Genomic DNA, 72,089 nt, shown 5'->3' with positions numbered 1-72,089 from the left:
ATGCAACAATTTAGTTCTGTGAAAGACCATTTTCCTGAGCACTCAGTACAGTACTTGCACATTTGCAAATCACCAGGGTGCCAAAAGAAAATCTAATAATACTTTAAAAGACAGAAATAAAACCTAAGTCAAGTGGCAAAAGGCTATTAGAGGAATACTAGGCACCTGGACAAATCCCTGCATCCTTCAGTTTCCAAGCAGTTTCATCTTCCAAAATATTCTGCAATTCTTTTGATACTGCACGTGTATCTCTTAAACAGCTTTTACAGTTCAGCTAAAAAAGCCACCACTGTGAGAAAAGGCTGCACCAGGTGAAGTACTTTAAGGAAGGTAGACTCTGATCTGCAACCCTTTTCTCACACAAATAATCTTCACAGCTTTGATTATGACATGAGTAGGATTATTTACGTAAGACAGGAGCAAGGTAGGCACAGGAACTTAAGAATTGTTCCAGCATAGTAAAGCATTATAAAACGACAATAAAAATGGCATTTAAGTGCTCTCAAGTTATGTCTATTCTGTAGTGCAGAAAAGGGACAGTACATTGAACAAGTAGCTTTCACAAAGCTGCAGCCAGCAACTAGTGGGAGATTCCAGGTAAGAAGAGATCCCAGGTCTAACCTGAATGAATAACCATGTCAGAAAGAAGGTGGCGGAAATAAGCACAGTTCACATAGAATGTCAAAGGTACTGTCCATAAACTAAAAACATCTGAGAGGTTAGGTCAGGAGGTAGAATGATAAAGTTTGAACCCAACTGAGTTATATCTTGCAAAGAATACGAAAACAAATAGTAAAAGGCTCTTGGGTAGTATAAATAAAAAAATGCTGTGCCACTGTGGAGGAAAGATGGAATAGAAATTAAAGACAACGTAAGGAAAGGCCCTGAATAAGTATTTTGCCACAGTTTCAGCAAGAAGTTTTAAGTTGAATTTAGAGACAAAGATTGGGGGAATAATGAGAATGTGAGCATGCAAATAGAAACTACCACAGATAACACAAAAGCTCGACTCAAAAAGTTAAATGCATCAAGCTTGAAGGCTGGTTAATCACTGTCTCTGACTTCTAAAAATTTCGGACATGTGTAATGTTGATCCAGTGACAAATATTTTTAATAGCACCAGCAAGCTGGGAGTGAAACTGAAGAATAGTAAATATGGTTTCTCTCCTTAAAAATAGAAAGTGAAAAAAAAAAAAAACAAGAGGAGAAGGCAGTTGGGAAATTACAAGCTATTTCATTTGACCTCATTAGTATGAAAGGCCTTAAAATACATTTTCAGAGAGACAATTTATAAAGACACGGAGATAAATGAAATATGGGATAAAATGCAACAGTAATTTATCAAAGAGACACCATACAAACTATCCATATAGTTTTCTTAGATGAGGTAAGTGATTTTCTGAACAGATGAAGTGTAATACATCTCTTCTTTCAGGACTTTAGGAATTCATTTGACATCATGTTATACGTTATTACGGAATCTGAGGGATAAGAAGAAGACTTTCTTTGTGGCTGAAAAACAGCTAAAGGAGAAGTAGTAACAGGTAAGTGCCATTAACAAAGGAGTCATCAGGTCAATTGAGATTAGCAGTGAGGGTCTTGAGGATCCATGCTGGGGCTTCTGCTGTCCTTTCATAGCTCTTGATCAGTGTGAACCAGGTAGAAGAGTACCTGGGCACTATTGTACTTTCAATAGAGAAGTGAAATTATACAAACAGAGCAGCTTGAAGATGGGAGCCATAGAAATGGAGTAAATAGCAAGGTCACGTGCAGAAAATTCAAATGTAGCCTGGCAGATGACCAGGTAGAGACACATGAGGATTGTAGTTTCCAGTGAGAGGATGACTAAACGGGTAACACAATGAAAAGGCAAGTGAGACTGTAGGATGTGAGGATGGAGATTTTCAGTAGAACCTGGGAGACATCTGCGATCAGGTACAAAGTACCTCACCTGAAATACTACACACATTCAAGAAAGACAAACTCAAATGGGGAAAAGCGCAGACAATAGCTTCTAAATTTAGTGAAGGAATGGAGATCTTCCATAGAAAGATACTAACAGAACTAAGTTGTTTAGTCTAGAAATAAAAGAGGTAAGTAAAGATATAACTGTTGCCTAGAAATGCTTTGATGAAGACATGTCTAGGTGGGAGAAGTGTTGTAAGTTAGAGTAACAACAGCATTGGAGCGTGGAGTGGGGGGAAAGGCATTATACATGCCACACCTTCATTCAGGCTGTAAAGAAGGGACGTAGGAATAAGCCTATGAGTTTCTCAAATAGTCTCCCAGATAGAACAGCTAGGGGAAAATCATAGCCTTCCATCTGGAGCTTGAGATACAGCTGGAAGTATCACATGCTATAAGGCCCTCTACAATTGCCCGGACCCATTGCTTGCATCCACTGGTCACAGAATGTCCTCTCGCTCTGCCATGAATAGTGTGGGGGTGATATTTTCACTGCTTTGACGTTACTAATGTCATTTTGGAGGACAAACTCAACAACATTTACCATTCCGTTTTTCACGTACAGTCTCCGTTACAAAATCCATGTAAAACTAATTACACAGATAAATGCTTTTGCGATAATTCAGGCTACTTGTAAGTGAAAATAAATAAATAGAAGAACGTAGGGCCCAAGATTATTTGAATAGCTAAGCTCACAAAAATATAATCAACAGGAGCTTTAATTAAGAATAATTAAGCCTTTTGTGAAATAGTCCGGGGCAAACTATGAGATTGTTTTAATATTATTAGCTGCTCAGATGGAGTTTGTCAGATGGGTTTTCAGTGCTCTAAAGCTCAGAAATTTAACAGAAATAGTATGTTGCTGTATTTTCAGAACTTGTGGAGAGATGTATCTCTCCTGATGGGAGTGAAGATTTGGCACCTTGCATGAGCAGAGAGGATCTGGCCCAAACGTTCCTGTTTGCAGATGATGACTTTACTGTATTATTCGCTTTGTCTTGGCACAGTCAATCAACAGAGGAAGTGCAGCGGAAATAACAAAGCTTTTTCTCTATTTGCTGATAACATTTTTAGCACATTTAAGGAGAAATCTGAAGAACCACTGTAATTTCTGCACCTCAGAAAATGTGTTGAGCAGAGAGAAAAGGACAGAGAGGACATACTTGCAAAATACAAAACAAAACCCAGGAAAATGTCTTTTAAAAGGGAATGTGAAAAAATAACTCTAAAAATACATTTCAAGGGAGTATTTGAAAGAAACTTTCCAGGACATAATGCATATTTGTACCCATTAAGTTTACACCTATTTGAACACAAATCAGTGGATTTATACTAGGGATTAATCTAATCCCTGTTGTGTATTCAAAATAACGGGTTCAAGGGATTAGCCAGGACAACAGCGTTTTTATCAAATAGAATTCCTTTGTATTCATCCTCACATTATCAGAAACACAGCTATCTCCTAATTAGCACATCTCCAACTTTAACCTTTTGTCTTGACTGCAGTCTCTCAGATTAGTGGTGATGTTCAGCCTCCTCAAAACTTCTTTCACAAATTGACTATTTCCATGGTAACAGCTGCCACTTTCATTCTACAAGAAGACGTGATTTCCTTTATACCAGTGGGCCAGGCTGGGTGCGCAACTTTGGCCTTTGTCAATGCTCTTTTCAGACAAAACTGTTTACTCCAGAAGAAGAGGAAACAGGTGCAAGCACAATTCAGGAGGCAGTTGTCGGCTGATCCATGAAGCAGGATTGGCAACGGTCCGAAAGGGAGCTGTCGGACGACCCACCTGCAACGCCAGTATGTTATGCAGCTGCAAGAGGGAAAGACAAGCACATTCTACGCCAGCCACTAAACTTAAATCAATATTTTCTGTGAGAGCCTTTTTGTTTGGTTTGGATTTTTTTTTCCTTTTTGTTTGTTTCTTTGGTGGCTCCCCAAACAGTAGCAAGACGTCACCTTAACACGCCCACAAGAACAGTTGAGAAATACTTAATGTACATCAAGGGTTCTCATTCAAAGAGCATTGAACTTCAGCCAAAAAGAACATCAGTTCACTGCTGAGAAGCTGACACAGCTTTCATGATCAGTGTCTTCATCTTCAACACTCACATCAGTTTATAACCAAAGTCCTAATCTCAGCTGAAGTCAATTCCCAAAGTAGCATCAACTTCAGTGAGACAAGCAAACATTCACAACAAAGGTACTTTGTCTCCTGCCAGTCATGGGAAATTTTGCTGGAAGTTTATCAAACTGGAGATTTTTTCCAGAAAACCCATCTGTTCCATATGAACTCACTCTGACACCTTTACCTTCTTTGAAACTGAAAGTTTCCAAGTCAATCTGTTAAAATGAGACTGGATAAAGTGAGATTCATATCTACTTCTCCAGCAATCCACTGAAATAATGAAGATTTCCCTTAGTCACACATGTAAGATTGTGTCAGAAAATAGAGCTGCAATTTTCCAAAGTTAGTATTGCATGTTCAGTTTCTTAAATTGGTCTTTAAAATACATTTTTATTTTTTTATGAAATTCTTAACACTCATGTAATAGGCTGGCAGACGGCAAAGAGACTGAAAAATTAAACACAACTCTAGCTGCCTTTTTTTATTTCCTCCTTAATTCCTCATTAACACTTTCAGAACTAGACCAGGTGATTCCTTTCCTTTCCTTACACACTTTTAATTCCAGGTGTACCAATACCTGTTGTTAATTGGACATTTAGAAAACTTGAACTCCGTTCGGATTTGGGCCTACTATTTTAAATCAAAATTACCAAGTGTTTGAGGAGAGAAAACTCATGGATCTGCTTTTCTGAAAGTGAACAGCCAATGGTTGCATTTGTGCAACCTACATAAACTCTTTCTCTGCCCATTCCAACAGACGATAAGACTGTTTAGAAATGGACTCATTTCTGACCCTCATATCTGTGCATTTATCATGCTTCTATATCTGCAGATTTCGTTACCATCATAAGGTACCAAACCCAATACCAATGGTAAAGCTCACAGCTTCTCCCACTACATCCAAAAAGGAAAACACCACTAGTTAGAAATGAATAGCAGGCTGTAAACACACTGCAAGCTCTAAGCCAGGATATTTACATGAGTATCACAGAACCTGGATGGCATTCAGATTCAAAACCTAATTCTGTCACTGGATCATAATCCATGAAGGGCCAAATTAAAACTCTCAGTTGGGGGCTCACATTGGGAAAGCCCAGGTTTGAGTTGGAGCTGAGAGTCCTAAACTTGTATTTATTTTCACTTCGGCTCACAAAAAAATGGTGAATAATCCAGAATTGCTCATCCAGGAAAGATTCCAAAGGCTTGCCAAGTTTCAGACAATAGCCCATGGAAAAAAACAAGTGCACAGATCTGCTGGCAGGAGATGCCTCTATCCATGCTCAACTCACACGTGTTCCTAGGGTGGTTCTCAAAAATGGAACACCCTTGAGAAGGGAAGAACGAGGAAGTTAATTGAACCACACCCATGAATGCCATGAATACCCCTCAGATTTAATGCAATGGAACACCAAAGAAATTACTGCAGAAAAAGAGGAAATGGTTGGCAGGAAGGGTTGCCTGCATGACTGGCAACATCACAGCAACAAAAACATTTTACAGGACAACTCATAGATTCTGCACTGTAGATATCTGCCATCTCAGTAGTAGCAGTCTATGTTCTGATGCCACAGACCAGCTTTGCAATTGTCCTACAGGCACCAGGATTGTTAAAGTATTACTTGGATATCCCACAGTTCTAGCCTGCACCCTGTTTGCTGCCTTCCTGTGCCGCCTCACCCGACTTCCACCTGGGCGAGGGAGTCAGGAGAGGCACAGGAGACGAGCAGCACTCATTTTCCACTTTCCTCAAGGGCTGCTCTTTCTGCCCAGTAAAACACCACAGCAGAGCAGAGTTGCTGTAACTGTACATTTTTTCAAGCATCTGTGGATCCTACAGAGTTCAAGGACTGGATGATGTCAAGGTGGAAAGTCTCATACTGCAGAAGGATAGAGAGGAGGGCATCTTACTTCCAAATTAAATCCTTAAAGGGTAAGTCCTGGCTTTTCTCCCACTACTCCCACAACAACATCAGCTCAGATCTTACAGGAAGCAAGTGAGGGAGGAAATCACTGTTCTGACCCACAAGTCCCACAAATCTCATTCAGCCTTTGCTCAGAAATGTTAACAGGATTGCCATGATTAGTGTCTTGATTATATATATATATATATATTATTTTTTTTTAGTATCAGCAGTATGAGAGATTCAAACGGTGTTGCTTTGTCTTCATACTGCTTATAAGCGTCTCCAACTTCTGGCAGGTAGTGCATCACAGGCCCTTCCTACCTTATGCCAGGGAGATATAAATGGCATCCCTGCATCACTGTCTGAGTTTTGAGCTTTTCTGCATGCTTTTACCATACATTAATGGAACTTGGTCCACCCTAATTGGTGAGCTAATTGCTGTCAGAGCAGACCGTAAGACAGGCCTGAAAAAATATTTGGTACTTTTTTATCATGGGAGGGAAACGCAAGAGGGAAAGGATGTCTTTTCTATTTCCCTAGGGCCGCAACAAAAGTTAAAGCAAGCTTTTATGATCAGTGGAATTTGAGGAACAATTATCCAGCTCAGGTGGATGCATACCTTACATTTAGCTCTATCTGATTTCCCTCCCCTGAGGTTTAGCTTGCCTCCTGGGCACGTCATGTGCTGGGGGTTCACAGACTGCCAGTATGCGAATTCAACCTGCTCCAGGCACCAGTGTTCAGAGAACGTCGTTGTTGTGAAACAATTCAAGGTACCAAAACCAGGAGCAAACTCGTAATGTACTCATGATGAAGAGGTAACATCTGTTTCTGTATTCTGCGCAGTTGTCTTGGAGGGATGCTAGCACAGGAATGCCCTCTGTGGGAAACTATTGCTCAGTGCTAACTTTCCAGTGGCCGCCACCATAAATATTCAAACAGCGATATAAATAGCACCGTGCTATAAAAAGTAACAACAGCAACAGAGGTTTGAGTGAGGATCAGACCTCAAAACGTGACACTGCAGAAGAGATGCTGCATAGGAGCTATTCAGGCAGAAGGCTTCGTATCTGGAGAAGAAGGAAGACTAGCTTGCCAGTTGGCATTCCAGCAGTTAAGTTGCTGGCCAGGATTTTCAAAGTTGCACTTTATACCCCTAGCTTCACAAAGGTCACACTAACAAACGTGGGGCTTAATAGACCAAAGACGCATTTGGCTCTTATTCCAAGGCCCTTTCCCTGATTTTAATATTGATGATAATGGAACAAACATCTCAATAGCTGCACAGAAAGGCCAATGCACAAAGGTACTATACTCAACACATCGAAGAAGTCTGAAGCCTTTCAAACTACTTATGTTTCCCTGAGAAAGCTGTGGATATCAAGAGCAGAATGAAAAACCTAACATGGGAGGAAGAAGCCTATATCCTACCATGCTCATTTGTATTGCTAGAGAGGAAAGTAAACAGCAATGTTAGCTGTGCTGAGGATTTTCAAAAGTTGTATTTATTTTGGGTTTCCTTTCAAAAATAGTGTTTGAATGAATATGCAGCATGCTGGGTCTGTGGCACTGGTGGTGTGTCCATCACCATGGTACCTGATCACTCAAGCAAATGATTAACCAGCAGAACAAAGGAAATAGAAGCAGAGAGCACTGTGACAAGCTCTTCATAGATCTGCCAGTACATCTCTATCCCGAGCTTTACTCCTTCAGGCTTTCCACTGTCCTATCTTTCACCCATGCTCTTATGATAACCAAAGCTTTTTTTCCAAACTTTCCCATCCTAAGGGATGCAGAGATCCTTAGGAGGAAGGGTAAGATTAGTAAAAAACCCCAAACCACAAATATTTTCTTCAGGAAAATATTGCTTAAGGACACAGTAAAAAACCAAAAACCACACTTTTAATTTGCACAGACTAAGCCTGATTATGAATTGACACACTGTTATGCCTGCCATGCCATCAGTCCAGTCACTTTAAAAAGACTTTTCTAAAGAGGGAAAGCAAGTTTTTTCCTCACTGAGGGCCAAAATAACCTTTCAGGAGACTAATGCAGACCATACATGAACACTACTGTTATCATTATCTAACGATAACAAAAAGAATACATAAAAACATGTGGCTGTGGGCCTTCTGGAAAAAGTCTGGATATTGCATCAGTCCCTCCCCACACTTGAAATAAGTAGCAAGTTAACAACAACTCTGATGTAGATGCTTGTTTAACATATGTGCGTATAACTACTTTGAGCTTTTTCTGACTGGGGATGCTTAAGCAGAGACCTCTGGGGTTTCAGAAAAAAAATATTCTGTTGAATCATCTACCCATTGCTATTTTGTTTTCTGTACAAAATCTCTGAGGAGCACAGGATAGCAGAGGGCCCTGCATGCAGGCCAACTTTAGAAAGGCTAGCTCCTTTCAGTATTGGGGGATTATGCAGCTCCAATACAAATCTCACTGAAGAAGTTTCCTGTTTTCCATCACTAGCCAAGACAGTAATACTGCAGTCTAATTAAATTACTATCATGTGGAGTTTTACCTCTTAACTGTAGCTGATTCAGACTTACAAGTATTACATCCTCTCCATTCCATTTTTTCCTTTAAAAGAGGAATAAGTTTTGGGGGCAAGGCCACATTATCAGCAATGAAGACTCAAGTGCTCTCTTTCCAGCATAGACAAAATATGCTGTGCTACCTCTGTGCCTCAGCAGCGGTTTTGAAGCAGGCAAGGAGCACTGCACCACCCTCCCATATTTGACTGTGAAACTCCGGCTTAAAGTTCACTCTAAGCATCAGTCTGATTCTGTTACCTCTCTTGTGCCTAAATTATATCCACCACTGTCATCTCTAAAGATTCAGATCTTCTGCACACTTTAGCTGGCTTTATAATCGAAGCTAATGGAAGATATGTTTGTTTAGCTGCTGTAAACGGCTTTGAAGATCTCAGTCTCAGCAACGGTAATGAATTAAGGATGTCAGCTGGGCAAACAGTTTAATTTTGAATGAATTTAGCCAAAGTTGATTACCGAAAAACTGATATGAATCTTTCAAGTTCATATTATTTCACATACTTTAGCAGTAGATGTTCCACGCCTTCTTGCCATCTGACTCACCAAGCATAAAACTGGAAGAGTCAGCAACGATGCCAGCTTCTCAGACATGAGACAAACTTTGGATACTACAAACAGGTGTGAAAAGCCACTTTTTGATTGCAGCAGGGAGTGCAGCCTTCAAACAGTTTAGCCCTCAGCTGGCTAAATTTCTGTGTAATAGCAATTCTGTTAAGCAGCCTAAACATGATAGCTGAAGCATTTATGGCAAAACGCAGATACCAACCCAGAAAGCAACAACTGCAAAGAACTATTCCATGACACAGTTATTTATTGGAAGTACTTGTTTAGTCTTTCTGGTCCATTTTCAAATGGATTAAAATAATAACTTAAGGGGGAAAAAAAATTATCCTAAAATAGTCATGTTTTTTTTCCTCTCCCAGGTAATTCGGAGTCCGGAAGAAATCAAAATAACAGCCTGAGTGTTGAAAATTACAGGGTAAGGTTGGAAACCTCTAGAGGTCACCTAGTCCAACCTCATGCTCAAACCATTGCCATCTTGAAACAGGTCACTCAGAATTAAAAGGGAAAGAAAATAATTTAAAGCAAAAAGAAATAAAAACCGAAGATTTCCCCTATCCCCTTTTTGCACCAGAAGTAAAAAAAAAAAAAAAAAAAAAAAGACAAGAAATGTCTTCCTGAAACATATAACTCTTCTGTGTTGTTTTTAAGTTAAATATGACCAATATGGAAAATACCTACAGCTGCCTCCTTTGGTTGACCTAGTTCCCGTTCTGTCTTGATGCAGGTAACGTTTAACATAGCGTGTGGCAAACTCTGACTCAGTCTCAGTTGCCAGCACTGCTCTGCCACACTCCAGGCCAGAAAAGGCTAGGAATGCGGCATGTTCAGCTCCAGTGACAGAGAAAATGCTCCATATCACTCATTAGCAATCCTCTCCAAGTTAATTAAGGAACAGAGCCGACAGCTGCTCCAGAGGGTTCCACCCCATCTTTCGGCTGGAAAAGCGAGGCCTCTAGGACAGGGGCTGGACTATACAGCAAAGAAGAAAAGGGTGGGGGAACCTTAGGAGATCTGAGTGAAACCCAGATGACTCATCAGAAAGTAAAATGTTCCTATTCTGGCAAGAGGCTGAAATAGCAGCCCTGGGTTGTGCTGCAGCACAGCAATAAACGACCCTGAGCGCTTGGGACAGACTCCTGTGCGCATTGATATTCCTAATGTAGGGGCTATTTCACATCTCATTAAGCAAAGAGGTTTACATGACAATTAACACATTAATTAGTAACATCTTTTTCACAGATGGAACTTCAGCTCGAGATTTCAACATTTTTAAACAACTGGTTTGTGAGTGAAAATGGAGGCATAGTTTCTTACGACCCAAGGTGACAAGGACTCATATCCAGAACTGGCACAGGAGTGTATTTGTCTAGGTACTGACGGACACTGCAACCAGATGACGGCCTTTCCCATAACTTCTATGCAAGGAAGGCCTCCTTGTACATCTGGAGCCTGCCATTCGAAGCCTAGTCCTTAGCGTGGGCAAGACGCCAGGTTGGCCACTTCACAAGCTGACCATAAAAAGGCCTAACGTACCACAAAGGCACACAGAGGCAAAGCAAAGTTCGGACTTGAACAAGCAATAGCTCCGCTTTCTCAGCCCCCGCCACTGACCTGCGCAGCTCCCACTGGAAAAATCCCTTTGATTGTATCTGTAGAGATACCACCCATGAGAAAACTCCTCAGCAAACAACAAGCAATCATGCTAATTTCACTGAAAATAGGTATCAGCTGTTAGAGAATACTTATTCCCTAGGGCTTCGTATTTTAGATAAAGAACTAATAATTTCTACCAGAGACGCTTTAAAGAAGAGTTGGTGTGCAAGTATGGATTTCCCTAAACTGCAGGTATGTTTCTCTCTGAGGTTTTTGTTCAATAGCATCTTTAATTTCTATTATCTTTTGAGAGAACAGATTTGCAGTTATGCAAGAAAATCTAGAGCACTGGAAATGGAATGAAAGGAAGAAAAAATCAGAGACTGGAACTGGAACTTGTAGTTTTCGAGATCGAGGGGATTCTGGTATTCACTGAGTCCCTTCCCTGCCACCTGGCTGTTGCCAACCCATGGAAAATAGTGACATTCTTTATATATGTTATCTTTCACTTCCCTCAGGTACATACTGCAAGGAAGCTGTGTTCTAAACAATGCATAAGCAGACAATCATCATATTAATCTTCTACATATTTTGGCACTCAAAGTACAGATAAATCACTGTGCCGTAGCTGTACCTACCGTACCACTTACAAAGTAAATCCAAGCTCAAGAGGAACACCGGATAACTTTTCCTTTAATTAGCTTTTCAAAGCTGACAGTATTTTTTAGAATATGATTTATTCCTTTTATTTGTCAGCCTGCCTTGTTTCAGATGGGTACTGTCTGACCGACCTCTAGATACCCTTGCACTTGCTCTGTGATATCCCCAGAATGTCAATGCTTCAATCCTTCATCTTTCATTTCCCAAACGTTTCTTATTGGTCACTTCTGGCACCAGTGGCAGCTGAAGTGGAAGTTTATCCTCCGATAATCTGTACTGCTTTAATGGTTCCCAGCATCCTGAGGATGTTTTCCAAGTGTTATGGTGACACCAGCTGAGATCTTGGCAATAGAAAAGTGTTTCATATGCTTATTTCCTAACTTAGTCTCTTGTTTTTTTTCTGCTTTCCCAGCCCTCTGTCAGCCCCTTGATTTCTGTGGCTTAACTCCTTTTGTTATTGCAATATTCTTTGTTATCATTTCTCAGTATCTTTCTGATAATAAAGCCTTTGAAGAATCTGAGGGCATTCCCACCATGCATCCAAAATGTCTTAATAAATTTCTCCAAACCTTCAAATCACATTTGTCCAAAAACTTAGCAAAAATCCCCTCTAAAAGGAAAAACAATAGTCATATCTTCTTTATACATTTATCTGTAAACTCGAGTCTAGGAACTATAGCCCATAAACCTTGTAAAATGATGACCATGTTTCAAACAGTTCTAATATAAAATACTACACATAAAACAAGTCACCAGTTTTAGCTCGTCTCCCAAGTAACGTATGCTTAGAAATGATTATCCTTGTAGCATCACTATCCTTTTTTTCTCCCCAAACTAAAATTAGTCCTGCACCAGCATGCCTGAAAAAGCAAAATTCTCATACAATTTCAATCACTCCGTTTGCTCACGACTTTTACACAGCTGACTGAACACCTATTATCTCTCCTGAAAGAGAAGCTGTGAGTTTGCTCACCTCAGTCACCTGCAGGATCTTTGAAATGCCTCTTCTTCCGTTCCTTCCAAAGAGTGCCTTCCCGCATTCCCCAGTCCATTCCCGAGTCCACTGAACATGCAATCATCAATAAGTTCTGGCTAAGTTATCCTACATAACTCCGAAGAAAAAAGGAGACTCGCAGATGCTGCAGGAGGTCGTCTTTGCTCTCTTTGAAAATGTTGTTTTCTTGGTGGTCTGTCACAGTCAGGTCTCCAGTAGTAAACTGAACAACCTATCCTCCTGGCTCTTCTTTTCTTCTTTTTCTTTTCTGTAAACACATAATCAGTGCTTCAAATCCTTTAGGTATCACAAACTGTATTTCTCTATTGCCCTCTACTGACTGCTAGCTACCACCACCTTCCTGGAGAATCGGCAAGCAACAGATAACACAGTACGCTTTCCTTCACCGCCCTCCCTCAAATCAATAATGATACACGATGACCAAAAGTCAACACAAATCATTCTATTTTTTCCTTTGCTACAAAACACCAGGCAAGATTTACAGCTTGTTGGTCAGCTGTGGTAGCTACAAAACACTAAACAACAGAAGCAGGAAGCAGTTAGTAACATGGGTCTGCTAATGTGTGGGTTTTTTTGGTGAACAACAGCCAGGAAAAAGTAGAGACAAATGCATTCTGCCTTGAAACGCGGGTGAATTCACCCCACTGATGCCATAAATACTGCACTAGGGAGCTGCGGGTTATCTGATTTTAAGGGTCTGATCCTGCCGGCACCGGATGCACAGAAATACTGACTTTTGATGGGAGCTCTGCAGACGGGGGCTCGTAGAGAGCCATGAATTGGAAACCATGGGTTCTTGCTCATTTTCCCTTTGTGTCTAGAGTTTTATTTGTTCAGCACATTCAGCCCCACACCTAACATGAGAAACATGGTTTCTGCCTCATGAGACAGGTACCGGGACAAGACACATGATATACTGTATTTGAATGGCACTGGGCGGTGCTGTTTGCACTGCTTTTTGGACAACCATGATCTATAACGCAGAGAAACCAGCAAACTAACATAAAAAGGGGATGGCCAAGTCTAGTTTCAGAAGCAGAAGAAAAATATTAATAAGCATTTCAGACAGACTGGAAGAGACTGAGGGAAAAAAAAAAACAAAATACAGGGATAAGAAGAGTGTAAGAACAGTGTGGGGAGAAGAGAAAGAAAGAAAAATGAATCCTTCGTATTGTATTAGTCACTGCTTCATTAGTACAGTACAGCGCTTGTTAGCCAAGTCACTCAGGCACTTGTTCCGACAAAAAAATAGGTGTTACCAGAAGTGCTGGTGCAAGTGCTCTGGCCCAGCTGCACCACTCCAGGGGCTGGGAGTAGTCAGGTCCCAGCTCCAGACAACAGACAACTCCCCAGCATGCTTCCCTTTTGCTAGGCAGAGGCTGGGAGAGAACGTGGCACTATCTCGCCTCGCCACTCGCCACTCCTCCTCTGCAGCCGAGTGCCCTAGGGGGCAAAAAGACTCGTGTGGTTAAAAGCCATAAAAACAGGCCCACCTCCCCCAAAAAGTGTTGAAATTATTTTTGCTTACTTGTGTTCAAAAAAATACTTTTTTTTTTTTTTCCCCACCGCTATTAATAAATGGGAATATTTCATTCGCCAAAAACCCGCGGACTGATGAACACTGGTTGTGTTTTAAATAGATGTTATGTGACATCCCTGCTCTTCCACTCGGGAAAGGTAGAGTTCACACAAAGCCTATCATCGACAAAGTCAGCAACCTGGCAACAAAAAATGTAATATTGAAAGGTCCACTGAAAAATGTGTTTTAAATTCAAAAATAAAGACAGCACAGGTCCTAATTGTAGCTATTATGAACATTTCATTAACAAGCCCAGATTTATTGACTGCACTGTAAAGCTCTCCTACTAGAGGAAGCCCAGAAATTCAATTCTTCCCATGCTTTTCTACTTCTAAAGCCCTTGGCTACTCCACGTTAGAAAATACGAAATAATTATATTTATTCAAATTCCTTGATAGAATATTGAAGCCTGCCTAGATGAATACCTCTCCTAAACGAACACCATTACCAACAGATCAAAGAAGAAGAATGTCTAGCAAATGAATAGGGCCGAGGGAATTAATAAAACACACATCAAACGCTGAAAAGCTGAGGGCTTTTTTTTTTTTCTTTTTAATAGGAGCACATTTGCAGAGTGATAAAGCAAAGCATGTAGTTGCCAAAATTCGTAAAAAGGCATCTAAACAGAGCGGGAAATAGCTGATGTTCAGCACTTTGGAACATCAAGTGGCTTTCCGGAGCTGCCGGTCGAAATTTTTCACGTGACAACTCTTGACAGGGGAATCTTTTGTTGTGGTTTTTTTTTTTTTTTTTACCCCCCCTACAGTAAAAGTTTTCTTTCCTACAGAGAAAACCTTTCCACACCGGGGACGTCGCGCGCGGCTCCTGAAGGCGAACATCCCTCTCCGCCGCTTCCTCGCGGACGACAGGCGCGGGGGGCGGCTTTTCCCCCCCTCCTCCCCCCCAGCGCTCCCGCTCCCCTCAGCCCACGATGGCCAAAGCACCGGGCACGAAACCTTCGCCAACGCAGCCGCCCCGCTGCCGCAGCTCACCCCGGCGACAACGGGCCGGCGCGGAGCGGCCAGGGGTGAAACGAGGGCGGCTCCACCGGCTGCCTCCCCGGCCGCGCCCCTTCCCCCCTCACCCGGCCGAACGGCACGGGGGAAGCCGCCGAGCGGGGAACCGCGGGCCCGTCCGGGCCCGGAACCATGGCGGCGCGGCCGCGGGTACCCGCCGGGCCCTGGCGACACGCTGCACATCCCCCCCCCCCCTTCCCCTCCACGCCCCCGGCCGCCGGACCTGGCTGGCGGCGGCTTCCGGCGGGGCGGGCGTTCGGTGGCATGGGGCGGCAGCGGCGGTTCCTGGAGGCGGCGGCGGAGGGGCTGGCGGGCGCCTGCCCGGGCCAGGCGCGCTTCCTGCTGTAAGCGCCCCGCGGCGGCACGCGGCGGGGAAGGGGGCGGGAAGCGAAGCGGCGCGAGAGGGCGCGCGCCGGCTGGAAGGGGTGGGGGGCGGGGAGGGACCTGGCTGGTGACGCACGTGGGTCGCCCCACCTCCTGTCCTCGCGCCTGCCGTGGCGCGCCGCCGCGTGGCCGGGGCAGGTGGGGGTGACGTGACACCGTGACGTGACATGACGTTGTGTTGCGCTCTTCTGTCGCGCAGGTGGACGCTCTGCAGCTCCCGAGGCGAGTGAAGGTGCCCGGCGGCAGGAGGCGGAGGAGGAGGAGAGCGGCTCCCGCCGCCCCCGCCGTGCCGCCGGCGGAGCCCGGAGCAGCCCAGCGGGGATCCCGCGGTGGGAGGGCGGGGGCGCATCAGGGTTGCCTGGGCAGCCGGAGGGCAGAAGCGTGGCCTTAGGAATGGGGACGAGCTTTCCCTTTTGCTCCGTTTTGCCCTCCCCGCTGCGCTGCCCCCAAAAAATCATGCCAGGGTGTGCTTCGGGGCTGCTGGCAGAAACGACACGCTTGCTGGACAACAGGGTCCAGGTGTTGTCTCACGGGTTTAGAGAGGGATGCTCGAGTCCAGCTCCGGCAGCAGGAAGTAATAAGGCAGATGCGGAAGCACACCTCCTGCTATTAGGTCTGAAAATTTCTGAAAGTGGTTTTTTCATCCCAACCTGAGGCGCTATCATCTTGTTCCACTTAAAACGGGCAAAGAGCTTTACAAGGCTTTGGTGTCGCTGATCTGGCAAAAGAGTGTGCCCGCGTGGAGCTCCTTGCAGAATTACGAGCCTCTTGTAATTGAAGATTTTTAGGAAAGAATTGCATTATTCCAGCAAAATTTACAGTTACATATTGTGTAAATTTATGCTGTTCACAAACTTAGCATGAATTGTGCTCAGCTGAGCACGTAGTGGTGAGAATACCCGAAAACATACTGGTGCTCAGCTACCTCTTGTGTTCTAGTTGCATCTGAAACATGCAATAAAAACATAATTACTTAGATAATGTTAAAATAGAAACATACCGTTTTAATGTTTGCCTATAAACCACAATTATTTAAGTTTTACTCTTACCTTTATTAATCTGTAGATAATGAACATGGATTAGAAAGGATATGTCCTTACTGCTTCCAGTTCCTGGTTCCTGATAGCTGCCGGGTGCGTCTCAAACCAAAGATGAAAGTGACTCCACAGATAGAGAAAGTTCTTAAACGAGAGGCAAAGAACCATAAACTTAATATGAAGCAGACCAAGCTTTTGAAAAAGTACAGGGAGTCAAGAAGTGTTCTGGTAAGGATATTTATTTGGAACTGCTGAATACCTGGTATTTCTCTGAAACCTTTCAGTGGCATAAAAAAGAAGATATGGAAATCTTTCTCTTAGAAGCAGAGCTCACGATTGCAATTTCTGTTTTTATGAGCATATAACTCTTCCTTTCTTTTGGGATAAGTTCTGTTCATAATCGAAATTTTTAAAATCTACCCTCTGCAATAGAGAGATCATGAGCCAATGACAAGAACAGTAAGCTCCCTACCCCTCCCCCAGAACAATGCCACATGTCAGAGAAGCTACACAAACATCTCTGCCCTCTCGACGATTTCTTTAGCAGCAGTCTGGGTAGGCTCTGCAGATGTCTAAGATTTTGCTGAAAATTAAGTAGTTTCTTCCTGCCAGGAAGCTCTGGCATTTCCACCGTCAGCTACTGTATCATTTGCATAGCTTTGCAAAAAAATGACAGGAGTGGCAGATTTTTGCCTGTTCCTTTTTTTCCCATGAACGTGGCAGAACTAGGACCAGGAAGCTCTACTAGATGCAGAGCCTTAATACAGCCATGTAGATCCTGAAATCCATTGCTGAGAATACCCCAAAACATATCTAGGAAGAAAAATGTGCCATTGACTGAACTCAGGCTGGTTTTGCCAGTATGCGTAGCTTGACAATTGCTGCCTTTGTTTCACCTCTGAAGAAGGGCTCGAGTGACTCACAGATTGTCATAGAATCATAGAATGGTTAGGGTTGGAAGGGACCTTAAAGATCATCTAGTTCCAACCCCCCTGCCATGGGCAGGGAAGCCCTCCACTACACCAGGTTGCCCAAAGCCTCGTCCAACCTGGCCTTGAACACTGCCAGGGATGGGGCATCCACAACTTCTCCAGGCAACCTGTTCCACTGCCTCACCACTCTCAGAGTGAAAAATTTCTTTCTTATATCTAACCTAAATCTGCCCTCTTTCAGTTTAAATCCATTGCCCCTTGTCCTATCACTACACACCCTTGTAAAAAGTCCCTCTCCAGCTTTCCTGTAGGCCCCCTTTAGGTACTGGAAAGCTGCCATAAGATCACCCTGGAGCCTTCTCTTCTCCAGGCTGAACAGCCCCAACTCTCTCAGCCTGTCTTCATAGCAGAGGTGCTCCAGCCCTCTGATCATCTTCGTGGCCCTCCTCTGGACTTGGTCAGTTTTTGTCAGTTTTATCAGTTGTCTAAAAATAGGTATATTTTCGACTTCCAAGATTTACGTCATTTATCGCAGCAGACCTTTATGGCTACATCAGATAATTGTTACTTTCTGTACAAATTGAATTTCTTACATTTGTCTGAATATTACCGTCAACAGGAAGTCTTTCAAAACTAAACCACACAGGTCATTTAAACAAGTTAACGTTGCTTTTGGGGGTTCAGCTCTTTTTCCTAAAATTGCTTAGGAATATTAAGATTTAATTACTATTTTTAATACTAATTACTATTATTTGAAGAATAATAGTATACATTTAATCTAGCGTTGCCAAGGCATGCAGTACTATTAAAACAGGTTGTGGGAATGGATATTTTAATAAATGAGACAGCACCCTGCTGCTGGCACACTTGGCATTTTCTCAGATGAGAGTCTGCTGATTTGGGGAGTAAAATTTGCGAAACCAAAAATTTCTAGAGAGTCAGTAACACAGAATTAAACTGAGGAAGTATCACAGAGGTTCTCAGCTGTCAGGGCCAAAAAAGGCAGTCCAGAAAGGGACACCTGCTATTACTCTCTCCAAATTGTAGATCATAGTTGAGCCGCGAAAAACAGCAAGAGAAAGGGCATCTGAGAAGCTGGAATCTTTGCTTTATTTTTCTGCTACAGGATCACAAACTTTAGTGTACCTTAAGAACTGTCTCTTTAGACAGCCAATGAACAGTGTCCTAGGGAATTTCGATGGGTTCTTACATCTATTCTGTAGCTGGAGAGGTTGATAGGACGCACTGTGCATTCATATCAGTAGTTTAAAATTCAGTTTTAAATAGGTCCAGTTTAAACCCTGGGTAATATTTTAATCTTGGGGTGTAATTACAGTTTGCTGCACTTGTGTTCTGCTCAGTTCTGTTCGCGTTTGTGCTGTGGATTATGATTTCTGGTCTTAAGTATTTAAAATACTGTCAGGAACCGACCGCTTTCAAAATTAGCAATTGGATCCCTGTAATCTAATACCTGAGACTTGCAAAAATGAAAATTCAAGTGTGGTTGAAAATTAAACCAAGCAACAATATGATGGGTTGTGCCTCCGATACCTTTCTTAGCAGGTAGAACTTGATTTGAGAATGCTTCTGCCATGAAAAAGGCATATAACATTAGGAACTATTTCAGGGCTTTTAAAATGTTTGGAGATAACGGCATATGCAGTTCAGGGAATGGAAACTAGCTGTGCAGTGCTATGATTAATTCACTAATTCCTGCACTGTAGGGTGTTCACCTCCATTTATATTCTGTGGCGTGCTAAATCATCATATGATCCTGTTTGTGTGTTGTTTTTTTTTTTTCCACCTGAATTTCACTTAGAAGAACTAAAAACACATCAATTCCTGAGCTGTATAAGTTAATGATCTTTCTCTTCTTTAGTTTGTTAGGCTGACAAAATAATGTCTAGAGACAGTGTCAGAACACTTAACTGAATATGTTTCATTTCGGCATTTCTAATTGTAATTCTTTCTAAGCAATCTGTATTTAGGTAAATTTACACACTTCAAAATGAAGAATGATTTGGTGTAGATGTTTTCAAAACTGCTTAGACATTTTTGTGATGTTCTTTTGAATATGTTTTTTTTAACCAGAAACATCACGTAACTGTGTTTTTCAGTCAGTGCAATTGTGTGCCTCAGAAAATTGTCTGGCTGTATTACTCTCGTGTCTTTTAATCAGCGTAGTTGCCATGGCAGTCAGGGATATTAGGAATATCTGTCAGCCTCTGTGACTGTCTGACATTATCTGTTCTGATGCACCTCTACAACATACTGTGCTGCTGGAAGTTCCCTGCAGCCTAGAACTAAATAGATAGAAGAGAAAGTGCCCTTTGTCTACAACCTCCTCTGCATTGTAGTAAGTTAGTATTGCACTAATATAGAAAGCCTCTTCTTTCTTCATTAAGACTTGCTGCTATTAGTTATGGATGATTATTTTTGAGAGTTTGTTTTTATATTTTATCTCAAGACCCCCTGGAAAGTGTGTAATGTAACTTCATTGGAGGTATTATATGCTGGTGAGTTTAGATCACTTTGCATGTCCTTTTTTGTAGCAAAATACGAATGCTCCTTATGTATACTCAAGATATTGTACATCCAGTTCAGGTGCTGTTTCATCTTTCTGTTTTGACAGGGTTGTTTTCCCTATTTAACTGCACAAAGTTACATTCAGAGTTACAGGTCTCCTGAAATTAGCTGCTAGGGGACTGGAGTGATTTCTAGATAAACTCATAGGACGTGTTTGGCTTAAGAAGCCAGACTGAAATACTAGGTGTAAAGTATATGTTGCTTTTTAATATCTCATGTTTCACTTAATCAAATGTTTAATTTGTGTTACAATATTTGGAGAATAGTTTGGGTAATTCTTACAATGACTTTATAACATAAAGGTGAAAAGATTGAAAGAATGGTTGGTATTTCCTGTCTTCTCTCCATAGCTGGTTACTTGCAACTCATGCAACAAAACAACAAGACATTATGGTAAAAGCAGGGATTTTCTGGCTACCAAGACACACAATTCTGGCACTCCAAGTATTAATTCTAGCCTCAGGACACCAGATGTAAGAATTCAGTCTGCAAACAAAGTGACACCTGTAAGCTACAGTAGGTTGGGATCGAAAGGGAAGAGCCCCTCATCACTTCCCAGGTACCTGTTTCTCTCCTATTTGAAGAGGCATTTTGCTGAGTAGAGCGTGTTACATCTTTTTGGGAAAGGGCGTCATGTACTGATTACAGATCAGTCAATAAACTTTAAATTGATAACTAAGTATTTTTCTTTAGTGGTCTAATTGTGGAGACCAGTTTTAACTTTCCAACCTTTAAAATCAAAGATTCTATTGAAAAGCGACTATATGCAAAGAATGCACAATTATGTTTTTGTCATTAATGTGAAATGTCTGGCTTAAAATTTGCATAATGAAGTTATACTTCTGACTGCTCACTTTCATGTGAAAAGACACTCTTTAGTTTTAAAATTTTTCACTCAAATTATACATATGCACTTTCATAGTTACTTGATGTTAATTCTGATTCCTCACCTTTAAGACATTTGAGTCTTTTGTTTTTCAGAACACGTGTATCCGGACAGGCGACAACCAGCTCTGCTTCCAAGACTCCCCGAAATTCCAAATTTCACTTTTCTAAGCTAAAACGGATGCTTAACCTAGAAGAAAAAGAGAAAAGCCAGAAGGCAGATTTGAAAACCTTCTTGACCTTACTTTAGTTATTCATTACTTCAAAGTAATAAAGATTACAGCAATAAGTATTGTTCCAGTTTTGGTAAACTTTTTGGTGAAAGCATAGACCATATTTTTTAGAAGTAAGCTCTGTTTCTAAGGAGACTGATGGTCTGCAAGAGGGAGATGAGAAGACAGCCAGTCTAATACGCTTGGGAGTCTTGAACATGCTTTGCAGTCTATAATGGCCCAAGAATTAAAAGCCAGTATCTATCCTTTGAGGAAGCTGACAATACTGGATCCTTCAGTGGGTCCAGCAGGACCAACAGATAGGTTGGCAGTCCAGAAAGCAGTTTGGGGTGGGGAGGTTGCAGTTTGCTCCACCTCGCTCTCCTACTGTTTTTAAGATAATGCATCACAACAGAATTTAAAAGATCTCATCCCTACTTTGCGTGTTTGAGTAAAGCAGAGACACGTTCATCTGCACTTTCTGCAGGTATGGTATTTTCAAGTAGTGTCCTGTAGTGTCGCCGTCTTTTGATACCTGTGATAATTTAAGCACAGCCTTTCCGGAGGTTCCAAAGTAACTTAAGACAGCACTCATACACAAAGAGAGAGAAAACAGCGTATCACCAGGTTAAGTTTCTTCATTTTCTTAAGGTTCTCTCTGATTTGGCCCAGCGACAATACTGCTCCCAGGATAACGCAGAACCTTGTAAGACTGTGCTCTAACGCAGGACGCTCTCAATACCGACTGGCAGCTCCACCCTAGATTGCTCTCAGCACCCCAGTTTGTTACTGCTACGCAAGTTACAAAGAACATGGAACGTTTCCTTTCTAACTGCTCTGGTGCTACCAAAAAGGGTCACTTCTGTTTCTCAAAAATGGCTAAGGAGAGAACCTCTTTCTTCAATGCCTCTGTTTTGTCAGGCATCAGTGAGGCTTCAGAGTTGCTTCCTTCCTGGACTTAATCTGGAAAACTAGGTTTGCCCTGGACAGTAGTCAACTCATTGCACCAAAACGTTTTGACGCGAATAGACGATTGTCAAGGTTAAAGTGGTTTCCAGTGTCAGATTTTACATTTTCAATTCAGCACAGAGGTGAGAAGGAAGTAGGTCACCGCTCAGGACTGAGTTTATATCCTGCCCTGCGTATATCCTGTGGTGACAGTTCTGCAAATCGTGCTTTCCTGAAAAGAGAGTCAATCAGTTAAAAACACTTAAATTCTTGGGTTTAGAGGTCTGTATTTTTTTTTTTTTTTTTTTTTTTGTATTCTAGTGAATAGTTTTCTTTCAGTGTACTCAGACTCAGTGAACACCACTTAAGAAATAGCAAGTAAATTGGCAGATTTGAAAGCAGTCCACGGCGGAGGAGAATAGTTTATTGCAAATTCTACTTACAGTCTCAAAGATTGGCATGTAACCTTTTTATATCTCCTGTACACTTGCACAGTTTCTTATGTACATGTAGGATCAAATTAGCTGTCGTTCTTTGATCACAATACAGACTTTGGGGATACGCCTTTTTCCCTGCAGAACTTGGCATTAGTTCACCTGTTGTTGTATTTATGATCCAGTCCTCTGGAAAAATACTTCGATCTTGTTGATGGAAAATGTGCATTACAAAGAAGTATCTGAAAAACAAGTTTTGCAATAAATTTTTGTATTAAAAGTACACACATTAGGTACTCTACTGCTCTGCTTCCTATGAGGCTTAATCAAAGCCAGCACGGGCATCTGCTATGTTTTAAGGTGCATTAATGTTTTAGATGAAATCAAAGAGTATGCTTTTGAAGCAGATCTCCCAATTGTCCCTGTTTACTGTCCTTATTACGCAATACCGAGTGGTCTCAGAGTACAAGTCACATTCCTTTTCGATAAAACTCCAGATAATGGATAAAAGCACGTAAGATATGCTCTGGGGCACAACTAGTGTGCTGTGAACACTAAGTAAGTCTGAAGAACACATCTCTAAAGTATTGTGGATGGCAGGCACTGAGCATCAGGTATTCTGCGCTCCAGGTGTATTACTATTGCCATGTGCTATTTGTTGACATAGACAGTCCTGTCATGCTCTAAACAACATCTCTTTTTTTTGTAATTACCAGTTGTCAGACATGTCCAGATGTGGTGGTGTAAGGGATCACTAGTGCAAGCTATCAGACTTTACTGCAGACAAAAAGAAAATAAAACCATTCAGTACGTGCCATTCCTTGTTTTACAAGTGTGTTTCAAAATGCTTGGCAGAAATAGTGTTGGTATGTTCTGTCATCATCGGAAGTGCTTTTATGTTTTTCCTAAGCCTCTAATACAGTTTTTTTTTCTGTTACAGGACTTTCACAGAATCAATGTATTGAAAAAAATACAGAGACAGACATACACGCGTATATACAAACCTGTATAGATGGTGTATGTAGATATATACATATGCACACATACATATATACACACACATACATGCATCTGATGCACTCTTCCCTGCAGAATATATTCCATTCCTGTACTTGATGAAGCGCTGAAGGTTAACTGTTGACTGCAACAGGGTATTGCTGAGCCTCCCTGCCAGCCTTCTGCCACGCAGCATTACTGATTTGCGCTTGAAGAGTTGGAATAACAACTCCTCGTAGAGAGGAACTGGCCTCAACGATTTCAGTGAGGCCAGAATTGCACTCAGGCTTTGTAAAGCAAGACCAAGAAGGTTCTTGGTTAGGCATACACCCCGGCATACAGGTGTTTAATTACAGAGTCAGAGTTATTTCCTAGCTCGCACAAATTCTACTTATGCAGCGGTATGCTGTGTCACTGACAGCAATAGCATCATACCATGTACTGAAAATATTACAAAGTGTGTCTTAATACCAGCTCAACTGAAGTGTGTTTTATTTTGAAACATCAGTTTGAGCCATTTTCCCATTTTTGAGTATTGGGAACCTGAAACTGGCATCTCACAACTGCCTCCCTCACACCCAGCCCTGCCTCTGAAGAAACACAAACTTTGGCCAAACTAGATGGTATATGAACAATATCTCTCTTTAAGAAATTTACAATAGAGATATGACCTCAGACTTTTTAATGCACTGCTTCCTCACTGAAAATTGTCACACAAAATACAAATGCGGAAAGTAATAAACTTCAAAATTAGTATTGACCATTTCCTCAGCATCAGTATGAGATTTTGGTTGACTCCTAAGTACAGGGCGCAGTTTACATTAAAGCCATTTCACACCATAAAAACCAAGTAGGCAAGTAATAAACAAGATGTTTTTACAACAATGTTTTATTCTATTAAATATGAAAGAGCATACATACAGGTGTTATTTTGAGACATAAATTACACAAGGATTACACGTTCTGTCAGAAAAGCACAATAATGAAACATCTTTACATTTCAAACTTTTCTTGTTAGCTTTTAACAAATGAGTCTATTTTTGTTGCAAACAAGTAACGAGTGCTATTGAACTTTTGCAAATTCCCACAAAAACATCATGCTTAGTAGGATACTTTAAATATTGTAAAGATGAAATCAGAATTAGATTTCTAAATAACAAGATGGAAGAGATTTACTACTTAATCAAGATAAATGACACACTGAAATAGGAGCTGAGACAAAATTGGTCATTCATTTAAAATAAATCCCACTTCAGTCACTACATTTGAGTCTGCTTCCTTTACTTGCAGGAATAGTCACTGTGATTATATGCATGAGTAATGAGCAGAACTGGCCCTAAATATTTATAAATGTAACCATCAGATTTCAGACGTGTTGGTTTTCTAGTTCACCAGTTTTTCCACTGAAAAAAGCCCACACTCATGAATTTATTTGCTTACGTTTCAACAGGTTGAAATCTAGCTCTTCTGTAGACAGCAAATCAAGCCCATGCACAATTTCCATGTCTTCCATGGTCATCTGTGCAGGGGGCTGCTACATCCTAAGTATATATTTTGAGTCATCATTGAAGTACCAGTCCAAGTCACCACTGATTTGTGAGAGCAGTATTAGCCGGTGGAAGTCCTAACACATCGTCTTTTTAAACTCCAGGTAAACAGGAATGTAATTTTATCACAATGAAAGCTCTCAGTTTGACATTCAGAAGACTTGTCAGATAAAATACGTAATAAGCATGTTCCTAGGAATTAACTGAGGTGTTTTAATATATTAATACAAAGATAACTGAGTGAAACAGACAAGCTAATGTTACTGCAGGCTGTAGTTTAATTTTCAAATGGAGCAATGCAACACAATTTCTAAGAACAGGAATTTTTGTAACTAAGGACTTCACAATGATTTTTAAAACCAGAGAAGTGGGGTAATATTCCTGATAGCTTTCAGAACATTCTGCAAAAACACAGCTTGATCCTGCAAACACGAGAACATACAGGCAGTCCCAGTGACCTCCAAGTTAAGCATTCTCACATGGCAAAGAGCTGCAGGATTGTCTTTGCTTTTTTCAGAGAATGCTCAATAAAAGTGCAATACAGTGAAGCAAATAATCTGATTATTATGCTTTTATTATTAGATGAAAAATGTTCAGATATTTTATAATTGTGCCTTTTGTAGGGTGGGCATTCTGGTTTGAGAAGAGTCTGACCACGTTAGAAGAGACGGGCAAGGTTCACCCACACATTTTCTTTCCCAGGGTGGTAACACCTCAAGGCAGTTCTATTGTATAATCCTATCTACAGCTAAAACATTGTGCTGCCCAGAGTTCCACACTGTTATTTCTGTTTTGACAAAAGCTGACATGTTTTGCTTTTCATTTTCACTCAGGCATGTTCTCTCTTTTAGCTCCTAGGCACCCTTCCTTTCCCCACCCAGCCTCTTTTCTTCCTGAGATGTCAGAAGTACATACGTTAAGCTTTTTTGGAACCTGAGAATTTGGAGGTATTTTTTGATACTACAGGGCTGCATTTGTATCGTACCATGTTATCTCCTGCTATACTATTACAGTTACAATATAAATCTTCTAACTAGTTGATACCTGATGCCTTTTCTTATAAATAAAAAACAACGTACCATTCAGCCACTAATGTATGACACTTGCTATAGGAGTGACCTTTACCTTCCACAAGTCCTCTTTTCCAAATGAATGTTGAGGGAACATTTCCAAAAACCCAGCTATGAAATATTCCTTGAAGTAAACAATTTCACAGCAAAATAAAGAAAAATATATCCAGAAAACAGCACTCTCTCAAAATTAAAACTTACACACATCAAGAAGTTGAGGTTTTTCCTCATTCTTTTACCATTCTACACTATCTGTAGATAAGCTACATTATTACTTAAGAGTTATGAATAGGAAAAACAAGTCTAGTGAAGTAAGTGTCGTGTCTTTTTTAATGCTCTTGAGAGATCAAGGAAATTCAGCATTCAACTTTATAACTATTTTTTTAATTAAGGTAGCAAAAGACTGTTTAACCTTAATTCCCTATGGTTTTGATTATCCAAGATTTAGATCCTTCAATGCACTCTAAACAAGCCATGCTGCTGCACTTACAATTGCCTCTGGGTACAAATTAAGTTTTCCATAGATGGGATTCAACCATAAATCCACTGTTTATTCTTCTTGTTTTATAATTCTTAATGGATTAAGCTATTTTAATATTTTTTTTTTTAGAAATTTGGTGCTATTCTTTAGCAAGACTGAACTTAAGACTGCCACTGTAATGCACATACATGCATATATGAATTCATGAGCCGAGTTTAACGTACTAGAACAGAAATATTTAAAATGTCAAAGTTGTACCTGAACATTCACTTTCTTATCAAGAATCTACACTGAAAAGATGCCAATAAGTGCTATTTAATTTTATATATTAAACTAAAGAATCACTCCTCTGGATTCATTATAGTTTGCTCTTTTTTTTCCTCTGTAGTGGAAAATTGCCACTCAAAACTTAGAAATTTTTGGACTGCTAGTGAGTTCTGATAAACTAGTTTCAGCATTCCTATCTGTCAGTCAGAATTTTTGGTGAAATTTATATTCTATATTGCATACTATGGAATGCTATGCCAACAGCTTGTATTTTTATCTTTCGAGGTTTTTTTCCCCTACTTAACTGAGCTCTAATTCATGGCAACTTCTGTGAGAAAAGATAATCGGACTGAGGTGCTTATGTCCTAACATTATCTGTTTTAAAGAGAGAGATTATTCTCCATTCACATCCAACAAGTATTCCAGTGATTAGCCTTGTGGAAGTCAACAACAAGTGACAGATCACTATCTTCAACAATTTCAATCCAGGACGATTTTGAATCATTGTGGTTTTTGAAAAGGAATAATAGTTTTTTTAAAAAAATCTGCTTTTGTGTGAGAAGGAGTGTTGAACTTGTAAACTGTGAACTTAACCGATGCAAAACAATGCCTGACAAGTGCAAACACATGAATGAAATGCCACTATTAAATACTCTGATGACATATCCAACTCAAACACTTGCAGCCCAGGTTTTTAAGGTCATCTAAATGCCAAAGGTACAGGAAGGCATTTTTTAAATCACTCCTCAACAATTATGTGCCTAATTCAGATTGACTGACAAGCCTAAACTTTCTGGCAATCTGCTAGATGCCTGTCTGTATCTTTAAGTTTTTAAATGAACTTAAAAGCTGGTGCATAGTGTGCTAACAAGGATTTTTCATAAATTCAGCTACCTGTAGACAAACACTGTATCTGTGCCATGCAAATAATTTTTTTCAAAACAGACACTCACAAATAATTTTCCACTGTTTAACTTACACACAGGCCTGAACTGTCTCCTCCTTTTCTGTGAGAAAAGACGATCAGGATCTAGAAATATTTGCTGGAGTGGATGGAGGTAGGGGACGGGAAGCCCATGCTGGCCTCCTGGGTTTCTCAGTGGAAGAGGCTGTACAGCATGGCTGTATTGTGTTGCTGCATGTATGGATGGTACCTGGCATTGTCAGATTTTAATAATGGATATTAACAATTGGGACAGTTTAGAGAATGACCTTTCAATTTAATTAAAGCTGTAAAATGGCTTCACATTTCTGGGATTAACCTTTTTAGATGGAGATGGATGTTTCAGAAAGGGATTAGAGTACAAATGAATGGTCCCTCAATTTAGAAACTAAGCAGCTGTAAAAAGAAAGTTACAATTTTGAAACATAATTAAGCGGGTCGATTGTATAGTTTCTTATGCTGACTTTTAAATGACACTAAAATATGGCAATATTTTGAGTCATTTAAAGATCTGCTCAGTGTAACATGATTTATGTTTTCCAATATAAAATTAGTTACTAACATTTACTTCAAAAAAAAACCCCAACCCATCTGACTTGTTTTGGGAGTGGGTAATTTAAATGTAAGGGACAGTAAGATCACTTTTAACTTTGCATTAAATTGCATCAACCTTCTTGCAAACATAAGCTTGTGATTTCCACATTTCACTCCCTCATTAGCAACTGAAATGTCTTGATTTAGAAGTACGCATTGATTATATGTTGATCTACATTAAATATAGGGTACATAAGAAAAATCTTAGCATGTTTTTTTACAGGGCATCCAACTAAAATCTTTACAAAAGATAAGATAATTATCCATTCTTCAATGTAATAGACACAAATGCCACTTTTTATAAATGTACCCTGATGCTCACTTGCCAATAAAATAGTAAACAAATCAACTTTTTAAACCATTTTTTATAAATTATTAGAGTATTTTTACTGACACTCTCCAACAATATACAAAAATAATACTACAAGAGTACCAATCAGTCTGACCTACCCCTCATTTCACAGAAAAGTAGAGGTTATGGAAGGATGTTCTTGTAATCAGTCATCGCTGTAGATGTCTCCTGCAAACGGTAGGTGTACATGGCTGCCCGTGACGTTGGGAAGTCGAGAGAGGTCAGGCAGGTTCTGGATGCGTGACCTGAGTTCCTTCCGTACTTGGGACACTCTGGCTAGCTTGCGCTTGTACTCCTGTAACACAGAAGAATTCAACATGAGGGTCTTTTGCTAATGCCATCCCTAGTACGTTTTCCAAATAAAGCATTCTGTATGCAAGTTAGATGACTAAACATCCTTTAACAGTTGAGAGCCCAGAGAACTGGGTATTTTGGAGGCAGAGGCATCAGCTCTAGCATTTTCTCAGCGTCTGACTTCAGAAGCATAGCCATGGGATTATTTCACTTTGAACTGTAAATACATAAATACTAAACAAGGAAGACAATCCCAGTTAACACAACTACACACATTTCTCCATGCAACTAGTAGAACGGGATTGTTCTTAGAAACTCTGTCAAGGATAATTGATACAAATACTCTACTAATCATTCACAGAATATGGGAGGATAAACTTACTGATGTCAAAGAAGTTACTTTCATCTCACATTGATGTGAAAGAATAAAGAACAACCAAATACCACCTAACCAGGCTTGTCAATCAGCCCCACCAAGCTGACCAATCATAAGTATTCTGTATCAACTTTTATAATAAAACCCACATTGTATCAGTACATTTATAGATCTAACCCCGAGTTTTCAGAAACTTTTTGAATTGAGGACTTAGGATTTCACATTGTGTTGGAATACAGGTCAAACCCCTCATAATTCACATGTTTAATGATTATGAGGCACTTTTCACATGAATCAACATTATACACTATAAACCAGTACACTGGAATATAGTTAGTGCTCACCTATTAAGAATATGAGACATAATAGAGAAGAATATCAACTTGTATAAAATGAAAACAGTTACTCCAAAATGTAGGGAGACTAGGGTACAAATTACAGGAATATTTACATTTCGAAAGCTTGGAAACACATTTCTTTGGAGAGCAGAAGAGACTAAGCATTAGCAGGCAAAGCAGCGCTTACAGCCTACAAATACTTGAGAAAAGATGGTGGGGAGGTAGGGGAAGGGCTCTTTACATTAGTGTTGGGTGATAGAACAAGAGGAAATGGGTATAAGCTTAGTCAGGGGAGATTCAGGTTGGATGTTAGGAAGTATTTCTTCTCTGAAAGGGTTGTCAGCCACTGGAATAGGCTGCCCAGGGAGGTGGTTGAGTCCCCATCCCTGGATGTGTTTAAGAATAGGGTGGATGAACTGCTTAGGGATATGGTTTAATGGGGATTAGGGATGGTTGGACTCGATGATCGCTAAGGTCTTTTCCAACCTAGAAATCTATGAATCTATGAATCATGAAAATATACTGTAATTCACAACACATCAAATGCAGATGCTTTCTAGTGCAGCTGCAGGTTTTGCTGCAGCCTGGGAATGGCTAGAAATAACAAGAAATAATTAACCTACAACTTGCATAATCAGCCCATGGATAACCCAGATCTCATGATTATAACCACTTCTAAATAAGAGTGAGGAAAAAAATCTACACCATCCTGTGGAAGTGCCAAGTAAAAACAGTTGAAAGTTCCAGCAAGTATAAAAACACTGTGCAAATGTCTATAAAAGATATCAATCATGCTATTTACAAGGTCTAAACATAATTTAAAACATCTTTTCTATACTGTTAATAGCACGGAGTAAAAACAAAGGCCAATGAAAAGACCTTTTGATAGTAGAACTAAATACAGTAGCACAAATGTTAAACACCTGGGTAATGACCAAGATTATCGGACAAAGTCCAACATACACAAAAGATGTTTGCAGCTATTAACGCCACTGTGGCCTTCTTCAAGGGCAGTAAGAGAACCACAAGAAATCTTAAATTCTTAATGAGAAGGTAATGCATACCTTAAAAAAAATAATTAAGGCTTTACATAGAAAGAAAGAAAAAAGCGTCCTTGTATTAGGATCATCAATTCCTTGGTATCATTTATATTTAAAAATTAAATATTCCATATAGTTCAGAGTCTTTATGAGATACTAAATACGGTGAAAATACTAGATGCCTAGTCAGGAGAACTGTAAACACAAGGCAATGCAGCATTCCTTTTAGGACAACACAGATGACCAAAAAAGTCTTCCAACTGCAAGTCCCTTGGTCCTAGGAAAACCATCACTTGCTCACATTTCCCCAACACATTCTCTCTGGCGCAACTGACTTCAAGACGTGGCTGTGGAAATGAAGGGCTTGTATCCTGATAATGTATCCTTACAGTAATGCTTAAAGGCCACCAATACTTTACTACTTCATATCTAATATTACAGCAGCATCCAGAGGCCTCAGTGAGCTGATTCAGTGAAAGAGTCCGAGTCCTTTGCCAGCATGTAAAAAGCCACTAACAGACTACTTGCCCTTTTCCACTATTTTAGTCCAGATTGCAGAGATAAACTTCTGACTATCATTTTAGGGACCAGATTTTAATGTCAGAGGAAAAGATAGGTTTCATTGTTTAGTAAAACAATTTGACAACATACAGAACACTAGTTAACTAGAGTCACTATTTTCAGAAATAGTGGATGGCTGGAGATGGAGCATTAGGCAATGAGAGCTTTGAGCAAGCTTGAAGCTAGGAGACCTGGGCTTCGTTGTGAAAGACATACTGCTGTACAGAAGAGGGCGAGTAGGACTGAACGCAGAATCAAAACACCCAAAATTAGTACAAGAAATGAACTATAAAATCATTTCAGCAGTTAATTCTTGTAAATGGCGGCTGAATCGGCTGAATCCTGACTAAGTTCATTCTCTGTCAATGAAGAATGTGAAGCAGCAAATCAGTATCTCTTCTTAAGCTCGAAGTGTGATGCTGGGCAAATACCCACAGATCACACTTAGCAGCTATATTCTCTCAAGACCTTACCCCAAAACCTGAAATGTGCCTTAAATTAGATTGCCAGTTGCTTGACTCCATTACATTCCTTTTAGCTGATAATATACCATTTCCATAGTAACATCACATTTCTGACATCCAGCATTTTCCACATAAATTTTGCCTGAGACTTGTTGCCTAGTGAATATCAGCTTGATCAATGTTACTGACAGTAGGCTCCTTTTTCTGACTAAGGAAAATGTTCTCATAAATTCGGTCTCCCATACAGTACAGTCTTGTTCTGCTCACCAACACCTTCAGCGTAATGCACACTCTTAGGGAGTCAAAACTTGTTCCTTGTGCCTTCTCAGAAATGGAGACCTCTGAGAAAGTTTGCTTAAGGTTTTTACTATAAAACTAGAGTAAATAAACTACATAAGGTTTTATAGTTCATTATTGATGCAGTATAAGCTACAGAATGCAATTTTAATGCAATTTTGGTAATCCAAAGCATGTGTGAGATCTGCAACTACAGGTTAAATGTCCATGACAATCCTCCTCTGCAAGTAAGAAATATTATTCACCTTATCCAGAGCACCTCATTTTCCACAACACTCCCCAAACCGTTCTAGAAATCATTGAAAATGTCTCGTTTACATAACTGGTGAGCCAGCTCAAAAGAGGGCTGATTTTCAAGTACAGTGACTTAGCAGTTTTGAGGTATTTTCAAAGGGGCTGCTTTTCACAGTTTGAGTCTATTTAAAATCACTAGTCACTTCTGAAAGGGTTTGCTTATGTATTTTTAAGACTGCTAATACAGTCCTGGCATTACGTAAGTAGTCCTGGACTGCTGGAATACACGTATTAAGTACTCACTATCAACAATATTCATCATATGTACAGCCTTTACTATTTTATAATAGCATGCATGTGTACCTACAACCTTTCTCCTCGGTGTGTACGGTGACAGTGTGACTTAATTAAAGCAGAGGAGCAGGAATGGGGATATCTAGGTGTTATTTCTGATATTGTTGCTCCATTAAAAATGCTGCATGCTATACAAGCAAGTGAGAACTTACCCATATTGCTGATACTTCTAACTGCAGAAATCCTCATGGTGAATTTCAATTTCATTTTGTTGATTTTAAGATACAGTTAAATTACTCCTGTATAAATGAGCAAGATCCACTTTGCTTCATACAGCCAAGGACAGGCAGAAGTATGATGTTTTCTTTTGCTATGCTGGGAATAATTTGAAATTGCTTGCTACCTATGGAGAACCTTACTCTTGGGATATATGGGCAACTCGATGTACAGAATTAAAGTCTCTTCAGTTGCTTCAGCAGTCTAAAATAACACTACTTTGATGCAATAATTTTTTGTACTTCCAGTCATAAATGTAGGTTTATGAGATAATTACAAGAACTTATTTTGCTCATTAGAATCCCACTGATTACTAAAGTTTCCATTACTCGATAGTGTAGAACACAGATATTTTGCGAAAGCAATGCTAACGACATACGGATTCCAAACCTAGATTAACAGTAATCCTCTATCAAATAAGTAGCAGGCAAAAAAGCCAAATAATTTTGATTAGACACTACAATCATCATGAATAATAAAAATGTAGGCAAGCCAAACAGGCTGTGCACTGCAAAGGATATTTGCCCTTCCAACTGAAAAAGGCTGAAATGGATCTTAATGTAGAGTTTCTGCAATTACTGTAGAGAGATGCTACAGCTAAAACAACTTGGAACTTCATGGATATGCTTTCCCTTTACGACATTAATATGACTTTGAACGCTCATCTGATCACTAAGGGTACGGCATGCATCAAAATACTGTGTGGCAGAAAATGTATAGCAAAGCAAAAGAAACAAAGTCCGACTCTGAAACAAGACTAAAAGGTTTGATAAAAAAACCCACAAATATTTAATCTGCACCCTTGTTAGCTACACAAAGGAAAGTAAGGTGGAAATTAATACTCTCAATACAGAAAAACAAAACCCAAAAGGCTTAAAAGGCTTTCAAAGTGTTGAGGGCATGTGTGTACCTCAGCATCCATGGCCTGTATGTACATTGTATTTAAAACAGATCTCTGACTTTCTAGGTCCATTCCAACCTTCCAGTTTCAGGTGCAGATGTCGGAGCTGTGTCACAGAGCAAAGGCTTCTCACGCGCTGTGTCCAACAGCACAGAAAACACTAGAAATCTTCACAGGCTCAGACGAAGCCAAACAGCATGTGATACCCTGATATCTGGATTTTGAAGTTCAGAAACACAGTATTGGTTTATAGACTCCACCGTGTTAAAATCTAATGCCTCACCCAGTCTGGGTATTTTTCTGCAAGGAAGACTGATAACCAGATTTGGAGGAGTCAGATAAGCCTCACTATCACTCTGGAAAACAGACGAGCAGGGTTAAATTTTGTGCTGCCTTTAAAAACTTGGCAAACTTCTTCAACAGCATGATTAAAGGCTCAACCTATTTACCAGTGCTAAGGATGAATAAAACTCTGAAATAGGTTTCATTAAAGACACTGAACAGTCTGAACACATCTATATGCAGCACTCACAAACACAAGGTTGAAAAATCAAGGACAGTTATGACAAGCTTAGGAAAGGTCTGACTTGGCTAACCTTCCATTACACGTTTTCTCTGTTTACTAGAAAACAGATTTTTGGAAGAAAGCTTCAGCTTTCCAGTATGTTTAGTATCTGTTAGTTTTCCATTAGGTCTTACCACATTTAGACCAAAATAAACAACACTGAAGCAACAAGCACCTACCTAGTGACTGCTTTGTTTATTCCTTATTGGTCTATGCATTGCCCCACATATTACTTACTGTATGAATTACTCTGTATGCAGATTTACTAATATCCTCAAAGGTTTTCTAATGACATACTTCACCATTACAAAACACAATTTATTCTTCAGAACATTTATTTGTGCTGACAGATCAAAATGAAATGCATCCTCTAATTTTGAGTACCCCATTTTTATTAGTATTTAAAATTACCAAGAACTTAATGCTTCAAAGCAAATTTTCTAAATTAACTTAAAATATTAGAAACTCCCCAGCTTGTCTGCAAATGAAGCAACAGGAAGCAATGAACTCAGAAGTTTGAAACCCAAAAACTAAATTAGTGACCATCTGGGGAAAGCTTGATTACATGACTTTGTCTACCATTGACTGTTATGCTGTGATACAGACAGGTATACACTGCAGATCTTCAAACCTTAAATTCCTGAGTGCAGCAGTAGTACATAGGAACGAAGAATTTACCAGGACATTTCCCATCTGAAGGGCAATTATCAGAAATGTGAAGTCCTTCACAATGGTCACAAACCATTCTTCCTATTCTTTGAAAATGCAATTTCTTTGCCTAGCTCCTTCCAGCCTAAACCTGGGTCTCAAACCTCATATACCCCAGTCTTGACTCCTGGCCTCCATCTCCATTCCTTGAACACTTTTCCTAGAACCAATCTCTTTGTCCAGCAAGGCTGTTCAATGCCTCTCAGGCTGTTGTCATGCCTGCATTCGCATCCAATACAAACACTCACAACTGGTTTTTGCCTAACTCTTTCCATTTCCTTCCTTTCTGGCTCTGTATTTCACTTCCTCCCTCTCTAATCCTGCTCTGCACTTATCACTTCATCTATAGTTTTGACTGCGTCTGGTTCCAGTTCCACGTATTTCTCCCCAGTCCTATACTCAGACTGTCCCTGTTCTCTGCTTATATAATATCTCCATCAGAGCTCTCTATCACCTCATACCAGTTTTTGCTTCCATTCGCTTAGTCCAAAGGAATTCCAGTTCCTCCCATTTCAGTCCTACATGACGTTATGCTTTGCTGGCCAGTCACTCCCTTTCTTCTCAGCCAACTGACCTCCTATTCTATTCTTTAGTGTAATGTCTAGTCCTAGATCTCTTCTTAATCTCTGCAGCCTCTGGTGCCAAGTTCTACAGGCACTTGTCCATGTTCTGCGTTCAAACCCATCGGTTTCCACTTCTCTGTAACTTAAGACTCAGGGGATCACGGACAACCCACTCATAGAAGTTCTCTGCTCCCATGTCAGGTGTTTGGCCTGTGGTCAGCCCAGAGAACAACTATATACAGTTGCAACTGCAAGAGAAGTCTTCTTTAGGCCAACCCAGAAAACTCTCTGGCAGAAAACCTCTTCATGGAAGTAAGTAATATTTTAAGAAATCTCTGATGAGCATATGAGAAGTAAGATTTTTCCAAAGGCTTGTAATTTCATTAAATTCAGGGTGATTCAGGTGTACCGAAATGCATGCCCCTGACAGAAAGAAGGACTTCCCCATTCCATAATACTTCGATAACGAACACAAATTATGTCATCTCAAAGAAAAGGTCATTTGTTAAGATTGTTTTATTACAAAGTTGTCCTTAGCTTTATTCTTGAAGATTATGTTGGCAAAAAGTTAGTCAATGTTTTGGAAAGTTAAAGAAAAGAAAGAAGGGACTTATAAGCTTAATTACCAGGAGTATTACTAGGCTTCCTTAGTTTGTATTTACTTCCATTCAATCATAAATGTGTCTACAGTGATTAATTTATGAACTAAATTACTATTTAAAGACATTGATTTAATTAGACAATCTCTATGGGACAATGATTTGATTTAAAATATTTCAGGATCGCAGATATGAGCAGCACCTTGAATGAAAGATGCCTACTTGAGGTTAAATTTGGTCTCCCTGTGTTTTATTATCTGATACAGTATTTTTATCTGGTTGAAAATGTAGCTTTTATAATAAACTAAAAGCTACGCAATTCCAAGAGATGCTTAGATTACACTGAATTCTTAACTTTCAAATCTTGGCTGACAGAATGAAGTTTTGGAGAACTTCTGATGACAAGCCATCAGGCACTTCAGAACAATTCTGAGCAATTGTGCTCAAACAAATGTTCAAGTTGATACTCTACACAGACACACTTACAAGGGATAAAGCAGAACAGTTTTGAAAATAAGAAAATAAAAAACAATAAATAGCTGCAGGCTTAGAGATAGCTTCTTAAAGCTTCAGCTATTCACAAATGATCTGAAGGAAATCCAAATTAAAGGATATCAGGGTTCAATTTTAAAGGAACCTATGAATGAAAAAATCTGATGGTCTGTTAGAAAAGGAACACATTTAAGAACAGTTGTGTAAAGTCTTCAGGCTCAAATATTTACTATACCTAACAGCTGAACTGTAAAAATTGTGTACGTCAGATGCACATTGCTCATTTCATGCAACCCTTGCCTGCAGGTCATTACAACAGTCTCAGCTCTAACTTCAGATTCCACATGTGCAACTCATCTTTCTAAAACTAATGCTGTGCATGTCAAAACACAAAACCGTGGACTTTGATGTTGATTATTTAAGAGAGAAAAATCGACATCTGAAAGTATTAAAATTCTGCAAAGCCAAGACTACCTGTAACTATTTTGAAGATAAAAAGTGAATCTGAGAATGAAAGTAACACTGCAGGTCACTAGGTAGGGGATTTATCTATAGTTAGCCAAGAGACAACTGTGTCAGATCCCTTTCGTTTGTCAAAGACAAATCTACGTGAAGTAGAAGCATGAGACCTAGTTTTATTGTAGCAAGGTTAAGTACTAGTAACAGTCTAATCCAAGCAGCAGAGAGCTTAAAGCAGGCTAATGTATATAGCTTTTGCAACTGCAGTGTAGAGCCACTCAGTGTTAACCTGTGAGCAAGAAAGAAAATGAATGAGAAGTGTTTGAATCAAGAGAGTTTTATTGACCTCAGATTGGGTATTAGCTATATTTCAAGTGAAATAAGTAAAAGTAATACAGATAAAGGACATCGACTTTCTGCTACACGTGAGGCCAGGCAGTTGACCTTGTTCATTTAAGCAACCTATCAGTGCAAAACTGATCTTGGATATTTTGAACAAGCTCTTTGAACTGTTGTGGGTTTGTTTGTTTTTGTTTGTTTGTTTGGGGTTTTGGTGGGGTTTTGTTTGTTTGTTTGTTTTAAATTATTATTTATTTCTGCCTTTATTTTCCCAGTTCATAAATTGACTCCTATTCAACCTGAAGAAAGAGCTGTGAAGGACAATTACAACTCCAGAACAGTCTTACCTGAAGAACATGTGGCTATTTCTTAAAGATACTTTTAAAGAAAAGTTCTCAAAATAAGCTAAGAAATGCCAGAGGGTTATCCAATGTATGTATTCTCTAACAAATTTTATCAGCTAAGTAGTTTCATATTACACTTGTTAACTTACTCTCACAATTTCATTAAGTAAGTTGAAACACCAATTTTAGAGACAGAGATTCTGAAGAGGAGGATTTAGTTACAGCTCAAAAAAAAGCATTCACAAGCCCCACTTGCTTTAATGGTAGTTGGAAGTGCTCAGCATCACCTGAGAATTGAAACTAGTTTACGTGACTAATGACAATAATTATCTGTGTAAGACAAACTGTTGATATGCTGCATGGTAATTTTACTTTTCTCTCCTTTTGTGAGAATGAAGTAGATACTTCAAATGCAGTGTTCAGTGATGGGGATGGGAGTGTGAGAAAGGTAAAGTTGGAAAGGGAGAACTACATAGCAGCAGTACATACTCTAACTCACTTCTTGAAACTGCCCCTAATACATCCTGTGGGAATATCTCCAATGAAAACTCCACCACACACGAAGCAAGCAAACAACATCACCCCTTCTACAGCCAACAAGAAAAGAGCAGAATCTTAGTCTCCTAACAATGCACACAGATAGAAGCTCTATCATTTAAAAAAAACAGTGCTTACCCTCAAGCTTTAGTATTAAGATATTATGATGAGAATGTCTTGCATAAGGGAACTGATACCAACATAGAGCACAGAGTAGTTACAAAAAAAAAAATAAAATCACAAGGTAAAAGTCTCTTATCAAGCAACGAATTTCAGGCAGCAAATTTGGCACCTCCCCCCCCCCCCATTTTTTACGTTATTTACCCAATCCTGAAATGCTCAAATAGCTTGTTTTATTTCACAATGAAACCAGTGTAAAAAGAGGTTGTCAGGGCAGAAATTATGAGCAACCAGAGAAGAAAAAGTCTAGAGAGAAAGCAGAACATAGAACAAGTAAACAACATTAAAAAGAACACATTTACAGTGTTTTTCCTGAAGTCCTCTTTCCCAGTACGAATTATTTTCCTGCCAAAAACCTACTGTTTACCACAACCCCACTAACGTACATCCTTCTGTGATCTATTGATAAAAGAAAATAGCAATCATTTCTACCTAATCTGTCTTAGCTTTTTAAAGAATCTTTCATTCATTCGAGCCACCTGTATCTCATTAAAAAGGTCCTTAAAACAATTATCCTGGTTTATATAGAAGCTCTAAGAGTACCTGTGAGGCTTTGTATGTCTGTATTTCTATCTAGTTGTGGATGAAGTGATCTTGGAAGACCAGGTCATCAGGAGAGCATAGTAAGTTAAATGTCATTAAGGTAATTTGTTACTAAAATATTTACAAATGAAATCATGAGGAATTCAGTAGATGTGCTACAGAGGAAAAACGAAAATAATGTAAAAAATTCTTTCAATTTTCATCCATTTTTTAGTAAATGTGTAATTTTGGAACAGAGGGGAACACAGGGAAGAATCACTGTTTCAAAAGTACAGCATTTCAGATATTCCTGATAAAGATACTAATGACTGAGACTTCTGATTATTCATAGGCAGTAATAAAATATCTAAACACAGTTATTCTTCTTCATCAGTTTCCTTATTCTATGTCCTAAACTAGCTATTTGGGTTTCCACACTGTTGAAAAAATCAGAATTATACAAAGTAGTAAATACTTAAATTCTCTGTTTTGCCACGTGCTTCTTGCAGGTCAGTATGCAAGTCACTTATGTACATTCTTACCAGGTCCATTATCCTGGGGATTTTTGTATGACTGACACTCCAAATTTCTCTCTTATAAAAACTTTACTCTCACAAACTCGATACTGTTTTAAATTTGTCTCAAAGGTTCCAGAGAAAAACTCAGGCTTTACTTCCATTTGTACAGGCTAAAGTAAGAACCTAAAATCTTTTCAAATGCTGTTTTTCCTTACAATACTTCAGGAAAGCAGGGAAGTACCTGGGTTTTATAAGATTTTATGTCCAAATTGCAAAATAATTACATCTGTCTCATTCAGCTGGTGAGCTAAATTTCCTAAGAAAAGAAGACCTGAAGTAGTAACAGAGACTGTACTCTTGCTGTAGAATGGTTTACCACCATTGTGGCAAACTGAATTGACTACAAATTGAATACACATGGCTTGTAGGGCAGCCTCAGAACTTTTAAAATACTTGTCCACCTCTTCCCTACTTGTTCAGTAAACTGTTAAGGCTGGTCTGTCCATAAGCTCATGCTTCCAGATCTCTCGTAAACAGGAAGTTTGAAAGAAAAAATAAACTACACCTAGCATCTAAGGACTGGGACTTCCATTGAGGAAAACAAATCCAGCAGGTCTGAACCTTTAGCTAAAGTTCAAGCAAAGGCTTGATTGACTGGCTGGCACAGCAAAACCAGCCTGCCAAGGCACGTTTTAAGATTTCTGGTCTGCTCAATCAGTTGTGGCATGGATTAAGTGTTTGTAAAGAACAACATAAATGCCCTCTGGGTACGTGTTTCCAGCCTGTTATGAGGTAGAGGGCTCAAGTATGAGGCCTGGGTATGCCACTTTCCTTTCATTCTGCAGTGCAACCGTCACGCAAAAGGGCAATATTTCCTCCATGTAGGAGAGGAAACCTATGATAATGGACAGCACTAGATCCAAGATAAATTTATGGTAAATGATTTATGATTTAACCATGAGTTATGTTTTATTATAAAGACTTGCACCCAAACTTGAAATATTATCTTAAAGAGCAACCGTAAAAGTCACCATGCATTTTTTTTTTTTAAAGGGCTCGCCTTGTAAAGCAAAAGATAATTTTTCTATTGACACCCTGCAAACGCGAGAGTGGGGGGCGGGGGGGGCGGAAATCAAGTTAGCCAGGCACTGTAAGTGGAAGGGGCTTAGCAGCCCAAACGAGTCCCTGAGTGCCTCCTAGCAGTTTGAACATGTCCTTGATACTGCAACATCACAAGAGGAGCCTCCACTGATAGAGGGCAAGTAACTGCTGCTGGTACAGAGACAGCACAACTGTCCCCCCTTTCACAGCTAAAAAGATTAATGTACAAAGTCATGCTTTTGCCACTGTTCAGGGAAAGTGACTCGCTTGCAGCTACCAAGAAGCGTCAATATAACAAGACAACGTGAAACCAGCAAAAAAACCCCTCCCAACAGTCAGTCATATGTAGGTTGAAATCTGCAACTGTGTAGGGCATAATTCATTATGTTTCCAGACCAACTGAACTTTGGAGGAGGCAGTTCATTGTGCAACATGACAACACCTGTGTGACGTGGCATAAAAGCATGCTAGGTACTCAAACATCGGAAGAAAAAGTATTGTTAAACACACACGTGCCATACTTTAACAAGTAAGTCTGTACGCAGCAACGTAAAAGCTTTTCTGCCATCAAACATTTTGTGGGCTGCGTAGAACACGTCTCTTGCATAAATTGTTTTAATGCAATTTCAGACCTTGCAGAGTTGTCAGAATAGTACAGTATCCCTCCCTCCCACTGCAGCACGGACAGCCTGCCTGCTGTCCCTCACAACAGTCCGTGCGTTTATGTTTTTCACTGATACCTTTGTTTTTATCGGAGCTCTAGTGAAATTCAGTATTTTCCAGCAACTTTCTCCTATAGAAACTTGGGCACTGGCTCACATGCAGAAAATAAATTTGCTCTAAATCTTCAATCACATGACACAATTATGATTTCTTAAATTATCAGATACATATTTAAACTCTAAGCCTTTATCAATTATACTGAAAAATGCAAATCTGGAGTTTGTGCTCAGCATTTTATAACTGAAGATAGCTAAAACCTAGATAATACATCTCGCTCTGTATTACTTTTGGTATTTTTAAGAGTAGCTTCTGTAAACTTTCTTCCTCTTTTAGTTATTACCTAACTGGATGTTGGCTATTCAGACACCAGAAGACAAGGAATACTTACAGGTAACTCCAAATCTGAAGTTGAGTAATCAGGTTTCTTCTACAGCCCACATACAGAATTACCCTCAGAAGCATAATAATTATTGCTTACTGTTTAACAGAAGCGTAAAGTTAAAGCCTACAGCTGTTACTGACTGTGTACAATTTTTCTGATCGTATTGCGTGAAAAGAACATTAATTTTCCACTAACTGCAGAGGCTGTTATCCAGCATGGCTTCTAGGATTTGGGACTAGGATATTTGCCAAGTTGTACACGCATAAGTAGAGCACAAAGGACACAAATAGAACAAATGAGATGCTCCTACTCAGCACAGTGACAGAAGCTCCTCTATCTTGAACCGTAAGATTTGAAAAAAATCACATTAATAATAATTTTGTTTTGCACATACATCAAAACATCAATTTTCAACTACCTGGCTTGCAAGCAGTTGTATGATCCTTTGGTCCAACCTTAGTAACACCCGATTAGCTCAATAATAAAGCAGCACTCCTCTAGGACTCAAGGATTAGCACTAAGTGTTTACAGTTCTACTGGAGTGTGAGTTGGGAATAAAGGAAGATCTTGGTTTTCCACAAAACTGGTCTGGATCCTTCTCTCTGCGTAAGGCAGAAGACACTAATCAGCCAGGATGTCAAAAGAAAAGTTTCAAGATGCTTCTTTCTGGAAATGCTGAGAACATGGGTACAACACAGCTGCAGAAGAAACTGCCCGTTACACTTCCAATGGCATTGGGATGACTTTCACTTACGGGCATTGCAGCAAAAGAATACATTGGCAATTCATATAAATTACAGGTAAGAATCTAGGTAGGAAACCAAAGGAGTAGTGGTTTAAAGATTACTTTCTGGATAATAGCCTAGTCACATTAAATGTCTTGCTGCTATTTTCTAAGACAGCACTATGGCACAAGAAGAAATCCAGAAAATCAGGAATTACTAGTTCTTGGGAGGAACATGTTATCTGAAAAAGTTCATGCAGGTTCCCTAGAACTGAATCAGTGCATAGTGACTGTACTTTCTGCTTTGGGTTTGTACCTGCATCACTGTGCTTTATTCCGCAATCTTTCAGCCTTGGGATAAAAAGGCTTTGAGATAACGCTGCTGAATGAGAACATACATCTGATTTCTTCCACAGATAAGAATATTACAAATAGGGACTTTCCACTCCTACATCTTCAGATACTGCCATAGCTAAGCACAGTGCTTGTGTTATGGCCAAGAGAGCAAATTAATAGGTATACACATAAACAGAATTTAATTCTCTCCACAGAGGTTGCATCTAATATCCTCCTATGCCAAATGATGAGTTTCTCTGCTTGGAAATGGCAATCAACTCACCACATGACCTGTGACAGCAAGCACAAGAAATGCCTGCCTTTCAAGATGTCATACTAAATTGTGTTGCTAAACAATCGGTGTTTAGCAAAACACTGCAAAAAAAAACCCAAACCCAGTGGTACAGCTTCTAGATTTAAATTGTTTAAAACTAAAAGTTGTTTAATGTACCACTGGTTTAAAAAACACAGCAACAACACAAATCAGCACCACCACCAAGTTTTCCTAAGGCAGAAGGTAGAAAATAGGGAAAGATGAAAACATGATTTACTGGCACCTATGTCCATCTGTCGCTTACATCGGTTATTATGGAATCATAGTTGAGTGAAAGACTGGAAAGATATGGCTGGAAGCTACCCATCAAACATCAGTTTAACTAAAGTCCAATTTTTTCTGGATGCCAAAGGATCATCAGTATTTGGGAGGCCACGTACTCCAGAATAAAGTTGGTACAATGATGGCACAGCTCGCTCAATTTATCTACCAAATATACATATAAATGAGCCCCCACCTTTTGACCATGGTTCACTATGACTGATGGATGTCATTTATCTCCATCAGAAAACAGGTAACTTAAAATGAGAGATTAAATGAGAGATTTTATGATGTTTCTAGAATACATCTAGAATTTAACCAGGTTTCACCTTGATCCTCTGAATTTTTAGGCAACGAATAGCACCAGATTCAGCTTCACTGCTGAGTCTTGACATGTAGGATATTCTACATGAATGCAATGTTCTCAGCGTTTTCTTAGCGACTGTGGTTTGAGAAGAAAGCAGAGTAAGTGATAGCGCGGAAAGAAAAATAAAGTAATGAGTCAGATAACAGTGATTTAGGATGTGAAATAGGAAACAACTGATTTCCTATCTCCTGCCCTTGAAGAATCATTCCTCCTACTCTGGTAGTTACTAGCAAACTAGAGATAAATTACATTAAAACTCCGTGTGTTTGAAACATTGCCAAGTCTAACATTTGGGGGAGTTATACCGTCTGCTTAGTCTTCTGCAGTCTACTGTCTTCACGACCAAAGGGCTCCCATTTATTGAGATCAGGACAGCTCTGAGGCTTGTTTTTAAAGAAATTACAAGGAGCACAGTGCTCCACATAAAACCCAAGAAGTTGTTTACAAGCACAAGTCTGGAACAAACAAAAGATGTTGTCCCTCTGCCTCCTTTGCAGTCTGACAAATTAAGTACTTGGACTGGGGTAGAATGAACCTTATCTGAATGCTATTAATGTAAGAGAAACAAAGGATGAAAAGAAATACGTAATTAGAAATGGAAAGGGATAATAAGAACCTAACATTTGAGGAACTAGAGAAAAGTAAGTATCTACTTGACCTCTAGGGCAACAGTCAGATGTAAATCTTGCTTTTCCAGCCTTCTTCACATTGTTTTATTGCTATTTTTAACATGTCGTTTATGTGCTATTTTCAGAAGTGACTTCAAACCAAAAATCTTTTGAATGATGGAACTCAAAGCTCAATTGCTCATCTCCAACATTCAATTCTGTATCTTTGAAAACTTGACTCTGTCCCTCTTGCAATGTAATAACTAACAAAGCAGCCCCTACACATTTCCTACCCTCAAACTCTGCATGCAGCAGCTTTAAAATCACTGCACGTGCTGACTGCAAAACTGAATCTCCACATCTGTTTTGCAGCGTCTTAAAGATGGAGCAGCATACCAAAGTCTGCTTTGGATGCATGCCGAGAAGGAAAAAAACCTCAACACAACACAAAAACGCTTAACTTACAGGCAGATCAAAGGCTGAATTCTATAGTGATTTCTCTCAATTAGTTAACATTGGCCTACACTTAAATTAAAGACTCACAGAATAGCCTCGAATACTTCAGGACTTGTGCTTAATCACAAAATACTGACTAATACTCCACCCCCATAGTGCACATCTACTGTAACTTCTACAATTATTTTAAAAAGCATGTGGCATTCTTCCTACTTCTCAGCTTCCTCCTCCGCCCCCACTTACAAATGATGTGTACACTATGGCAAACCCACCCAGCTACGGAGAGAGAATTGATCTCTTTTGCACCAAGAAACGAGTCTGATTCAGGGAGATAAGGCTGGGGACAGATAATGCCGTTAACAGTAATTTATCTCCTCAGAGTCCATATTTTGTCCACTAATAAAAATGTAAAACATATTTGTCTCTTACGTTCACTGTTTTCTGCCTAAAAAGTCACAGTACATTCCTCTCTTGCCTATGCCCCTCAAAAATACCATTCTCATTGGCTTAAAAAAGTGGTGGGGTTTTTTAAATTTGGTGTACATGTGTGGAAAAAGAATCACAGAATGTTAGGGATTGGAAAGGACCTCAAAGGTTCATCTAGTCCAATCCCCCTGCCTGAGCAGGACCACCTAGATCAGATCACACAAGAACGCGTCCAGGCAGGTTTTGAACATCTCCAGAGAAGGAGACTCCACAATCTCTCTGCGCAGCCTGTTCCAGTGTTCTGTTACCCTTACTGGGAAGAAGTTCTTCCTCATGTTTAAGCGGAACCTCTTATGTTCCAGCTTAAAGGAACTAAATGTTATGTTCCAGAAGTAACTCAAATTCCTTTTGATACTTAGACAAACTGTTCCAAATATTCCCATTTAAATATGTACCATCCCATTTCAAATTCTGAAGCTCTCCTTGAATTTGAAAAAGTTATGACAGCAGATTTTTCTTCATTTTCTTGATGGAGCAGTGTATTTTAGTTGATAACTGTGCAAAAGGGATTTTTTCAATCAACCTGAATTCATAACATATTTCTAAATTACCAAAACACTGAGAATCTAGAACCTGCTGTGAGGTCAACTTCAGAGGTGAAGAAAAACAAACAAGAATTTAATCTAATAGTGAATCAGGCAAGAAAACAAAGCAGCTAGTGATGTTGGAGAGAGCAGCTCTAAACAGTGGCTCTTCAGACTAATACTTTCAGAGAAATCCTGTTTCAATCCTATTATCACATGCAAATATTTTACACTCTCAATAGTACCATTTATTAAAGATGAGGCAGAACAGTGGTAAAAGGATATAGAGAGTATAAGAGGTTTCGCTCATTGCTCTGCCCATGAGGTCCCTGAATAGGTTAGGCGAACATCCTCCGATTTAGCAGGCTGCCCGGGGGGGCAGGCAAGTGGGTTACAAGGGTCTCGTCTTTCTTGGGAAAACAGTGGACTGGTCAAATTGCTCCTTGACCTCTACTGACCTGACCTTGTGTCATAACATGACAGCAGTGAATGGGGATGCTATTTGATTCCTGTAAGAAACAGCTAAATGTCCTGACCCCATCCCAGTTAGCCCAATTCTCCATCCCACACTAACTCCACCCAGCGTGACCCCTCCAAACTCTCCCATCCCCAGCCCAATATCCCTTGACGTCCTCTACATCGCCCAACTACTGTTGTGACAAAGAGCAGCGGAGGTCATGGCTGGTTCCACACTATGCAGGCTGACTGGATAGCAGACTGAGGGCAGAAGAGCTACTGAAGCATTCCTTTGGGCTTCTCTTCTACCCACTTATTCACAAAACTAATTTTTACCAAACTTTTAAAGGAATCAAATTATCTTTAGAATTGTTTCCCTGTCAAGTGAAAGGACAATTGATAGACTGCCAGTATAACTGCAATAGTCAAGTCTCCTGAGAAATCAGACTAGCATAATACCTATAAGCCTTCTGCAACAGCATTTCACTCCCCCCTCTTCCAGCAATCACTGCCAGCAGTAGCTGAGGAGCAGTTGAAAAATGTTTTGCCCTCTCTGATCTACAGTCAACTTAATGCACTTTTTATCTCAGAGATACATCTTCATACCATATTAGTAGAATGAAATTCCAAGACAACGGAGTTCATTTAGAGGACTTGATGTATAAGTCATCCTGAGTTGTTTCATGCATTCTGTTTCTCCTTATTTCCATCATTTTTAGTCCACAGCATTCCAAACTTCAGCAGTGGGAAAAACTTCACTAACGACTCCCAAGTAGACTAATCCAGTATTCTTTTACTTTCGGCAGAACTGAAAAACATCACAACTGTTTCTGCCTGAATGCAGAAACAAATGTACTCTGGCCATTCCTTTCACCTAGAACTGAAATTTTAAGGCAAGTGTAAGGACCCCTATCAGGTGATGCTGAGCACTCCTGTGACAAAGAACTTCCTCCATTTCTCCCCTTCCACAGCTAAGAAACCACTTCTCAGCAAGCACAACAGATGTGGAATACATCTGTTTCCTCACTCCTGCTGAAATAGTGCTCCCAATTGCTCTTACTTTTCCATTACACCCCCAGAATAACTAATGCATACAGCTTCGAGAGACAGTCAGTAATGAGTGCTGGTGTTTTCATATTGTCCTCAACCATGTTTTAATTCAAAGATTCCTAGTTGTTCCCCCTGCAGACATCTGTACCATACCCCTCCCAATCAGGGAAAAAAATCTAGATATGAAGAAAATAATCCAGCTTCTAGGACAACACATTTTGAAGCAAGGTGCTAGAAAAAATAAGTGAGTGTGCGTGTGTATAAACATATACATGATGATAAATCTCAGCTTCCAATTGCAACCAAAGCAGGAATGAACAGTTCTACCAGACAGCTGTCACATCGTGTAAAAGCCCTGCAGTTCTCTTCCTCCCATTTCCCTCTCAGCATTTTGATTCAGAGTACACATATCATGTGTTTTAGTATGGAGGTAAGCCTTCCAGATTGGCTTCTTCAGGGAAAAAGGTTATCATTTTTCCTGGAGATTAATTTTCTAAATCAGGCCAGTATTAATTAAACTAGTTGCTACTAGCTGAAGAGAAACATGCTTCAAAACTCTGCATTTCACCTGTATGCTTAAACAGAAAGACAAAGACTAGGGTTTTCTTGTTGTTTTGTTTTGGTTTTTTAAGATCTGGATTTTTCAGCAACAGCCCAGCTAAAAGAAGCATTGTTTTCCCTAACAGTTTTCACCTTTTCTCAGCTGGGCCTCTACTGCTCCATGAAGTGACTTACTATTCCTCAAGCTCTTAAACGACCAGGAGTATCGATTTTATAAAATGCCTAGATTTTATTTTTTGGAAGTAAGATTCCCCATGTTTACTATACTGACTTAAGACAATGGTGCTTGATGTTTTTGATCGATATGGAAGTTACTGACGTCCATGATCTGCTACTTAAGCAGAGGTTACTTAAAAAAACCAACCACATCCACACTGGAGAGCTACTGGTCCAACAAAGAGATCTCACTACCATGATGTGTTAAAACTCTACCTGTTGGCTAATGTTTGTCTATTTAATTGTACCTTTATTAAGAATGTCAGATGGAGAATTTATAATATTCTTCAGATCATCAGTACGTGTTTGAAAAGAGCATACAGACCATAAAAGGTATCTGAAATGGTCACAATAAACCTTGTGACTAGTTTAGTAGCACCATTACATATGATCATCACGAATTTAAACTAGAGCAACAAAATAGTTCTCGTGCCTAATTAAAGCAGCTCAACTATTAATTCATTCATTTTGATTTGACAAAGAATTATCAAAACTAAAAATGATCCTTATCTCTGTCGTGCACATTTCATATGAATTTGTCAATGCTCTTTTTATTTTCAGTGATGTTTTACCCATAACTGATAAACTTAGTAATGGATTAATTTCAAATCGAGCTCTGTGTTTAAAAACAAAAACAAACAAACAAAAACAAACAAAAAAACCCCACCCAAAACCACAATGGAAAGTGCACTGTCCTTACATACCACAAAATGCTGAAGTATTCTGAAACAAGAATATTTCACTCTTAACACAACTTTTTTAAAAATGCAAAGTTTTTATCACAAAGACATCATCTGTACCGACCAGTTTGTGTCAGTTAACATTTCTTCCTGCAAGAACTTTACTTTTCCCTATGTTGACATTAAAATACAACTAACAATAGAAGGTAATTTATTATTTCATTAACAGGCTCTGAAAATATTTGCCACCTCAGACTATTACAGAAGCACATGAGTTATCTTCCTGTGTGAGGACATAGGTAAATATGAGCACTCTGCTCAAGATCTATAGTAACTACACTGGACAAAAATTTTCTTTAAATGCTATCTCATAAACAGCTAGCTGCTGTTCACTTGTAGACTGTTTCCTTGTTGTGCACATTCAAATTCTTCAAAAAGGTATCAGTCCTGTCCACAAATGCATGAGCGCTACTATGTTCTGCATCAGATTTTATGCATATCACTTTTTCTAACATGGTTTTAAGTGAAGTTTCTAACTGAGACAGAATGAAATCTGCTTTGTGTTGTTTCAGCAAGGCTGAGAAAAAGCAAGCTGATGTTCTCGCCATTTCTCTTCTTTCTTCTGTCACAGATTCCTAGAAGAACTTTTCATCAGCCCTTCCAACCAACCAGCCAAACCATTAGGAGAAACACAGCAAAAAAATCTAACTAGAGGCATAGGTCATAGTAAAGGGCAACTTGAGTGTGGTGTTTCCTTTTAACTTCATATAGAAGCTTATCAGACAAAAAAAAAATTATAATAAAGTTTCTAGATCTTAACAATGGCAGAAAAATTTTCCAAGTGTAATTTTTGAGTATCAGCCTAATGACACAAGCTTTAATTAGGACACACTTTAAAGAGAACACTAAGGAGCAGAGCATTTGAGCCAAACACAATTATCTTCAAATACACATGGGCTTATTTTCCTGTTAAACTAAAGTAGCAGAAGACATTTAGCAAAAGCAACAGATTTCTATTCAGTTTGTTTATACAAGTCATCTGAAATTGCGGAGCAGAGCTTTCTGATAGCTGCCTTTCCCTCTTCCTTCCATCCACAACATTCGGTTTCTTTTTTCAAACAAGATTACAAGTGTTTCCTTTGTAACTGAGTGAGAAAGCCCAACCTCTAGTCTGTGTAGTTACATTTTGCAGTGAGCTTCCCCCAACACAGCTGGCAGTCATTCCCAGGTAGTCTTATCTACCTAGAGCTTACAGTTGCTTCAACAAATAACAACTCCAAAGGCAAGTTTCTAGTTGCAGAAGTGATACAAGCAGGGTTTACAGTTCTGCTTTGTATTTACAATTAGGATTAAAAGAACATGTTCTTAAAATGTAATAGGTCTAGTGACACAGTTTTTTTAAAAAAGTCTGAACAGCAACAATGTTACTGTTGGAAATTAAGATTTGTAGCAGAGGTGTAGTCTTGACTTGAAAACTACAGGCATGAAGAGGTGCTACAATTTCTATTTCTTACATCCAGTTGTTTGTCTGGTTTTGGTTTTTGTTTTCTTCTTCCAGCAAATATCTAATCAAAGTGTGCTGTATGAAGCACTAGATGAAGTCACTTGCTAATCTACAGCTGTCCTTCAAAAACTTAAGTTCCAGATAGAGCGCTGATTATTCTTTCAATTTCCCATCCTCTCAGATGTACGTTTGTACAAAAAAATGAATCCATTACATACCTGCAAAACTTGTTCTTCTGAAGATGACACAAATAGATCCACTCATTTTGGTTAACAGTATCAAGTTTTTGGCTTGCAACAGACAGGAACATTCTGTCTAAAAATCTCACAAACAACAGCAAGTCCTACCTAGATAAGACCAGTATCTTCTCTCAGGACTTTTATAACAAGAAATTCAAAAGGTACCTCAAGGGTATTAAAGTACTCATTATCTTGTACTTCCCTTTTTTTCCTTTGAAATAAAAAGTAACAGGTAAACTGCAGAGTGAAGGTTAAAAAACCCACTCTTCACAAATAAAGATGAAACTGTTTAACAGTTTTATAAATACAAAAGTTGTAACATTTTTATTACTCTGTTGCAAAATCAGAGCATCTTCAACGTGAGAAGCGATGCTTTCAAACATGATAAACTGAAGCAACATGTTATCCTTACTTTACAAGGATGAGCAAGGTACAACCTACAGCCTGCCTGATCTGTTAGAAAAGCCAGGATTTATACTCAAATATCTGGTAATTCAGTTTAGAAAGTGGAAGTCTTGAAGTGTTTATGTTACTCTGAAGGACACCACAGAGCTCTGAAATCCAATACTCTTTCAGACACAGATTGAGAAACTATGTACCACAGTATCCCAGGCTGCAGTCGTTAAGTCACAACATCAAAAGCAAAATTTATTGGTCAAGTACAGAGGGGTTATAAGGTTGTTACAAGAAATGGGGCAAATAAGCATTATTCTTATAAAATGGGTACAGCAGAGAGGAACTAAACACACTGACCACTTGACTTTGCTGTGTTTGACATAAGGGCTGCTGTTCTCCACCCTACTCCAGCAAACTTCTGCTATGTAACTTAACCTATACAACTGTATCTCCTGCTGCTTTTTGGTACTGAAAAAAGTGCTCATTGAAACAAAAGAATAACTACATTGAAAAGACAGGTTAGCAACCTGCAAGGATGCTTAGGAAGCCTACTTCTATTACCAATAAGAGATGCAACCTGTGTCTCATTTTAAACATCCCCTCACATGCTTTAACTTCTAATCTGATCAACTTTAAAAAGTGGTTGCTTAATTCTCCCCAGTCATTTTCAGGTAGATAATCCAAACTACCGAGCTTACTGAAGTTTGGTTGGGGTTTTTGGTTTTCTTGTTTTTCTAAAAAACAAAACTAAACAAACACAAATCAAAAACCAGAGAACTCCAGTGAGTATATTCACTAAAGAACTCACACTGTGCAACTTAAGATCAGTAGAGCATTTACACTACACAGAGCATCTCAAATTGTCATTCAAAGCCAACCTACAAGCAAGGGCTTTGAATGGATCTACACTAATCTCTAAGCATAGGGGCCTGTTCCTGAGTCCTATTCCATTTCATATAGGGTAGGATGGGGAGAACTACAACAAAGAGAATCCATCTACTAGAGATCTTTAGCCTACATTTCCCTCCTGATGGTTAAGAGCTACATACATTTCTCTGAAAAACAGTGAAAGTTACTTGGTACTATCCCACAGGTGAAAGAAGGTAATTCTGGTGAAGGGATATCCACAGTCTACTCCCCTCAGCCCAAGAATATTCAATCAATTCAAATACCTCTTTCAGTAGAAGCCATATACTACCCTGACCTGGAAGCACTGTCAACCCAGCTTCAATTTCTGAAGCTGTAATCCTGAATAGAAATTAAAGCAATGGTTCATGATGTCAAGAGAGACCACACAACATGGTCTGTTTGGTATCACTACTTACAGGGAGTCTTCTGCTGCCCAGCATGTATCAGAAGATCTTAAATACTCAAAACAGTTCTGGTGAGTATGGATGAACTTTACTGCCCAATTCCTTAGCATATCTTCCAGCTATTAGTTCTGTAATCATTGCACTGTTAGCAGCAGGTACAGCACAACTCAGTTCTACTTCAAGATGAACTTGAGTTACTGTGGTGCTGCCACATTTAGGGACTTGTAGATGACCTACAATGCTGTAAACTCCATCCTGTAACAAAAGCAGTGTAGGATTCACACTACAAATCAATCTTCAACCAAAGCTAGAAAAATACTTTAGCTGTCCAGCTGCAAGGTTATGAAGAAATTCATCCATTATTCTAAGTGGACTTGAAAAGCATGAAGCACGACAGAACATATTCCTCTAAGTTCACGTGGCACCCAAAGAAAGAAGCTGGCATACAAAGGTACTAGGTAAGTATAAGGGGCCTGAAAAAAAAAAAAAAAGGCAAGGAAAACACTGTACCCTGTGATAATGTCAGCTATGGTGAAGGGAAACAGTAGACAATAGCACCAATCCAGTCTTGCACTCAGAAACAAAACCTAAACACAAGAGGCCTGTTATACCACTGCCATCCCTAAATTCTTCGCTTAACATTTTTGTCTGCATTTGAAACCCTTAAGCTGTAACTTGGGGGGGGGGGGGGGGGGGGGGGGGGGGGGAGCAGAAAAAAGGCCTTTGACTCCAGAGCTACTGACTAGGATGACTAACTGCTTGCCGTTTACCCGTAAAATCCCATGACAAAATTAAACTCAACAGGAAGACAAGTCAAGCTATAAAGCTCAATCATGAAATAAAAGTGCACTAAAGACACTATATTCTCTCAACATGCTAAGAAACCGCAAACAATTATAACCAGATGTGTGAGTGCAAGAATGAGTATTCTTTATACAGCTGTAGAAAATATGGGATGCAAGACAGCAACATCAATAAAATTGTCTTAATTAAATGCAAGCTGCTAAAACACAGCAGGCCTCTTAGAGTACCATTTCCTTCATAAAAATTTGGGTTGAGTGACAAGAATGTTCCCCAATTCAATACGGTAAGTTGACAGAAACACTATGTAAGAAACTGGGTCATCCAGTATACACTGAGTGTAGTAATGCCATCTTTTTCTGCAACATCAAAATGAAGGTGAGAGGAGGCTGTCCTGTCTTGCTAGAAAAAGGTCATATGATCCCCTGCCTACACTCATTAGTAAGTTGTGTAAGATTGTGAACTATCAAAGCCTTTATTTGAAATATAGTAAGAGTCTGTTTACTCTGTAATCAATGAGACAAAAGCAAAGCAATATGAAAAAAACAGAAAATCAAGTACTTCTCTTGTTCATGTCATCCCTCTATTTAATTTAAGGTCACGTCAATTCTAGAATGTCAACAGGACAGTCCTTATCACAAGGAAATGAGTGCACCTGGATATTAATTTGTGTATACCTACTTCTCTGTTCCCACATAGCATAAAAAACTCTTTATTAGCCTTCAGTGAGATCAACAGATCAGTCAACATTTCTGTTCAAAAAATAGGGGATGGGTAGGGAGTTAGGAGTGTGACACAACAAGGAAGCAGAGAAGGAAAAGTCACCCAAAGTAGCAGAAAACAGAAAATTATATTAGACCTCAAAGTTCTGAGAAAGAAGGGGTCCTACAGAAACATCTCTGCAAAAAGTTCAATTTTCTCCGACAGAATCACACCTACCTACAAATCCTATACAAGTTTCCAGATACAGCTACAGTAGTTTGAAACTTAAATACTTACACTACTTTAAAACTTACAGAAGCGAAGGGAAAATGCTCTGTAGGACAGCCCTAAATTTGAGAGGGGCTCTAAAGGGGCTTAACAAAATACATCTCTGTTACCTACATAAAATGTAAGATAGATGTACATTACTAAAGTGAAGGTTCTTTATTGTGCTTGTGAAGGACAAGTTCTAAAACCATCACTTCTCATTTCTGATGTTCATGTAAATCCAAGGACTAGAGTGTAAGTTAAAAAGCAAAAGTCTGAAAAAGCCTTTGTTTTCACAGCTCTTTCCTTTTGGTACTGGCAGCTTCAATGCAAGTGACACCCAAACTTCTGCATCTGGAATTTCGAATTATTTAACTGAATGGACTTCTGAGTTTTAGGAACGACCATGTGAAAATTTCGATCTTCAAGAAAAAGGAATGACACTGGATAAATACTTATCCGTCTCAGGCATAAATTCAGTAACGTCTGTGAGAACATAGATGAAAATAGCAGAGGTTTGGTATGAGTAGTTACAGAATTCCTCTTCAGTTTTCAAAAACAACAGACAATACAAGATTTTGATTCTTAAATTTATTTTTAGCAGGATGTGTGTACTAATGGATGGTGACATCATTAGAAGATAGGTCCATGTCCACCACCTGCAACAGAAGCTAGACAGATGTTAAAGAAAACAATTCAAGAGTTAAAGATGACACTACTTACCCAGAGCAGACTTACGAAAGTCACCTACTAAGCAGTACAGTTAGCTTTTGATGCAGACATGATAACTTCTATTATTTATCTTTTAAAACTTCCTGTCAAGATTTAATTCATACATTACCTTGATTTTGATGGGAATCATGCGCTTCTGTTTAGAAATAACTATTAGAGAAACTCTTCTTTTTAAAAAAATACCCATGGAAAGATTGGTTATTTAAAGTTACTTACCTGTACATTTTCTTCAGAAGAGAAAAGATCTGCAAATTTAGGTCTAAAGCTCCCATCTAAAGTTTAAAGTTAGCAAGAACTGCCAGAGAATTCAAATTCTAACACTGTTAAACCAGGTCAACAGCAGGTAACATTTTTAGATTCCCTAAGAATACAACACTTGTTTCTTACCATACCTGGATGTCTGACAAATCAATAAGGTAGGATCTCAACAGTACTCTCACAGATAGGCGATAACTAATTCAAAAAGAAATGAAGACTTGATATGTTACAGCCCAGAGACCATGTTATACTCAAATAATGTCAACAGCCAGAAGTCTAACAAAGGAAACAAGCTTCTCTAGAACAAACTAAGTTCACCAGAAATTAAACTTGAGCAACAAAACCTAAGGACACACAGTTCAGGAAATACATTCTCAAAGAATTACATGACAGGTCCCTTCCCAGTGCTATTTCAAATGAGAAGCCAAGAAGCAAGGCTCAATCTGAGGTACAGTATTACCTAAGACTGTTAAAACAGATTACTAGCTTCAGAAAACAAATGCATCTGGCCACAGGTACTTGGTACTTAACACCAAAAGACAGCCATTTCTTAAAAATTTAAAAAAAAAAAAAACAAACAGAGAAACTAAGTCAGCTGGCCCTATAGACAGTATCATGAACACATCCTGATTTTACATTTCAAAACTTCAAAATACTTATCAGCCTGCACTTCCCAAACCAAAAGGCACTATTGGTAGTGAGCATAAAGTCACCTCACTCATCTTCACACAAGTTTAGAAGCTTGATTCTGAAGTTCTTGTTCTTTATAATCTCTCGGCTCATAGTTCTTCATTAGTACCTTGGGTTGACACCATCTTGGCTAACAGTTCTTTATTAGTAACCTGCATTTATACCACACTGACAACATTCTTAAAGTACACCTCAATATCCTAGGACTTTAGCTGTTCAAAACAGACTGCTATGGATACTGAAGACTGGCTCCTGCTTTCTTAAAAATGACCTCTGAAACCAGTCTGAAACTGGAAGTGTGCTGTATTACAATGAGATTCCTTAACAGTTTAAATAATTCAGTCAAGAATCCCAGTTTTAAGGACCATGACAGCCTGGGAATAAGCAACTGCTTTCTCTTACAGCTAGGAACTCTTTGATCTACTAATAGTGGGAAATTAAACTGTTTTGTATTTGTTGAAAACCACCAACAAGAGCGGAATCTGTTCACAGCTGCAATCCATTTTTAATTTCTGATTAATTGAGCTCTTTTGTTTTTACAGAAGTATATATCTGTCTGAAAGACTAAGTCAGCCTTTTGAGCAACCACTATCCCAGTGGCCTACTATACCTAAACGGGGTCTAATTGCTGGTAATCATCTGCAGTAAGAAATGAGTCTCAAGACAATTAGTCCCACAATAGTACTGAGGGAACTTGTCCCTCAAACACATTACATACACACACACTGAGGGAAGGTAGGGCAGGTGATTAAAAGCTTAAGGCTTCCTGTTCTTTAATCTTCCAGGTTCCATTGTGCAGCTAGATCAGCTGCTGCTGCAAGCAGCACTACAGTGCATACCATCTATCTTACATAAAGTTGGTTGATATTCTTCCCACAGGATAGACGCAGTGAAGCTGATAGGACAAACCTTCATCAATTGCTCTTCTGCGACGCAGAAGGAAGTCAGTCAGGAAATAAGAGTAGCCTAGAACAACACAACTGATCTGAATGATCCCTTCAGATACATTGTGAGCAGCATTTTCCACAGCAAAGGCACCTCAAAACCTGAACTCAAGTTATGAAATTATAAGAGGGTAAAGAAATCACCGCAGGGAGAAGAAAGGGTTCTTGACAGGCCTGTACGATATGAAATCTGAAGTGCAATTAATTTGAGCACCATGTAAGGACATATGCATATGCTGCAGTTACAGGGCACTACAATTGTTTAGCTATCTACCCTTGCAAAAGGATACAGCTCCAGTGTTATTAGTGTAATACTCAAATTAGTGCTGTAACCTATCTCTCAAAGCTGAGACGACGAATTAGGAAAGTGTTGGATACCAAATTATGGACTATTTAGGACATGTGGGATGTTCAACAGGAGGCCTGACAGTATTATGTGATAGGAAAGGAAAACAGTTGACTGGTAACAGTGAAGAACAGAGTTACTTAGAGAATCATTTGCTTATCATGAGCTGTTCACTCTGCATCCTTTTATTAATGATTTGTCCTGTACTAATGGTGCTAGTGCTTCAAATGCTGCTAATCAGCTGAGTTAGCAGCTATAGAACCTAAAACTACATTTTACTGGGTTTAACAGATGTTTGAGTCAGGTTAAGAAGTTGTGCTGAAACCAGTATCCTTTAAGTGCCTTCCCAAACCTACAAGTACCAGAAAGACCACTCCATTCCCAAAAAAGATACTATTAAACAATGCAACACATACTGAAGACTTATAACAATGACTGAAAAAGAACAAGAAAAAAAATTTAGTCTATGAAGAACTAAGCTTGTGCCACTCAGAAAGACCTTTTATCTGCATTACTAGAACTAAAGTCTGTAAATATAATGAAGACTGAATAGGCTAAAAACCAGAAAGACAAACATTTAAGTGATTACAGCTGTAATATTACCCATGTTGAGCTGGTTTAACAGAGTTAGAATACTAGAAGCAAAAACAATACCTTGTTAAAAATGTGCTGGAAGCAAAGACCTAACAGTGGTGATTAAATATTTACCTTTGGAGAAAAAATTTGTTTAGGCAAACTAAAAACATCTGCAAGAACAAGCTTTAGTGAAGAATGGACTAAAACAAAACATTACGCACTTCCAACTTATGCTCTTTCTCTGCAAGGAATTCTTTTTGACATCGGAGAAAGTCTGACAACATTCGAGTTAGCTGTTTTCTATCATCTATTTCAGCTGCCAACCTGCCATTGTAATCCGCCAGCAACATACATGCATCATCTACCATTTTGGAAAGTTGCTCTCCAGATTCCTTATCTAAAAAGCAAGAAGAGAAAAACAAGTAAAGCACGATTTCATTATAAACTGTTAGGTTCTCAGAACAGCATTTCGGTTATAGGATTCCCAACCCTCACCTGTTATTCTGTCTAACAGAGACACATCTTGGACCTCTATAGGCAAAGAAGCTATTCTCTGATGAACTGCTGCATCCCCAGAGGCAGCGTTTTCTAGTTCTTGTAATGCTCTAATGAGATCTGTGGTCTGAAAAAAGCATGCAAGATTGAGAACTAGTTTAAATAAACAGATCCTAGCACAAAACAGTATTTCACAATAAGCTTACGGATTCAATTTGATAGTAATTTTAAAAGCATTTATGATATCAGCATTATAGCAACGTTCTATCCCCTCTCAGGCTGAAAACAAAACAGAAATAAGCCATTAGTTCTCAGAACATTGCAGAGTGTTCCTAGTTTTAAAGGATGCATTCCTAAAACAGATTTTTCATTTAAATTCTTGGTATAGGACTACTTAATAAAGCTTTTATTTTTGACAGTAGTGATTATTTTACAGTACCTTTCGTTTTACTATACATTTTTGAAACTATTTTTCTTGCAGTTTTGCTTCACTATTGCATCAGACTAGATCAGTGAATTTCTTTTGGAAGTAGGGCTGATGTTCATAGAAGCCCAGATGTCTGTCACAGAGAAACATACTAAATTGTGATTGAGGACAGTCATTCCTTGCCGTAAACAAAAGCCTTTTGAGATGGGGCAGTACCATAACAAAAATCCTGAAAGAATTAAAAAAGCCGTAAAAATGCAAGATAAGAACTTTTCCCAACCACCATGACTGCAACATTGAGAATAGACAAAGTTGGGTATATAACTCATACAGTCTGGTTTAGTGCCAAACTGACTAAAGTTACAGCATGCTCAACTTCTTAGCTCCACTTTTAACCTGAAGTACTGTGAAAAAAAGTTTCATCTGTAGTCACCCTTGCTCAGAAACAGTACCTCATTAAAAACAAAAACAGAGACCATTCAAAAGGAAGAGTTAACTGGAAAATTCTACATCAAACCATATCCAATTACAGAATTTTATAAATATACTTTTACCTGAGGAGGGTCAGTGGGAGAACTTCGAGGGGAACAGTTATTTTCATCAACTTTAATCTGTTCATATGTGCGCTTCCTCACCTTTCTGTCTCCATCTAAATGAAAAACAGAGGAGTCAGAAAAATAATATTTCAAACAAGAGACTGAATCTCCATATACACACAAAATACTTACATAAAGCTTGCCTAAGTTGTTCTAATACATCATTTTCATAAACAGACCTTTCCTCCCAGATAGAGAGCACTCGGCCAAGGTGTTTCTTACAACTCTCATCAGACTCACTGTTACAAGAAAAAAAAAAAAGGAAAAAAAATCAGCACTAGGTAAGAGTACAGCACTGCCGTAGGATTATTTTTCGCAGGACAACTTTGGCATACTTTATCAATATCAAAGTATCAGGAGTCAGAAAATAACAAAATCACATTTTAAAGAAAAGAAAGCAAAGACCAGTTCAATATGTCTTAGCAAGTACATAAAAAAAGCCAATGCCCAATTCCCTCTTGGTTTGCTCGCCCAACCCATAAATCTAAGTCTGTAACTCTATTGCAGAAACTCTGCAAACAGGTTTGTGTTGCTTTAACAGCTGTATAACATGTGAAAATAATTCTGTATCAAGACTCTAGCATCCTCATGCAATGAGATGAATGGCTGCTGGGAGAAAACAAATCATGCAACACTAGTAACAAAACATATCAAACTGTTGTAGCATATAAACGCAGAGTGAAAGCAAGTCTTAATTTAAGGCATAGCTAACACCTTTCTAAGGTAAAAGGGATCAAATGCAGATGAATGTACTATATAACTTCATTCAACAGCATGAAGACTATCCAAGATCAAAGAAACATCGGATAAACTAAATTAACAAGACTTCAAGTACAGAAATAGCACACAAGGACTAGCTGAGTCCGAACAGATGAAATGAGGACTTCTCTAAATCCCCCTCAAATACAGTATAATAAAGGACACTGCACAGAAGTTTACTGTACCTTGAAACATGCTTAAAAGCCTCCACTATTACTGGAGCAAAGTCTTTCGTAAATTCTGGTCCCTTCCTTTTGCTGTTCTGTATGACATCATTGGCCAAGTACAGGAATGTCAGCTTCCTATTTGGTTTTGCTAAAAGAAGACAGTGATATACAAGAATAATTAGAAATTTTAGTTCCTTCAACTAATATGTATTTATCCACATTTACACTAAACAAAAAAAAAATCATCAAATGTATTTTTCCTATTCTCATTACTGCTTACAATATTTCACTCTGATTTTGTATTTAAAAATGCGAAAATATTTTGGTCACCCATTGACTTTTCTCTCTCATCTGCTGTAACTCTTTGCTTAGATTCTTCCTCCTTCATAATATGACACAAGTTCCCTCTAGGCCCACCTCCAAAAACAAAAAACCATGCTATTCCAAAGCATTCTTCAGCCCCCAACTATTTTCAGGTGTTTTCCTGAGCCGGGTACGATTTGCCTGTTTAGTAGCCTTCATGGATTTCTTCCACATACTTCAGCTTCAATTTGAGCCTGCATAAATTTCTTACTTCCATGAAGTCCTCTGACAAGGAGCTTCACAGATCCACAGTCAGTCATGTGAAGAACCTCTTCCTTTTGGTTTGAATTTCACTCAGTCTTAGATAACCACCTCCCGTTCTTGTATTTGAGCAAACTGAACAGTCAATCCCTAGTCAGCCCCTCCATATCACTGTGATACTTCCCTCCCTCATTTCCTATTCATTAAAACACTCATGTGCCTGCAGCTGTAATATCAAGAAAACATTAAAAAAAAAAAAAAATCACTTTCAGGCTGCTGTGTGCTGTGGTGTATCTCTTCTCCAAGCATTTTCAGCATTTTACTCCATTTCCGTTAGTGTGCAACAGGTTACAAGCTTCCAATTTACAAGTTGCTTTTGAAAAATCTATTCCATGTTTTCTAAGTGTTCCTACTCAGGTATTTTCATTTACCATCACATTTCACCTGATCTTCATTAGTCTACAGGTTTCTCAGAGCTGCAGCCCTCACTGTAACACTTCTCACCTTGTGTTGACATCAGAAAAACCTTTATTATCCATTACCACCACACAGAGTCAGCGTGTATGCTCCGACTTTGAAAAGACGTTTCTTTTGAAAGAAAAGATTTTATTTTTCCTGCCCTCTCAAGGAAGGCAGCACTGTGGTAAAGTCAATCAAGGATTTCTTAGAACTCATTCTTAGTTCCCAATATGGTTTGACTTTGTTAATTTCTACTCCAATGTCACAAACATGCAGAATCGCCACCCTCACATGCAAACAGAAAATTCAATATTAATATGCTTTTATCTTAAAGAAATGTTTTTGAGAACAAATCTTGCACTATAGAAAGACTCCTCTGAAAGATTTCTCCTTGGAATATTGAATTTTTCCCATCTTCTTGGACAGTCGTATCCAATAAATTAAGAGAGTCCTGGATTAAGCAGGGAAAAAAAAAAATCCCTGCATTAAAAGTAAAAATGCATCTATCTCTTAGAATCAAGGCAAACTAAAAAGTGGCAAAAAAAAAATTAGTTTGGAAGTGCTGGACTCAAGTTGGAGCTATTAAAAGTTTGCTCCAAACGGCAAAGCCACTACTTGTAAACACTCAGGAAATTCATCTATTTAGGTCAAAATCTGGCTAAACTAAAATGTGGATTTTATAGACTTATGCCTCTTAATTACTCTATTAAAAACTGACTGACAATATAGCAACACATCTCCTACCTATGTTTCAGACAAATCATAGTTCTGACACATAGAAAGCTTTGAATTATTCAAAGAGAGAATCTTAGAGAACATCTTGTCTCATGGGTGCACCAAAGTTAACCAGCCTTTACCAAAGCAGACCCTGCCCCTCCCTCACTTCTTAAATGAGCCCAGAATTAGGACTTTAATGAAGCAGAGAGTACAGTAAACAGATCAATATACTGTATTTGGGAAAAGCATGCTAAAACCCAGAAAGTCACGTTCAAGTTTATTTCCTCTAGTATTACCTTTTTGTCTTACTACTACAATTCAACAGAAACAAAGCTGCATTTAATCAACAAAAATCCTCAAAACACTATTAAGCTACCTGTGGCTTTGGCTGGAAATTCAACTAATATTCTACCCTTACATTCACAAAGAATATTGTGACGTAGAATTTTATTCCTCTTACTGTAAGAATGCTCTGCACGAAATTCCAAAGCTAAAAACTATGCCTACTCTCAAGAAGTGTTCCCTTTCACTTCACAAGTCCTCAGGAGTTACATACTGGCCTACTACTGCTCTGCCTGACACATGAAACTGAAGTGCAACATAACCTTTAGCAACTGAGGTTGACAACTTTGAGCTGAAAAAAACCCAAAGTGTTACATTGCTACTAAGACTGCAAATTAACTATTGAAGTCTGAAATACCTAATTAAATTCTAGACTAGACAGATCTGTTCTGAAAAAAAAATATCTGTTTAAAGCATCTCTCTTCAGTAGAAGTGACACTAACTTTGCAGCCCTGGGCTTTGATATACCTCAGAACACCAAAATGGATCAAAGAACAATTTGACTATTTAAACAAAAAAGTGTCTTCAATGCTTGGCAAGGCTATTAGCAAAAAGCACTCTTACTGTCAGAAGAAAATGAAAGAAAAAAAGGTATGATCTTAGGTTAAAGAATGATCTGAAACACATATACTGCCAGAGTGTATAGCGTTAGAAGCAGCTAGCCCACAGTACAGCTGGTACGCTAACAGTACAGTGTGCAAACACAAAACTGCTACGAACATATTCATGTTGGACTGAATCATCTTTTCAGAAGCTCTGTGCAGTGTTCATGTAACTCTTCTGCTTGTTTCAGTTAGATTTACCATTTATCCACCAAAGCAGCTCCCTGAAGTGCTGGATTCTGAAATACTTTAACAGGTCAACAGTGTTGGCTGGTATAGGGGCCATATTAAGCATCCACAATGAGACTAACTGGGATTGGCACCTTGCAACTGAAACAAAGTCTGTTCCAAAAATGTACCTGACATATTTAAATGCCAATGAACACTCTGTAGGTGTGAATGGTACTTCACCTGCAACTAGCATAATCAGGCATCTACAGTGAAGAGACTTAGCATCTTCATTTTCATTGCTTAGTTTTGGCAGTCTATACTTCTTAGGAACACCTATTTGTTAGCCTGGTCTGGGTATTCCTGATTCTCTACTATTCCAATACATATGCCCTGACACTGCATCCCTAATACTTGGAGAACTTTAACACTGAAGAACCACCACTTGTGTGCAAGAAAGCTCTAGTATTTTACCTTAGAAGGCAGGAAGCATATTATTTGCACTGAGGTTAACTCTGGCAATCAAAGCCAGCATAAGCACCTGTATTTGTCTCCTCCAGGTTTACCTCCTGGCATTGGAAACTGAGCTCCCATTAAGATTGCTAGAAACATGCCCATTAGTTTCATGCTGTTCTGCCCTTCTTCCGTAGAGCTGCAAGGTATTTGCTGGTTTCGATGTACAGAAAGAATCTACAGAGAAACAACAGGCACACGGGATCTCGCTTATGTCCCACTACAAGCGTATACACTGTTGACCCATTTAAAATGTTACATCAGGCTTTAACCTTCAACAGGCTGGCTCTGCTATGCCAACTGACCCTGAATGAAAATATCATGTAACAAGAGGTTTTGAGAAAATGAGCATCAGTAGATTAAAATCCCACAACGGTTATCAGCACTAGACAGTTTCTTTTTTCACTAAAGTTCTCTAATATGGATTCAAATAAAGATTCGGCGCAAGTGCTTTTGAATTATGTTGGTCTACATACATTTAGCAGAGTATCAAGCATCAACATTTCTCCTGAAATCCCTGTGACACTTCCTGTGTTGTAGCATGCTTCATATCTTTGCAAGAGAAGTTATCTGACATCTTTGTAAACATCTGACAAGACTTCAATCTTTTTATTAGAAGACCAAACTCATCTACTTAAAAGTCAAGCAGCACTGAGACTTGACTGTAACATCACTGACCCTTCACACTAAGAGCTAACCTGAATTTTTATGCAAGCTGATTAAATGCAGCATCTTTGGTAACATGACTGAAAGTATATCCATAAAAAGTGACTTGAGAGGCTAACATCAAAAAGGAAAATTCAAAGATAATATAATTCATAAAAGGCATGTTGTACAACAAGCACTTAACCATCTTAAGATTAATTAACCTTCTGTTATGAAAAAGTTAAACAAAGTGTTCAAAATTGCAGAGTCACCTGATTCTCCTGGTGAATGTTACCAAGGTTTGAGAACTGCTGTGTTTCCTTTTCAAAGAGAGGAATGAGATTGCCCACAGAATGCATGTTCAAGGTTTGAGGGTCCAAGTAACTCAACTTCGAGTTTGGAGGCTAGTACACAAAGGGAACACACCACACAGCCACTGCTGGGAAAGAGGCCACCAGCATCAAATTACCATGGGGACACAAGAAAGTTGGTCACAAATCAAGGAAACCATTCCAACATAATTACTCTTCAGAAGCTTCCCAGCACACTTAGTGTCATGAAACAAACCAATTCCTTTCATTGCCTGGCCTGGCTGATACAATGCCAAGATGGATACGATTGACAGCAACGACAGTTTTCGGATAGAAAAAAAGACACTGAATTTAAGTATTCAGAACCAGAATGACGAAAGACAGGCAGGTACAGGTAAGATACCAGGACACAAGTGGTACAACAATAAATTAATATAGATTTGTACACACTGCATTCTTTCAAGACTAATGTTATAGAGTAAACTTGTCAGGCTCAATTACGAAATCCAATTGTGACTATTTAAGTGAAAGATTCTTAAGTTGCTAATCTGTTGCTCCTGAGTGTAGATCACTTTGTAGATCATACATGTAGTAAATACATTCCTCTAACTTGACTCAACAATTCACATTAACCTGAAGTTTTGTCTGTTGATTGATCTCCAAATCTTTTTGCATAGATGAGAAGATCCATTTGGATAAGCAGAAAGGTGCCCACAAGAACCTTCAGCTTAAGTATCTTACTAGCTTCCTCAACAGCACCTGCTAACAACCAGTGAAATCAGTAAGCCATAGTTTTCTTTCTTTTAAATAAAACAAAAATCTATTCATTCTCTCAAGTGTATCACATTGGCCAATGACATTATGCCACCATTAAGTAAAATAATCTTACAACCATCAGTAATGAAAGATTCCTTCTCTCGGCAGAAAAAAACTACACTACACAGTACAGAAAACAACTGCTTTAAATCAGGAACTTGTTTCCCAAAATCTACTTCACATCTGCAAGGCAATATATTTCCACTGCTTTTGGCTGTGGTTCTGCTCCAAAGCAGCTGACTGACTGTCAGAGTAATTCAGATGTAGCGCAACTTTCAAATCTGGGTTCAATGTTGCCAGGCCTTCTCAATCTGCCTACTAATATCCTCTCTCTTCCAATTCTCAGCAGCATTGAGCAACTGCCACTAGCTTCAGAAAAATGTACTGCATCAATGCCAACAGCTACGAGTGAGGACCCAAACACTAGCGTGTGTCCCAGCAGCAGCAGTTGTAAACAAACAGCCATAAATAAGCAAAAACAGTTGCCTCTCATACTAATGAATGATTTCAGCATCCTAAAGTCAAAAAAAGTTCAAGCATAATAAACTGGCACAGCAGGTAAAGTGGCAGAGTTGAGTGCTAAAAAATACACCCTTCTGCAGCGGCCCAGATGTACTTAGACAATTGTGACTGCCAAAGACGATATACAATGGCTCTGCTAACCTGGATAAACTCTGCAGGGAAGACAATGATCAGTGTGACACAGATGGAGTGACAGATGACAGAACAAGAGGTCAAGTGATTAAAGGGGGAGAGGGGTGTTCAGCATCAGCTTCTGAGACTGACTAATCTATAAGATGCCATGTCAAGCTCTGAGGAAACAGATACCTGCATCTGAAATTCAGTTTAAAGATACAACACAACAACTACTAAAGTATCACTAGGGTGCAAATACCTAACAAGTGCCAGAGCTGGACCTGGGAAAGCTAACAGAAAATTAGTTGACAGGAAAAGAAGGTATTACAGACAGCTACAGAGCTTGAAATAAAAAGTCTCATATTACCAAACTCAAACATTTAGCAATTTTATTTTTTCCCTTTTAAACATAACAACACATTTTAACCTAGCACAGCAAACATCACATGGACCTTACTGAACAAGGAGTTGCTATTCACCCTTGAAGGCTGATGCTTTCAATTATGGAATTAAAATTTTTCATTTCAGAACAAAACACACAAAGAAATAACAAATCTCTACAATTGCAGAGAACCCTGAAACCAGGGAGCAAGAGATGTATGGAAAAGAACATACCTGATTTGCAAATAAAAAGTAATTCTCAACAGCTGCCATCTCTGTAGAGCCTTTTCAAGGGGGTTCCTAATAGTTTTCTCAGCAGCCACTCAGTGGCTGCAGACTCACACAATGAAGTTGTATGTGTCACTACATAGTTTAAAAGAAACCCCTGTAAGTAAACCCTTTTATGGATACACAAAATTAAATAGTTTAAACGGGCCCACCAGTTGCATTTAGGGAATGATCGGTGTAGCCATGTTGCAGTTAATTAATTAGTACTAGTTAACTATTTAAATATTGAGTAAGCTTACGACTACTAAGTAATTAACTATTTAACTTTGAGCATCACATTTCATACATCTGAAATCTAGCTGAAGCAGGATGACTTTCCTCAGTGCACACTTTTCAATCCTTTACAAAATTATACCTAATCCCTACTCAAAAGGTCTCTGTAGAATAATTAGGTTATGTGGCAACATTATCACAAAAGTTAATCCACATAGGTTATTTCGAAGCAATCATGAAGCTGCCAAATCACAAGTACCAAAGAAAAAAAGGCCACACTTTTACAGAATAAAAACCTAAACTGCATGAGATCCACATGTTAGCAAGACATTTACTACAAATGAAGTACTAAAGAGTAGCCTCCCCACCAAATTATTTATTCCATAATTCAACTACAAAATTCAAAAGAACGCAGACTCATGATTAGCGTAAGCCAGCACTAACACAGGCTGTGGCCTAATGGGGTGATGCTATCCTCAGTCTCCCTTATGCCAGCATCAGCTTTCCATCAGGGAACTCATCTATCTAATTCAGAACTAATTATTGGTTTCGCTGGATTTTCATCAGCAGACTGTCAGCAAAAAAAGCATCAGAAGTATTTAAAGATATATTTAACCAACAGCAGAGAGGAAAGGGAGCTGTTCTGTTTTCATTGTAGACCTCTGCTTATCTGTCAAAACAGGAGAAATCTTTGTTATTTCATTACAGTTCTCATTTAAGTTAAAGGCATTCTATTAATCTTTTCTCATCAACGAACGACAGAATCTCTTCTCCACTAATCATAGTAATATATAGTAAAAAACCTCACTACATACACTAAAATGTGAAGTACCTGGAGCAAGACCTGAGTGGTTTTGCACAGATGCGGAATCAAAACTACTTAGTATCCCAGGCAGAGCACCAGCTCTGCTACAGCCCCACCTCAGTGGCACCGTTCATCCACACATTTTTCATTAGCACGTATTTGACATCAATTACTAAACAGTATGTCTGTACGCGCAGTCTCTTGAAGTGAAGTATATAATACGCAATTCCTTATCGTAATTTCATCAAACTACTGGTTGTATAAGAAGACATCCTTTCTTTAAATATTTGTGACAGTCACTAGGAACAACTAAACAATTCAGAGTTATCAGTACTTTCACAAACTAGAATACATTACGCTAGCTTTCCTCCAATTTTTTATTATTTCTAACAATGACTATGAACTCTACATGCCAATATTTTAAGAAGTACATATGAAAGTTGTGGTAGCATTAGGGAAAAAGCATGTATGCATACTCCTTCAGTGATCAGGAGTTAGATCAACTGTCTTGATACAACTTTGGCAACACTGGAGTTTGGGAACACAAATCCAATGTTATGTAACTGCTCGAAGTTACGCCAAAGACATGCAAGTTTTGCCCTCTCTCCAAGTTTACATCTAAGTGCAAGAATTCACTACGAGAATCAATGAAAGTTCAATTATAGAAAACCTGTAGATGAAAGCGTATGGAATCGATGATCTGTAGAAATGTCCTAACATGGCACCTGAACACTAGCAACTAACCCAAGTAAATAGAAAGGAACTAAGATATTATGCTGCCTAAGTTTTATGTGCATTTGAAAAGCTGCCTCTTCACCTCTACTCCAACATGATACAAAGACAATAACTATTTTAAAAATAAAAGAATCAGAACCAAACATTTAGGAACAAAAGAGCTGTGACCCTAGTACTCGTTTTCATGAATAACTAAAGACATCTTCGGAAAGGTTCATGCAAGCTGATCTGACAAAGGATCTTTTACCAACACTGCACCCAGAAAAAAAACGTAATGTCACACTGTAATGTGCTCAACTCAGTTGGCTGCAATGTTCCATGAGCCTGAAAACAGCAGGCTGGAAGGAAGGTCTGGAGACATGGGTGACAATAAAAAACGTGGGTGACAATAAAAAACGGATACAATAAAAGGAAACTAAATTTAGAAAGGCAAGGTTCAATTTTGAGACCCAGAACACTACTGGCTAGCAACAACAGCAGACAATGCCAATAGTTCTTGTGTCCATATTCCCCAAATAGAGATCATTTTCCTCTCAGGCAGCATGGAAATCACTTTTCTATGGCTTGGATGGTGGGCAAGTCAGGAGCCTTAAACTTACTCTATTTATGGCCTCGTTGCCAGTGTTCTGCTTTGTGATGTTTTAGGCAAGTCACTTCACCATAGCATACTGGTTTTCCTTCTCATCTTCAACATGCTGTCTGCTTAGACCACTAAATCCACCCTTTGTGGATTAGGGACCATCTTACAATTCTGCGCTGCAATTAGCAAAAAGTTAGTACCAGGCAAACGTAAACTCAGGTGCTATTATCAAAGATGAAAAATCAAAATACACTCCAGGTATCTTAACTATACCAGCTTCAAATGAAGTGGTGGAGGAACATACAAAAGAAGAAGCACTTGAAATAAGGCCTTTTTTGCCCAGAAGAAAAAGTGCAGGACCTTGAAAGCAAGTAACCTACTCCTTCCCACCAGAGGCAGACTATCGCATGCTTTCCATAGACCCTTGAAGGTTGGCTTCCAGAAAGAGGTCACCAGAAAAATCTTTCTTTGAAGCAGCAAAAGCTGGACGACGACTTCAACAAACTGAAGATAAAACCAACTATAGCAGCTCTGCTCATTCAAAGCTCTTGAGCTACATAGTCCTAACAGGCTTAAAAGTGGAAGCGAAACATTGAAAGCTGAGAATAAGCAAAGCATTCCCACGCGTTCTTCAGAAGATCATTATCTTTGCCTCTCAATGCCACCTTCAAACATGTATCCCATGTTTTAATCATTTCATTTCTCCAATTAGTCAAACAGCATTAACAGGAAAATTATGTTAACACTGAAGTTAAGTTATGAAGTTAAGAAAATTATGTTAATACTGAAGTTAATCTAATACTATAGATTATTATGAATGGGTGACACATGTTAAGATGAGCGACTAAAACTGGCTGTGTGCCAATTAGTTTAAAACACCTTTTAGAACAACGAACATTCAAGTTGTTTGTTTAGAAGGCCCAGAAACATGAAATGTTTCAGATGCAGACAGGAGATCTATTAATTTGTTCTCAGAACAAGAAAAAAAAACACCTTACAAACATATAATGAAAATATTTTTTATTTCATAAGACGAAACCTGTCACCAAATAACTATTCCTTTAAGCAGCAGAAAAAATGAACTTGACTCATGCTTGAAAATTCAAGAGAACATTTCACACAAAAAGCATATTTTAAACAAAACTGCAGTAGCCATGTGAAAACCTACAGAGTTTATAGCAACATATTTCCATGCTATAAAGTTTAGTATTACTTTGTATTAAAGATTTGTATTTTAAGGTTGGTTCAGTCCATCTGTGTGAAGTTATGCCCCCTCCCAATCAAAAGGTAGCTGTGATCCAGCCATACACTCTTTGTATTCCATTCCACATCATTTCTGCAAGTCAACTATTCCTCCTAGTTCCATGAAACTAAGAGAGTAGGTTCTCTTCCGTAAGTCTTGCAATGGCTTAGTGCAATTTTTACTCTCCACTTGAAATTCTAGCCTTCTACTTTCCCATTAAAGACCCACATTTTAACGGGGCTCCAAAGGAAGCTATTGGAAGACAGTAAGATTTCCTAGAGCAAGGTAAAGGTCCAGCAAGAGATTTTTCTTAAATGAGTCAACTTGAGATCAAATTATTTTCCAGACACGTCAAATAAACTTTCACATGCCATTTCTGCCTTTCAGTCCCTGAACCACTGCCTATAGCTGCAGTTCTTTCCTATTAAAAGGAATGCCGCATAAGAATCTTAAGTGTGCACGCTCAACATCAAATACTCAATATACCTAAAGATAAGACCCACCTTTATTATGCTAACATCGGTATTAGCCATGTGGCAAAACCAGGAAGCAAAAAACACTTTGCACGCGTTAAATTGCTCTTCCCCAGAGCACTCCCATCCTCAGCTGCCCTACAAGAAGAGTTGCTGGCGTAAGTGGACAACAGCTACAGTGTCAGGAAACTCAAATAGTATTACGGCTAACCATCGTCAGAGATGATGAAAGACAAAGCCTAAAAAAGGGTCGTCTTGGAAGAGCCATAACTACCGGTATTAAAACAAAAACACCTAAACCCCGTGCTTGCCGCATTACTCCCACTTTCCTCTCCTTCCTCAAAGAAGGGGAGTAAAACATGAAAAGTAGCCTCCTCAGAGACATCTCACTGAGGGACAAGAGAGGAGCCAGGGGAGTGGAGGAAAAAAAGAGTGAAGAGAAGCAACTCCCAGCCTACGTTAATCCAGAACGCCCAACACTCGCCCCAGCAGCCTCACTCTCCCCAGGCGCTGGGGAGGGCCGCCCTCCCCACGGCCCGACAGGCCGAGGCGCCCAGCCATCCTCCCCTCCGCAGCCGCACATCCGAGGGCGGCCGCCTCCCACCGCGGCCGCGCCCGCCGCTCCCGACAAGGCCCCACCCGGCACCCGAGGCGGGAACAGGCCCGGCGGCGGCGGCGGCCGCGCCAGCCTCACCTTTCCGCAGCTCCCGCTCCCACACGCTGACGATGAGCGCCGAGTGCTTGCGGTGGTGGATCAGCCACAGGCTCAGGGTCTGCACGCTCTGCTGCGAGTTGCTCAGCTCCGACAGCTTCCGCTCCAGCGCCGCCTCCGAGAACGCCGACATCACCGGGCCGCGCTCGGCCCCGCCGCCGCCCCCACCGGCCCGACTCAGCCGCGCTCAGGCCCCGCCTCTCCGCCCCAGCGGGGGAGGAGCTGGGTGAGCCCCTTCCCTTCCCGCCCCGCCGGCCGCCACTTCCGCGCGCCGCGGCGGCCTGGCGCTAACAAAATGGCGGCGGCCGAGCCTCCCGGAGAGCCGCCCGGCCCCGCCCCCTTCTCCTCCTCCTGTCCTCACTTCCGGCAGAGCCCCATCTCGAGGCGGAGCGCGGGGGCGGGTGTGGGCGCGGTCCTCGCGCCTTTCCCGGCAGCCTTCGCGCGGCCGCCGGGGCGGGTCTGGGCTCGCCCCGGGCGGCGGCGGCCCGCGGCGGCCCCCGGCATCCCCCGGCATCCCCCGGCATCCCCCGGCATCCCCCGGCATCCCCCGGCATCCCCCGGCATCCCGAGCTCGCCAGCCAAGCTGGCTCCAGGCGGTCGCGCTCCCGACAGCCTGTGCGTGCCGGCCGCGCCTGACTTGACCTTTGGAGAGGCTTCCTGGCGAGCTCTGAGAGGCTGTAGGACGTGGAGAGCAGAAGCAGAGTTAGGGGCCGTTGCTACAAGAGACGATGCATCAGCGCTTTGCCCTGTGTGGTGTAACGTAAAAATCCTGACGTAAATAAGGCCCCACAGCAATCCAGGCCTACCGGTTTCCTTCACCTAGCAGGTTAAGGAACCTACTCTGA

The 72,089-nt window shown here is 39.5% G+C and overlaps 2 protein-coding genes across 5 annotated transcripts; one reads left to right on the top strand and one right to left on the bottom strand.

The window, feature by feature from the left end:
- The first annotated feature begins 15,259 nt into the window (after positions 1 to 15,259).
- Positions 15,260 to 21,069, top strand: RMP24 (ribonuclease MRP subunit p24). Its single transcript, XM_086609105.1, has 5 exons — positions 15,260 to 15,339; positions 15,579 to 15,601; positions 16,445 to 16,644; positions 20,285 to 20,493; positions 20,916 to 21,069. The coding sequence occupies exons 1-5, from the start codon at positions 15,260 to 15,262 to the stop codon at positions 21,067 to 21,069; spliced, it is 666 nt and encodes a 221-aa protein (XP_086465231.1).
- Positions 21,070 to 28,686: 7,617 nt separating this feature from the next.
- RPRD1A (regulation of nuclear pre-mRNA domain containing 1A) lies at positions 28,687 to 71,388 on the bottom strand. 4 transcript variants are annotated; one of them, XM_086608498.1, is made up of 7 exons: positions 71,227 to 71,388; positions 60,060 to 60,189; positions 59,248 to 59,354; positions 59,074 to 59,168; positions 58,093 to 58,219; positions 57,819 to 57,994; positions 28,687 to 28,958 (listed from the first exon to the last, which is right to left on the bottom strand). In XM_086608498.1, the coding sequence occupies exons 1-7, from the start codon at positions 71,375 to 71,377 to the stop codon at positions 28,809 to 28,811; spliced, it is 936 nt and encodes a 311-aa protein (XP_086464624.1). In that variant the 5' UTR covers positions 71,378 to 71,388; the 3' UTR covers positions 28,687 to 28,808. The 4 variants fall into 4 exon arrangements, with proteins under 4 accessions (XP_086464624.1, XP_086464623.1, XP_086464625.1 ...); XM_086608497.1 differs by lacking the exon at positions 28,687 to 28,958 and adding an exon at positions 53,652 to 54,537 and having other exon boundaries at positions 59,068 to 59,168; XM_086608499.1 differs by lacking the exon at positions 28,687 to 28,958 and adding an exon at positions 54,633 to 54,722 and having other exon boundaries at positions 59,068 to 59,168.
- Between the last annotated feature and the right edge of the window lie 701 nt (positions 71,389 to 72,089).

Source organism: Tauraco erythrolophus, chromosome 3 (assembly GCF_009769465.1).
Source record: "Tauraco erythrolophus isolate bTauEry1 chromosome 3, bTauEry1.pri, whole genome shotgun sequence".
Taxonomy (NCBI): domain Eukaryota; kingdom Metazoa; phylum Chordata; class Aves; order Musophagiformes; family Musophagidae; genus Tauraco; species Tauraco erythrolophus.
This window is presented reverse-complemented; position numbering and strand designations above follow the sequence as displayed.

Bases quoted from the DNA above. Each gene is read 5' to 3' on its own strand.
- RMP24 (XM_086609105.1), top strand. From the start codon at position 15,260: ATGGGGCGGCAGCGGCGGTTCCTGGAGGCGGCGGCGGAGGGGCTGGCG. The intron at 16,645-20,284 runs GTAAGGATATTT...TTCTCTCCATAG, and splicing joins GGGAGTCAAGAAGTGTTCTG to CTGGTTACTTGCAACTCATG. The intron at 20,494-20,915 runs GTACCTGTTTCT...TTTGTTTTTCAG, and splicing joins AGCCCCTCATCACTTCCCAG to AACACGTGTATCCGGACAGG.
- RPRD1A (XM_086608497.1), bottom strand. From the start codon at position 71,377: ATGTCGGCGTTCTCGGAGGCGGCGCTGGAGCGGAAGCTGTCGGAGCTG. The intron at 59,169-59,247 runs GTAAGTATTTTG...TTTTTCATTTAG, and splicing joins ACAACTTAGGCAAGCTTTAT to ATGGAGACAGAAAGGTGAGG. The intron at 57,995-58,092 runs GTGAGGGTTGGG...CTTGCTTTTTAG, and splicing joins TCTGTTAGACAGAATAACAG to ATAAGGAATCTGGAGAGCAA.